The 72,089-nt window shown below is 45.7% G+C and overlaps 1 protein-coding gene and 1 long non-coding RNA gene across 4 annotated transcripts; one reads left to right on the top strand and one right to left on the bottom strand.

The window, feature by feature from the left end:
* Positions 1-23,039: 23,039 nt before the first annotated feature.
* LOC132383675 (phospholipase A and acyltransferase 3-like) lies at positions 23,040-31,239 on the bottom strand. 2 transcript variants are annotated; one of them, XM_059954866.1, is made up of 5 exons: positions 30,484-31,239; positions 30,172-30,366; positions 24,674-24,779; positions 24,278-24,543; positions 23,040-23,296 (listed from the first exon to the last, which is right to left on the bottom strand). In XM_059954866.1, exons 2-5 carry the CDS (start codon positions 30,184-30,186, stop codon positions 23,141-23,143), a joined length of 543 nt encoding a protein of 180 aa, XP_059810849.1. In that variant the 5' UTR covers positions 30,187-30,366; positions 30,484-31,239; the 3' UTR covers positions 23,040-23,140. The 2 variants fall into 2 exon arrangements, with proteins under 2 accessions (XP_059810849.1, XP_059810848.1); XM_059954865.1 differs by having other exon boundaries at positions 30,172-31,239.
* A 943-nt stretch (positions 31,240-32,182) lies between these two features.
* LOC132383673 (uncharacterized) lies at positions 32,183-38,649 on the top strand. Of its 2 annotated transcripts, XR_009508752.1 has the most exons (3): positions 32,724-32,878; positions 32,996-33,190; positions 38,422-38,649. It is a non-coding gene; the product is annotated as an uncharacterized LOC132383673 (long non-coding RNA). The 2 variants fall into 2 exon arrangements; XR_009508751.1 differs by having other exon boundaries at positions 32,183-33,190.
* Positions 38,650-72,089: the final 33,440 nt, after the last annotated feature.

The following is a 72,089-nucleotide window of genomic DNA, read 5'->3' as shown; positions in this document are numbered from 1 at the left end:
AAGAAACTGATGATGAGTAAAGGGGGTGCTGGGCTGGTCAATCAGTGTGAGTCAATCAGTCAAGAAGCTGTCCCGGAGCCTGTTGGTCCTGGCTTTTATGCTGCGATACTGTTTCCCGGATGGTAGCAGCTGGGATAGATTGTGGTCAGGATGACTCGGGTCCCCAATGATCCTACGGGCCCTTTTTACACACCTGTCCTTGTAAATGTCCTGAATCATGGGAAGTTCATGACTATACATGCGTTGGGCTGTCCGCACCACCCTCTGCAGAGTCCTGCGATTGAGGGAGGTACAGTTCCCATATCAGGCAGTGATGCAGCCAGTCAGGATGCTCTCAATTGTACCCCTTTAGAAAGTTCTTAGGATTTGGGGGCCCATATCAAACTTCCTCAACCATCTGAGGAAGAGCACATGAGGTCCTCAATGATGTGGATGCCGAGGAACTTGAAGCTGTTCACCCTCTCATCCCCAGATCCAATGATGTCAATAGGGGTTAGCCCATCTCCATTCCTCCTGTAATCCACAACCAGCTCCTTTGTTTTTGCGACATTGAGGGAAAGGTTGTTTTCTTGACACCACGGTGTCAGGGTGATGACTTCTTCCCTGTACGCCATCTCGTTATTGTTTGAGATAAGGTCAATCAATGCAGTGTCATCGGCAAAATTAATTAACAGATTGGAGCTGTGGGTGGTGATATAGTCATGGGTTGTTGTTGTTTGTCCTTCAGAGTCGAAGACGACCACAACTTCTGTCAGGTGGAGGGTTTGTGACTGGGTCTGGAGGTGACTGGTGAGGCCAATCCGGGCCCTGAAAGCTCGCCCACACGTGGGATACACGAGGGTAGGTGCTGCAGTGGAAGTGGAGGTAGCTCGAGCTTTGCGCACGGCACCTTTCCTCTGATTTCTGCTGCATACGCTCCTTTAGTGATTCTGCTCCACCAGGTTGGACGGTCCAGAGCAAGCGATTCCCAGCTACTGGGATTGACGTTGAGGTCTTTGAGGGACACTTTGAGGCAGTCTTTGAAACGTTTCTTCTGCCCTCCAACTGAGCACTTGCCCTGGCTCAGCTCTCCATACAGCTTTGGTAGTTTTGGTAGTCGACTGTCAGACATCCTGACGACATGGCCAGCCCATCTGGCTTGGGCTTTCTGTAGGTGTAGATGCTGTGGGTGCTAGTCCGCTCCAGGACCTCCGTGTCTGGGACTTTACCTTGTTTTTTTTTGGTTCAGGGACAAAGGTGAATAATTTGAAGCAGGAGGGCATTCTACACACTGGGAGAGGGGGAGATTAAAAATGTCAGCAACCACACCTGCCAGTTGTGCTGCGCACATCCTAAGTATTCATCCAGGGATGCTGTCCGGTCCTGCAGCCTTGCGACTGTCCACTCGTTGGAAACATCTGTGTACTCAGCCTCAGAGATGACCAGGTTGCAGGTTGTAGCAGTGGCTTTCTTCGGAGGCTCAGAGTTAGTGACATCAAACTGAGTGTAAAAGTGATTGAGCTCATCTGGGAGAGAGGCTGCGATGTTGGCGGCACCACAACGTTTGGCTTTGAAGTCCGCAATGGTACGCAGCCCTCACCACAAGTCATGTGTGCTATTCGTTGTGAATCTTGATGCAGTCTTTTCCCTATATTGTTGTTTCACAGCCTTGATAGCTTTGCGCAGATCGTAGCTGGTTTTCTTGAGCTGTAGTTGGTCTCCAGCAATGTAGGCTCAATGTCGCGCAGTAAGTGCTGCTCGCATGGAATTATTGATCCAGGGTTTCCAATTTGGGAAGAGCCTGACCAACATTAGGGGGACAACATCATCGATGCACTTCCAGATGAAGCACGTGACTCCATCAGTGAACTTGGAGACATCCTCATCATGGAAGACATTCTGGTTGATATCATCGAAGCAGAGTCCTGCAGCATGGAGGTCAACCGAACGGTTTTAACTCTGGCCGCCTCTTGTTTCAGCTTCTCCTTGTACATCGGCAGAAGCAGGATTGAAGAGTGATCTGATTTTCCAAAAGCTGGGTGAAGGAGAGCCTTGTAAGCATTGCGGAAGGGAGCATAACAGTGGTCAAGTGTGTTATCTCTACAAGTGCTCACCTGGATATGCTGACAAATCATAGGAGAGGCTTTCATCAGCGATGATTAAAGTCACCAGCGACGATGAAGGCAGCCCCTGGGTGTGCAGTCTCTAGCATGTTGATGGTCTCATACAGTTCCCTGAGAGCCAGGTCAGTATCAGCCTGCAGCGGAATGTACACGCTGTGATGATAACAGCTGTGAGCTCCCTAGGCAGCCAGTAGGGTCTGCACAACAGCATCAGGTATTCCAGGTCTGGGGAGCAAAAGGATTTGAGTGCATGCACATTCTGGGGGGTGGGTTGCACCAAACATTGTTGACCATGAAGCATACCCCTCCTTCTTTACTCTTCCCAGAGAGGTTTTTAGATCTGTCTCTCTGGAACAGGGAGAACCCAGAGGGCTTGTTAGCATTATCCAGTATCTCCTCCATCAACCAGGTCTCCACGAAGCACAAAACATTGCATTCCTTTGTTTCCCGCTGATAGGAGATTCTGGCACACAGTTCACAAAGCTTGTTGTCCAGGGGCTGAAAGTTAGCCAGGAGTGGCGGCCGATTTGCACGCCGCCTCAGCCTCACCAGGACTCCAGCCCTTCTCCCTTGCCTCCAGTGTTTCTTCTGAGGTAGTGGTGGTGTAAGAGATGTCTCCCATGGATCACGGAGGCAGGTGTAGGGAAGGCAGCACATGGTGGGTAAATGCCTTCTTTCCGATGTTCAGAATAGTCAGTCTATCATATCTGATGTGACTAACAGCTACTTGAACAGAAAATGCTAAGAAAATCATAGAAATTAGTAGTATATTGTAGATTTGGAACGGAGCTAGCAATATGGCCAACATACGTGGCAGCATCTTGGTGCGTTAGGGGTTGAGAGGGAGGTGGATCAGTTTGATAAAATCACAGAACAGATTAGATGGGCTAAATGGCCTAAAATTCAGTTTCTATGTCTTATGGTCTTAGCCTCAGTGCTACACAAGCAGGGTGGATGGATGGGAGGGAACAGGAAGCCATACTCAGGAAACTATGAACATTCAATAACATGAGGCATGGAGAAAGCAGGAAACAGAAATTAACACAGAAGGTTTACAGAAGGCATAAAGCACTCCACAGGAATGGATGGCAACTGGTTAGCTTCCAACAACAGGAATTGTAAACATTTGACTATTGTGTTGGTCTCCATAAAACCTGTATATTAATTCCCAACTGATAGCATTGAGGTGTGCCATTCAGCCCACAGTGCATGTGCTGGCTCTTTGAAGAGTGAAGGCGAGATGATAGCTGGTTCGATGAGTGAACAAGGCCTCTGAATGAGAACTGGGGTTCAAATAGGCTGCAGGTGATGAGTCTGGAATGAATGGCAGGTGAATGCTATTAAATGAGTTGGGGTTTCATGTGCAGGGGGGAGATGTCAGCAAGAGCAAGACAGGATCCCCCCCATGAAAATCCTCCCTATGATAGCTGCGGACAATGCAGATGGGTCCAATGGAGTCGTCAATTACCAATGGATTGAATGTGTAACTGGATGGCACCCAAGCCCTTTTCAAGCCACACCATTCCAAATCATCAAGGTACTGCACACCCCATCGTAACAAAATGAATTCAGCAACTGGAGAACAGTGCACATTGGACCACCTTCCACCATCCTGGAGCTGCAGGCTCAAGTGAGTTGAGTGGTCCATAGACAATGGGCTTGAGGCAAGACATGTGGAAGATAGGTGTGATTCTGAGGAACAATAGCAGCTGAAGATGGTAAGTAACCAGATGGATGCAATGGCTGAAGGGACCAGCTGAGAGCTGTGGGATTCGGTGTGCAGGGGCAGAGCTCAGCTGGACAGCCAGGCACAGTACCCAGGCCAGAGTAGTCTGGTTAGTCACCAATGGTGGTTGGCCTGATGGCAATAGGCACGGTTAAGATGTCCCTCCAGGCATTCCGGCAGTGGTGAACCAAAGCCCAGACAGAAAGACCTCCACCATGGGCTCCTCGGTAGGGAACAATGGTGGGTGCTAGCTATGAAGCACTCCAAAGGATGAAATACCCATGTCAGACAAGGTGTGTAGATTGTCGGACAGCTTGGTCCAGAGCAGATTCTATACTTCTTCCATATGGAGATGTTAGACCTGGCAAAGCATCCCGAAAATGTCACAATTTTCTAACTGACCATTGGTCTGCGCATGATAGCCAGATGACAAACTCACTGAGGTGTAGAGGATGCAGTAGAAGGCCTGACAAAAGCAGAAGACCAATTGTGGGCCTCAGTCCGACACAATGTCCTGGAAGAAGTTTTGGAGGCAAACAACATGTTAGAAATGAAGGTCCATTGTCTCAACAGCTGATGGAAATTTGTAGATGGCAATGAAGTGGGCCACCTTGGAGAACCATTTCCACACTGTCATGATCACCGTGGCTTCATCAGAAGGTCTGCTGCTCAGGGAAGAGTGATGGAGAATATCCAAATTGACACTCCAATTGGGACATTCTGTGAGCAGAATGCTGTAAAGTGTTGTGGTGACCTCTGCCCACATCAAGTTGCACTACTCACCTGCCAGGCATCTTAGTGTGCATTCCATATCCTGGTTCACCTGCTCTGTCTGGCCGTTGAACTGCAAGGAAGTCTTACTGTAGCCACAATGAACATACAGAATGACTTCCAAAAGCGTGATGCAAATTGAGGACCATGTCCTCACTATGGACACTATGTTCACCGGAAATCTGTGGATCCTGAAGTCAGTAACACTATTCCTCCAATGACAACTTGAATAGGAGCAACTCTCTATTTCCTATGTCATAGTTCACCTCTGCCGGGGATAGCAGCTTGGAGAAGAACGCACAGGGATGCAGTTCAATCAAATCTCCGGGTTGTGGTTCATGGGAACGCAGGAGATGAAACAGAGATCACAATAGAGAACAGCAGTGGATATTTGAAAACGTATTTGTTTATAATTCTATGGATCTATGTGATGAGGGCACAAAGCAGCGACTCCAACAACTTAATCACTCATTAATCATTTGGATCTGCATGGGTTCAAACCGAATCTGTGTAAATTATTCTGGTGAATCTCTTTGGCTCCGTATTTAGATGGTGAATTCCTCTTGCATTGTGCAATGTCCACTAGGCCACTTGACCCTTCCTGGGGTGTGTGGACCAGACGGGACAGCATGTACCCCAGGCTACTGTGGGAGGCAAGGAAGGAGATTGCTGAGCCTCTGGCGATGATCTTTGCATCATCAATGAGGACGGGAGAGGTTCCAGAGGATTGGAGGGTTGCGGATGTTGATCCATTATTCAAGAAAGGGAGTAGAGACAGTCCAGAAGATTATAGACCAGTGAGTCTTACTTCAGTGGTTGGTAAGATGATGGAAAAGATCCTGAGAGGCAGGATTTATGAATATTTGTGGAGGCATAATATGATTAGGAATAGTCAGCATGGCTTTGTGAAAGGCAGGTCGTGTCTTATGAACCTGATTGAATGTTTTGAGGATGTGACTAACCATATTGATGAAGGTAGAGCCATAGATGTAGTGTACAGTATATGGATTTCAGCAAGGCATTTGATAGCTACCCATTGCAAGGCTTATTGAGAAAATAAGGAGGCATGAGATCCAAGGGGACATTGCTTTGTGGAGCCAGAACTGGCTTGTCCACAGAAAGCAAAGACAGGTCATATACTGCCTGGATTGTGGAGCATCCCTTATGAGAATAGGTTGAGTGAACTCGGCCTTTTCTCCTTGGACCGACGGAGGATGAGAGGTGGCCTGATTGAGGTATATAAGATGATGAGAGTCATTGATCGTGTGGATAGTCAGAGGATTTTTCTGAAATGGCTAGCACAAGAGGGTATGGTTTTAAGGTGCTTGGCAGTAGGTACAGAGGAGATGTCGGGGTAAGTTTTTTTACGCAGAGAGTGGTGAGTGCATGGAATGGGTTGCCGGTGGTGGAGGTGATAGCTGAAACAATAGGGTCTTTTAATGGACACCTGGACAGGTACATGGAGCTTAGGTAAATAGAGGGCTATGGGTAAGCCTAGGTAATTTCTAAGGTCAGACATGGTTGACACAGCTTTGTGAGCCAAAGGACCTGTATTGTGCTGCAGGTTTTCTATGTTTCTATGTGGTCCAGAACAGATGGAGCAAATTACGTTACATCTGCGAATTATTCTGTGAGATGATTACATCTCCTTATGTCTAAGCCCTCTTGACATAGAATTCATCATTTTATTTGTTTCCTTGATTTTGCTCCCACTAACCTTTACCCATTGAGATTGCAATATCACTGCAACTGTCTGCAGATCTCAGCATCTGAACAGGGTACACCATTGATCTTGATTTCCCCCGGTTAACAGACTGGGTGACTGCTTCTTCCCCCAGGCTGTGAGACTAATAAATACCTTGCCACCATTGTTTGCTGGTTATCTGTGCAAAACACTGCATGTATTTTGAATAATGTTTATTCATTTATTTGTGGTAATATTTTGTTTTATACTCTGTGTGATAAATTTTGTGGGTGCATTGTAGACCAGAGGAACACTTTCATTTGTTTGTATGAAAGTACAGTCAGATGATAATACACTTGAAGTTGTACTGAAGTGACGTGGGTCTGGGGAAGGGGGAGGGGAAAGGAACACTACAGAATGCCTTGAACAGTGTAGATGAGGGATCTGACGGTGGCAGAGGGCAATGGTGAGGCAGAAAGAATCAAAGAGCCACTGATACCTTGGAACAAAAGTAGATTGGGAATTAAAATCCAGATGTGCTTGATTTAGGTTGGATATTAGTCCATGATCTTGGGGATTGAACTAGCATAATCTCATTAGAAATGTATGTTCCCATAATCCGACACTACTTTAGTTCTGGGGAAAGAATCTTCACTCTCCCACATAAACTAATGCAATGACCAAAGGAACGTTTCTCCACTCGATATGTGGGCTGTTTGCCGGGACCGAGGGTTGCCACTGAATTAAGATCAGACTAAAATAATATTCAGGGAGGCATTAATAAAGGTAACAGAGTCACTTTAGTCAGAGAGTGGAGAGAGTGAGGAGCTTGCATTGACAGGGAGTGGCTGAGGTGAGCAAAGGAGATAGTTTCTGAGGAGGCTGAATAAATGTGAGAGAGAAATGAACTCGGGTAAGTTTAAACAATTTACACACCGGTATTTCAGAGGGAGTGTCTGCCCTGAGGGTTGAGCAGCATTGAGGCAACACCCAGGACAACCCCTAGTTCCCTGGTAACTGAGGGTGAGATGAAGAGGGTTGAGGGGAGGAAGAGAAATGCATGCAGTTGGGACAAATAACCTGTTGTGTTGCTCTAAATTCTGTTTACACATCTACACTCTGTGTTGTCTTTGTCAGTCTGAGGGCAATTTGCCTTCACTCTGATTCTGAGGGCTAGAAAATCCTTGTGGCTGAAATCTTTTATATAGGAGTATCAATTGCACCACAGCAGTTACCTGAGGGTAGCAGAGTGAGGACTTGTTAAAATGGTAAGAAAGCCAAAAAAACTAGGGACAAGACATTTCAACATAGACTTGGCACACAAGGATATAGTCCCACACAGAGAGATGTACTATCTCTCACTCTGTCACACCTCATTCACTCTCTCTCACACAAACACAAAAACACGCACAATCATGTCCCATATCTTTTTCCAGGGCTCTGTTCTCCCTTTTTTGTGTTTCTTTCAGTTGCCCCTTCAGCCAATCTGACTCCCGGAGTCTCCGTCTCTTCCAGAATTGTACTTTTCCCTCCCCTTCCCTCCTTTACCCTGTGATATCCTCTCCAGCATTCCCACATCTACGTTCCCTTCCCACCATATCAGCCCTGCTCTCTGTGTGGGAGTGAGTCCGCCCACCAGTCGCTGCTGTTTGCCCTTATCAGGGCTGTTTGCCAGTCGCTGATCTCAGCCGGCACCACCTCATCCATTGTCTCGGCAGCCATGTTATTCCCAAGGCCACTTGGTGTCAAAGAAATCCTCAGGGAAATCTCGTTCGCTTCTTTAACTTAATGTGTTTCTTTTTTTGTGCTGCAGTGGATCTGGAGTAACAATTATTTCATTCTCCTTTATACTTGTGTACTGGAAATGACATTAAAAAATCTGGATGCACCCAGTCAGGATAGTGTCAACTGTAAGTCTTTGGATGTGGTCCTTGTTGTGATCACAGGGTTTTATAGTGCATTAGCTGATGGAAAGCAGGTGTTTGTAGTTAGTGGAACCTGGGCATGACTGGAAAGTAAACGAGGGGATTGAGGCCCAATTCCTAAGGAAAATAGCCAGGTACCAGAAGGGACCATGACTGTACCCCCCCCCCTCCAAAAGGGAGCCTCCCAGCGATCCTCCAGGCCTGTCTGGATGGTCCCGCTGAAAATCCTGAATGAAGGGTCTAGGATGAAGGAGCGGGGGACCCAGGAATGCTCTTCTGGACCATACCCTTCCCAGTCCACCAGGTATTGGAGACCCTGCCCTGAAGGCGCACATCCAGTCGTCTTTGGACGGCGTATGCCAGATGGTTGTCGATGATAGGGGGCGGTGGGGGAGTCTCAGCCGGGGGACACAAGGGGCTGACAGAAACTGGCTTTAACTGAGACACAAGAAAAGTTGGGTGGATGCGCATGGACCTTGGCAGCTTTAGCCGGACTGCTGTGGGATTGATAACCCTTTCAACCTTGAATGGTCCCAGGAAGGGAGGGGCGAGTTTCCTGTGTTCGTTTTTGAGCAGGATTTTGGAGGAGTCGGTCGGCTGTCTTCTTATTTCGATTTGTTGATCTGAGTAGGGCCGTGCGTGTTTCCTCCCAAATCTTAAGGCACCGATCAATATGGTCCCGAACCGACAGTACAGCAATCTCCTCTTCTTGCGCGGGGAACACTGGGAGTTGGTACCCAAGAGAGCACTCGAACGGAGACATCCCAATGGCAGAGCTCACCAGGGAGTTGTGGGCATACTCAACCCACGGGAATTGGTCACTCCAGGTCAACAGGTTGTTTGCTGTAGCACAACGTAGCATCGCCTCCAGGTCTTGGTTGACCCGTTTTGTCTGGGGGTGGAAGCCAGATGACAGGCTGACTGATGCACCTAAGGCTTGACAGAAGGCCTTCCATACCCGCGAGACGAACTGGGGTCCTCGATCAGAGAAGATGTCCGCAGGGATTTCGTGGAGGCGGAAGACGTGGCGGATGAGAAGTCTTAAGGGAGTTTAGGGAGGGCCACAAAGTGCACCGCCTTGGAGAATCGGCCTACCTCGGTGAGGACAGTGGTGTTGCTGTGGGAAGAGGGTAGACTGGTGGTGAAGTCTAGAGCGATGTGTGACCAGGGACAGGTAGAGGATGAATACAACCCACGGGTGGTTGATGAGAGACCTTTCCCTGGGCACAGATGGAACAAGCCAAGACATAAGGGCGGGTGTCCCCCCTCCATGGACGGCTACCAAAAGTACCTCCTCAGGAGAGCCAGGATCCGATCACTCCCGGGGTGGCAGGCGAACCGGGATGTGTGCCCCCATTGGAGAACCTGAGGCCTGATGGAGATGGGCACGTACAGGAGATCATCAGGTCCATTGCCAGGGTCGGGGTCATCCTGCTGGGCTTCCTTTACTTTGGACTCGATCTCCCAAGTAAGGGTGGCCACCATGCAGGATGGTGGGAGGATAGTCCCGGGACTGGAAGCGTCATCATTGGAGTCATGCCGGTGGGATAGTGCGTCAGGCTTCCCGTTCTTGGATCCTGGACAGTATGTGAGGGTAAACTTGAACCATCCAAAAACAATGCCCAACAGGCCTGGTGGGAGTTCAATAGCTTGGCGATCTGAATATACCCCAGGTTCTTATGATCCGTCCACGCCATAAATAGGTGTTCTGTCCCCTCCAACCAGTGCCTCTATTCTTCCAGTGCCAGCAGTTCCCGATTCCCCACGTCGTAATTCCGCTCGGCGGGGGACAGTCGGCGAGAGTAGACGACGCAGGGATGAAGCTTTTCATCCGAACTTGCCCGTTGGGATAGGACCGCTCCTACCCTGGAGTCAGAGGTGTCCACCTCAACGATGAATTGATGGGATGGGTCTGGATGGACCAGGATGGGAGCAGTGGTGAAATGCCTCTTCAGGTCGGTGAATGCCGAGTCTGCTTCAGAATCCCAGCAAAATGGTGTGGTAGGCGAGGTAAGCTGGGTAAGGGGGCCGCCACTCGACTGTAGCCCCTGATGAATCTGCATTAGAAGTTTGCAAACCCCAGGAATCACTGAAGTTGTTTGCGTGTCGTGGGTCTGAGCCATTCCTCCACTGCCCAGATCTTCTCGGGGTCTCCCGCTTTCAATGATATAGCCTAGGAAGCTGACCGATCGGACTTGCCTCGCATTTTCCCTCCTTTGCAAATAACTGGTTTTCCCAATCGCTGGAGGTCTTGATGGACATGGTGTACGTGTTCTTGGGGGCTGCTAGAAAAATATCAGGATATTGTCAAGGTAAACGAATACGAACCAATTGATGAAGTCCCTCAGTACATCATTGATCAGGGTTTGGAAAACAGCAGGAGCATTGGTGAGGCCAAACAGCATGACCAAGTATTCAAAGTGGCCCAGAGGTGCATTGAAGGCTGTCTTCCATTCGTCCCCCTCTCTCACCCTGACTAAATGGCAGGCATTGCGAAGGTCCAGCTTTGAGAAGATGGTGGCTCCATGCAGGGGTTCAAATGCTGAACTGATGAGGGGTAAAGTGTACTTGTTCTTAACTGTTATGTTATTTAGGCCTCGGTAGTCAATACAAGGGTGAAGAGTCCCGTCCTTCTTTTCTACAAAAAAGAAACCATCGCCTACCGGGGAGGATGAAGGCCTGATAATGCCCGCCGCAAGGGATTCACTAATGTATTTCTCCATGGCCTCTCTCTCCGTCAGGATGGGTTAAAAAGGTGACTGGTGGGTAGTGGTGTCATAGGGTGGGCGTTGGGAATGGACCCAAATGCAAGACACAGACACTGAAGTACTAGAGACAGGACTAGGTGTATTAAGAAAGCAAGGGAAGTGGGGAATAAATGACACTGGACAAGACACAGGCCCTGGACAAGACAAGGATTCCGGGCCTGGGCTAGGACTAGAGTAGGAAAGTGGGACCTGGACGAGGAACTAGGAACCTGGACTAGTACTCCGAGCCAGAGATTGGACAAGGACTCGGAACCTGGGTCTTGACTCGGGTTCTGACTCCAGAACCAGGCGAGGACACAACGTGGCTACAGGACAAGGAGAGGCAACAGGACTGGATGTGAGACCCCTGGACAGGATAGGGGCACCCCAGCACCGGGCTAGGCAAGGTACCCCTGGGCTGGGTGAGACACGTGGACAAGATGAGAACACAAAGCCATGGCTTGGAAAGGACAAGGTTCTTGGACATGTCTAGGACTGGACAAGACCCTGAAGCCTTGACTTGGTCGAGGGAGAGTCAGGAATGCAGAGCCTTGGTTGAGGGAGAGACAGGAGCATGGAACACAGAGCCGGGACCCCTCCTTGGGTACAGGACGTCTGGCTGGGACTCAGTACCCAGAACACAGAGCCAGGACCCCTCATTGGGTACAGGACATGGGGCCGGGACTCATTACACAGCATGCAGAATACGACAAGACAGTTCCCAACACAAAGTAGTGGCAGATGGTCGGACCTACCTAGCAAAGGCGTGGACACAGAGACAGTTCAAAACAACAAAAGACAGTTCCTTATCTTGCTCCAGTGGTAGAACTTGACAGCGGTGAAGGCAAGGGCTCCAGGCAGAAGGTGAAGGGAAGTGTTGCAGACAGAGGGTTTGGACAGGAACAATCCAGCTGCCAGAGGCTGAATCCTGAAGCTATTTATGAAGCCAGTCCAAACGAGAGTCAGCTGCCTCAACAGAAAACCTGGAATAAGGCGCATGGACCAGACCGCGAACCGGAATGTGGATTTCACGGACCGGACCATGACAAGCAGGGCCCCAGGGAGAAGGTCGATGGCACAATCATGTGGCCGGTGCGGCAGCAGGGAAAGGGCCCACTGTTTACTGAACACCTGTTCCAAGTCATGATACTCTGTGGGGATGCGGGACAAGTCAAGGGGTTCCGAAACAGGCGAGGTCATGGTAGCTTCTCTGGGAGATGGGGCCGACCGCAGACAGTTGGCATGGCAAGACAGGCTCCATTCGGCTATCCTCCCAGTAGACTAGTTGATATGGGGATTGTGTTGGGTCAGCTATGGATACCCTAGAACTACCGGGGCCTGAGGTGAACGAATGAGACTGAATTGTACCTCCTCCCAATGGTTGCCGGATAGGATCAAGGTCAGGGGTGGCGTACAGTGGGTCACCCGAGCCAGCAGTTTTCCGTCCAGAGCCCAGGCCTCCAGAAGGTGGTTAGCAGCTCGTGAGGTATTCCAGCCTGGCAGGCTATCTCTTCATCCAGCAGATTGCCCTCAGCACCGGAATCCACCAAAGCGGATCGGGACACGGTAGCTGGGATCTGCATCCGATCTGAAGGGAGTATCATTCGGCTCACCAGGTCTCCCTTTCTCACCGGTGATCCCTCCCCTTTTGGCCGCTGAGGGCTGGTATCCTGGAAACGTCCTGGCTAGCCACAATAGTAGCAATGCCCAGCTCTCCACCTCCGAATTTGTTCGGCTAGGGAGAGACGGTTCCGTCCCAGCTGCATCGGTTCCTCCCCCAGGTGGTGGGGACGGTCATGGCAGGAGCCACACTGGGAGCAGATGGGGAAGGGGGGCTGGCTGAGGCTGGTAAGGTGGACTGTGGGCTTCCCCGAGGAGTGGGGCAACTGGATCTCTCTCTCCGACACTCCTGAAGTCGATAATCTAATCGAATGGCTGGCGAGGTCAGAGAGTCCAGATTGTCCATGTCGTCCTTTGCGGCTAACTCATCCTTTATCTTGTCCAAGAGGCCCTGTCGAAACACCTCCCTTAGGGCCTCGTCATTCCACCCAGAGTCTGCAGCTAAGGTCCGGAACTCAATGGAATACCTGGCCACACTTCGCGAAGCTTGACAAAGAGTAAGCAGCCGTTTCGTGACATCCTTGCCGCAAATGGATTGTTCGAAGAGGAGTAGGAGGAACAAACCTCTGGTCACTTATCCCATACCGCAGTTGCCCAAACCAAGGCATCCCCTTGTAGCAGCCCCATGGTGTATGCAATCTTTGATTTATCAGAGGTGTAGGTATGTGGCTGCAGCTCAAAGACTAGGGAGCATTGTAACAGGAAGGCCCGGCACCTACCTAGGTCCCCAGCGTAGGGTTCAGGCTCGGGTACATACGGCTCTCGAAGGATGGTGTTGCTGATTCCAGGGGCAAAGCCAGGTGCCAGAAGGGACCATGACAGGAAGTGCTATGATCTTTTCATAACCATCCACATTACACAACTGAATATAGCATATCACATGTGAACTTCAAAGTTCATTGACTCCTCTGGTAAATGTCATGTCTCAGTTGTTCTTTGCCATAATTTCATTTTATGCTTTACTTAAGATCTAATAACATTAGTACTGTTACAAGGTGCGGTGAGTTTTCCCCTTTTTGCTGTCTCATCTCTAGACGTGAGTCAAATTTCTATAATGTTTTCAAGACTTCTTGTCCTCACAATTGCCTTCAACTTTTCTTTGACTGGTTTCTCCACATTTGTATCTCTTTTAAATGCAAGATAAACTGCTTTCAGCATGAGCCCAAGGGCATATACACAGAGGGATGCCAGAAAGGGTCCAGTAACATCATGAAGGATCCTAAATACCCTGCTCACTGTTTGTCCCACTCCCACCAGGGATGAGTTACATTCTCCTCCACAGCTTCTGCCATCTTCAAAGATATCCTACCAGTAAACATATCGTTACCTTCCCCCTCCCCCCACCACTTCCCACAGGTATTGCTCCTGTGGTGAACTACATATACCTATCTGGACACAACCCCCCAACTAACCATGGCTCCTCCCACAGATCCCGGTATAAAGGCGATTGAGGCCTCTGTCTCCAGGATGTAGCATGGAGGTCAATTGCTACTTATTCTTTCTTCCAGTCAATAAAAGCCGTTATTTTGCCTCACGTCTCAGAGAGTTATTGATGGTGCATCAGCTCCCTCCGTAATTCTTTTGTCCATTCATCCCTCCACACTAATTGCCCTCCAGGCATTTACCTCTGATTGGCTTAAGTGACGCAACCAGTTAGAATGCTCTCTGTAGAAATTTGTGAGTATCATGATGACATACCAATTCTCCTCAAACTCCTAATGAAATGTAGCTGTTGCTGTGCATCTCTGAAGGCACAACATGTCAAACCTTGTAGTGGATGAGTTACAGCAGCAGAAGACCGCAAACATCCAGGGGCTACCTAATAAAGTGGTCACTGAGTGTGAATCAGGGTCAATTGAAAGATTTTTATTGGAAGATGAGCATCAGAGTATACTGGGTAGTACAATTATATATTTCAAACCATAACTAAGACTTTTCAAAATTCAAAATTATTTAATGCATTTTCCCCTGAACAAGTGTAAAGGGGAAAGAAAGAACTGTTACTCCAAATTCAAAGCAGCATTAACAACAAAAACAATAAATATAAACACATCAGAGATTGAGTGTATGTCCATAAAGTGACACTAGGCACAGGAGAGTGTACATACGATGACTGACAGGAAATGATAAAGTATTGGTGGAGGGTGGTATAGAGGGGTGGGTTAGCGGTTGTAGGTGTTGATCAGCCTTACTGCTTGGGGAAAGGAACTGTTTTTGAGTTTGGTGGTCCTGTCGTAGATGCTACGCAGCCTCCTCCCTGATGGGAGAGGGACAAACAGTCCATGAGCAGGGTGGGTGGGATCCTTCATGATGCCACTGGCCCTTTTTCAGCACCTTTCTGATTCTGGTCTGATTATATAAAGACCATAAGATAGAGGAGCAGAATTGGGCCATTTGACCCATCGAACTGCTCTGCCATTTCATCATGGCTGATCCATTTTTCCTCTCAGCCCCAGTCTCCTGCCTTCTCTCTGTATCCCTTCACGTCCTGACCAATCAAAAATCCATCAACTTCTGCCTTAAACATTCATTAAGACTTGGTCTCCACAGCTGCCTAATTCCACAGTTTCACCGCTCTCTGGCTAAACACACTCCTCATCTCCATTCTAAAAGGATGCCCCTCTATTCTGAGGTTGTATCCTCTAGTCTTTGACTTTCCCACCAGAGAAAAAATCCTCTCCACGCCCTCTCTGTCAAGGCCTTACATGATTCGACAAGTTTCAATTAGGTCACCCCTCATTCGACTCCAACCTCTTCCCAACCACTGAGGTCAGATGAACTGACCAATAATTTCATTTCTTCTGCCTCTCTCCCTTCTTGAAGCGTGGAGTGACATTTCCAATTTTCTAGTCTACCTGAACCATTCCAGAATCTAGTGATTCTTCAAAGATTGAAGTACAAAGTATTTTTTTTAATCAACATACATATATGTCACCATAAACAACCCTGAGATTCCTTATTCTGCGGGCATATTTAGCAAATTTATAGAACTGTAACTGCAGACGACTGTAATCATCAGGAACTGTTAACTGTAAACAAACTGTGCAAATGCAGGTATAAATAAATAGCAATAAATAATGAGCATAAAATAACAATATAACAGTCCTTAAATGACTGTAACTATCCCCTTTTGTTCAAGAACCTGATGGTTGAGTGGTAGTAACTGTTCCTGAACCTGGTGGTGCGAGTCCTGAGGCTCTTGTACTTTCTACCTGATGGCAGCAGCGAGAAGAGAGCATGGCCCGAGTGGTGAGGATCTTTAATGATGGTTGCTGCTTTTCTATGGCAATTTTCAAGTAGATGTGCTCAATGATTGGGAGGGTTTTCTGCTCAAAGGCATCAGTGTACCCATACCAGTCAGTCAGCACACTTTCCACCACATGTCCATGGAAGATTGCCAAGGCTTTTGATTACATGTGAAACCTCCACAGTCTCCTGAGGATGGAGAGGTGCTGTTGTGCTTTCTTTGCAATAATATTTATAGATGATGGATCCAGGACAGGTCCTCTAAAATAGTGACATCTGGGAACCTAAAGTTACTGACCCTCTGCACCACTGATCCTCCAATGAATACTGGCTCATGAACCTCTGGTCTCTCACTCCTGAAGTCTACAATCAGCTTCTTGGTCTTATGGAGTTAGAGGTTGTTGTTATTACACCACTCAACCAAATTTTCAATCTCCCTCCTGTCTGCTGAATCATCACAACTCTTTGATACAGCCCACAACAGTGGTGTCGTCAGCAAACTTGTAATGGTGTCGCTGTGATTAGCCACACAGTCATCGGTGTAATGCGAATGAACGGGGGCTAAGCACACATCCCTGTGGTGTTCCTGTGCTGATGAAGATTGTGGAGGAGATGGTTTTGCCAATCTAAACTGATTGGGGACTGTGAGTGAGGTAAACCAGGACCCAATTGCACAATTGGTTATTGAGGCTTGCGCCTTGGGGTTTACTGATTAGTTTTGAGGGGACGTTGGTGTTAAATGCCAAGCTGCAATCAACAAAAACCATCCTGATGTATGCATCTTTGCTGTCCAGATGTTCCAGGGTTGTGTGAAGAGCCAATGAGATGGCATCTGTTGTAGACCTGTTGCTTCAGTAAGGAAATTGGAGAGAATCCAAGTCACCACTCAGACAGGAGCCTCTCAAAACACTTCATGACTGTGGATGTAAGTGCCATTGGCCAATAGTCATTTAAACAGGTTGCTACACTCTTCTTAGACACCAGTAAGATTGAAGCCTGCTTGAAGCCAGAGTGAGAGGTTGAAGATATCAGTGAATTCACCAGCCAGTTGGTCGGCACAGGTCTTCAGTACTCAACCAAGTACTCTGTCCAGACTGGATGCTTTCCTTGGATTCACTCTCTTAAAGGCAGACCACATGTCATCTTCAGATACTGAGACCAAGGGATCATCAGGGGACATGGAGATGCACAATTGTTCCTCCCTGTTCTGGTGATCAAATCGAGCATAGAAGACATTGAACTCATCTGGAAGGGAAGCTCTGCTGTCCCCTATGTTGCAAGATTTAACTTTGTAGGAGGTTATGGCATTCAAGCCCTGCCACAGCTGTCGAGCATCTCTCGTTGATTCCAGCCTAGTTTCTGAATCTCCACTTTGCCCCAGAGATGGTTTTCCTGAGATCATACCTGCACTCCTTGTTGCATTCTTGATCTCCAGACTTGAATGCCTCTGATCTGTTTCTCAGCAGGTTCAGGATTTCATTATTTATCCAAAGCTTCTGATTGGGGAAAGCCCTGAAGAATTTTGTGGGGTCTCACTCATCCACTGCTGTTTTAATAAAATCTGTAACCACCATGGTGCAGTCACTCGAATACTCAGAAGAGTTCTTGAATACAGCCCAGATCACTGACTCAAGGCAATCCTCTACCTCCCACAACCACCTCTTAGTTGTCATGATCTCTGGAGCATTGTTCTTTAGGCTCTGTCTGTATGCAGGTAGCAGGAGGACTTGCCAAAATGTAATCTCAGGAAGGAACAACATTACCGGAATTTCGTTACCAGAATTCGAGGTTCAATCCATTCTGAAAATCATAAATTCTTCTGTTCGGATAACTGTGTCTGGCATGTTTGCTGTTAACCAAGTCTTGATGCAACAGACAATTGAGATCTGTTTCATCTACCTTTGATACAGCAGCCTTGCCCTGAGACCATCAGCCTCTCCTGCCACATTATTGGTCTTGGCTTTGGCATTGACGCTGTGCTGCGTTTAACTTCTCTGCATTTAACCGAATGTGAGACGTAAAGATCATTGATGCAATTTCATAATCCGCTGTTACGAGGAAACTTACATGAAGCAGATTGCAGTAACAGTATTTCAAAATGTATATTTGAGAGGAAAACTGGCATAAATACCTGCAGCCTGCAGAGCGTCACCAGTGTACACCGGTGCCATGTTCAGATCATTGCCTCCACAATCTCTTCAGCCACCTCTTTAAGAACATTGGGCTGTATGCCATCTGGTCCAGGTGACTTATCTACCTTCAGACCTTTCAGTTTTCCAAACACCTTCTCTCCAGTTATGGTAACTTCATACAACTCATGCCCCCTGACATTTGGAACTTCCACCATACTGCTATAATGTCTTCCACAGTGAAGACTGATTCTAAATATTTATTCAGTTTGCCCACCATTTCTTTGTCCTCCATCAAGCCCTCTCCAACATCGTTTTCCAGTGGTCTGACATTTACTCTCGCCTCCCTTTTACACGTTATGCATCTGAAGAAACTTTTGGTTTCCACTTCCATATTATTGGCTAGCTTACTTTCGTATTCCACCTTTACCTTCTTAATTACTTCTTAGTTGCCTTCCGTTGGTATTTAAAAGCTTCCCAATCCTCTAACTTCGACTAATTTTTGCTCTGTTGTATGTCCTCTCTTGCCTTTAGAATACTTCTTCCTCTTTGTGATGTATGTATCCTGTGCATTCTGAATTGCTTCCTGAAATTCCAGCTATTGCTGTTCTCTCATCTTCCGTGCCAGTGTTTTTTTTCCAATCAATTTTGGACAGCTGTTCCTTCTGTAATTCCCTTCACTACTCTGTAATACTAATGCATCTGACTTTAGCTTCTCTTTCTCAGATTTCAGGGTGAATTTGATCTTATTATGATCACTTTCCCCTAAGCACTCTTTTACCTTAAGCTCTCTAAGCAATTCTGATTCATTGCACAGACACCCAATCCAGAATAGCTGATCCCCTTGGGCTCAACCATGAGCTGCTCTGGAAAAACCATCTTGTAGGCACTCTAGAAATTCCCACAAGTATTGTTTCCAGGATTGATTCTCCTGGATTGATTTTCCCAACCTATCTGCATATTGAAGTCCTCCGTGACAATTGTAACATTGCCCTTTTGGCATGCGCTTTGTATCTTCCATTGCAACTTGTAGACCACATCCATACTACTGTTTGGTGGTCTGTATATAACTCCCATCGGGGTCTTTTCACCCTTGCAGTTCCTGAACTCTATCCACAACGACTCAACACCTTCCAACTCTATGTTAGCTCCTTCTAATGATTTAATTTCATTCCTTAGCAACAGAGCCACACCTTTGCCTTCCTGCCTATTTTTCTGATACAATGTGTATCCCTGGACATTAAGCTCCCAGCTATAATCTTCTTTCAGCCATCATTCAGCGATACCGACAACATCATGCTTGCCAATCTGCATCTGTGCTATAAGTTTATTGATCTTAGTTTGTATACTGAGCGCATTCAAATATAACACCTTTAGTCCTGGATTCACCTTTTCGATTCTGCCCACTTAGGTTGCAATCATCCTGTGCCCTATCATCAGCCTCTTCTTGCTAGAAGTCTCACTACGCATTGCCTCTGTTCATATTCAGCACTGTCACTCTGGTTCCCACCCCCCTACCAAATTAGTTTAAACCCACCCAAACAACTCTAGTCAACCTGCCCATAAGGATATTGGACCCCTCGGGTTCGGATGCAACCCATCCCTTTTGTACAGGTCATACCTTCCCCTGAAGAGATCCCAGTGACCCATTTCACAGTGCTCAACAGAAGTATATTCCAGTCAAAGGTAAGGTCAGTAAGTGTGGGGAGAGCCAGCCTTGGATAACTAAGGAAATAAAAGATAATATCAAATTAAAAGTTCATGTATACAAACTCGCAAAGAGTAGTGGGAGACTGGAGGATTGGGAAAACGTTAAAAAGCAGCAGAGAATAACTAAACAAGAAATAAGGAAAGGGAAGATAGAGTATGAAAGTAAATTAGCACAAAATATAAAAACAGGAAGATTTTTAATAAATGTATAAAGCGGAAGAGGGTGGCTAAAGTCAATGTTGGTCCCTTGGAAGACGAGAAGGGGAAATTGATAAGTGTGATAAGGGTGATAAGGAAATGGCTGAGGCATTGAACAACTATTTTGTGTCGGTCTTCACGGTGGAGGACACATCTAATATGCCAAAGAAGGATGTTATGGACAAAATGGGAGGTGAGGGCCTCGATAAAATCACTGTCACTAAAGAGGTAGTGATGAGCAAGCTAGAGGGCCTGAAAGCAGATATTCCCTGGTCCTGATGGAATGCATCGCAGGGTGCTGAAGGAATTGGCGGAGGTTATAGTAGACACATTGGTAATCATTTCAATTCAAGACTCTTGAGAATCTCAGCAGGTCCTAGCAGATTGGAAGACAGCAAATGTCATGCCACTTTTTAAAAAAAGATGTAGGAAAATAACAGGCCAGTTAGTTTAACATCTGTAGTGGGGAAAATGCCTGAAGCTGTCATTAAGGAAGAAATAGTGAAACATTTAGAAATGAGTGGTTCCATTAGTCAGATGCAGCATGGATTCAGGAAGAGCAGGTCCTGTTTGACAAACTTACTGGAGTTCTTTGAGGACGTAATGAGTGCAGTGGATAGAGGGGATCAGGTGGATGTTGTATACTTGGATTTCCAGAAGGTGTTTGATAAGGTGCTGCACAAGAGTCTTATTATAAATAAGATACAGATGTATGGAGTCCAAGGAAGTGTATTGGCATGGATGGTGGATTGGTTAAGCAATGGAAGGCAGAGAGTTGGTATAAATGGGTGTTTCTCTGGTCGACAGTCAGTGGTGAGTGGGGTGCCACAGGGGTTGGTGCTGGGCCTGCAGCTGTTTACCATTTACATTGATGATCTGGAAGAGGGGACTGAGTGTAGCGTAGCAAAATTTGCTGATGACACTAAAATGAGTGGAAAAACAAATTGTACAGGGGATGTGGAGAGTCTGCAGAGGGATATAGACAGGTTAAGTGAGTGGGCCAAGGTCTGGCAGATGGAACACAATGTTGGTAAATGCGAGATCATGCACTTTGGAAGGAATAATAGAAGATTATTATTTAAATAGTGATTACAGCATGCTGTTGTGCAGAGGGACTTGGGAGTGCTTGTGCATGAATCGCAAAAAGTTGGCTTGCAGGTACAACAGGTTATTAAGAAGGCAAATGAAAGTTGGTCTTCATTGCTAGAGGGATTGAATTCAAGAGCAGGGAAGTCATGCTGCAACTGGAGCACTGTGTGTAGTTCTGGTCTCCTTACTTGGTCTCCTACCTGCCAAACTCCAGCTGTGCTATAAAATCATCTACCATATTCCGTATAGTATGTGCATTCAAATATAACACCTCCAGTCCTGTATCAATCAATTTTTTCAACATTCCCCCCTTTATACTGCAACTTATTCTACTGACTGCAATTTTGCCCTATCATGTCAACTGCTTGTCCTTCTTGGCAGCCTCACTGCACATTGCCTCTGCTTCAGCCTTAACACTCCTGTTCCCATCCCTCCGCCAGCTTAGCTTAAAACCTCCCCAACAGCTCTAACAAAACTGCCTGCCATGATATTGATCCCCCTCAGGTTCAGGTGTAACCCATTCCCTTTTATACAGGTCATTCCTTCCCCGGAATAGATCCCAATTATCTAGAAATTTGGAACCCTGCTCCCTGCACCAGTTTCTCAGTCATGCATTCATCTGCCAAATTGCCCTATTCTTACCCTCAGTGGCATGTGGCACAGGCAGCATTGCAGAGTTTGCTACCTTGGAGGTCCAGCTTTTCTGCTTTCTACCCAGCCCATATTCTCTCTTCGGGGCCTCCTCACTTTTCTTACCTATGTCATTGGTGCCAATATGGGCCCGGCGTATAACTGCAATCATGAAGAAATCACAACAGCTCCTCTACTTCCTTAGGAGTCTGTAAAGATTCAGCATGATGTCTAAAACTTCGACACACTTCTGTAGATGTGTAGTGAAGAGTATGTTGACTGGCTGCATCACAGCTTGGTATGGAAACACCAATGCCCTTGAACGGTAAATCCTGCAGTATGTAGTGAATATGGCCCAGTTCATCATGGATAAAGCACCCCCCACCACTGAGAACATCTACTATATATGGTGCATTACAGCAGGACCCCTCATCAGGGACCCCACCACCCAGGACATGCTCTCTTCTCACTGCTGTCATCAGTCAGAAAGCTCTTGAGCCTTGGGACTCACACCATCAGGCTCAGGAACAGTTATTTCCCCTCAACCATTGGGCTCTTGAACCAAAAGGGATAACTTCATTCAACTTCACTTGCCCCATCATTGAAATGTACCCACAACCTATGGACTTACCTCCAAAGACTCTTTATCTCATGTTCCTGATATTTATTTCTTATTTATTAATTTATATATTTGCACAGTGTTGCTTTTTGCACACTGGTTGAACAGGTTGGTGCAGTCTTTTATTGATTACATGATGGTTATTATTCTATTATGGGTTTATTGAGTACGCCCATGAGAAAATGTTATATATGGTGATATATATGAGCTTTGGTAATAAATTTACTTGAACTTTGACTTCTGGCTGCTAACCCTTCCTCTTAAGAATATCTTAGACCTAATGTGAAACATCCCTGACCCTGGCACCTGGGAGGGTAATATACCTACTGGAATGTCTCCATCACATCCACAGGATATCATGTCTACTCCTGTAATTATGGAATCCCCAAATCAATATTCCAGTTCTCTTTGACTCCTTTTCTTTCTGAGCCACAGCTCCAGATTCCATGCTAGTGTCCTGGTCACTGCAGCCCCCCGGTAGGTCGACCTTCTCAACAGTATCTGAAATGATGTATACTTATTGTTGAGGAAACAGCCACACGGGTACTCTGCACTGGCTGCCCATTTCCCTTCCCTCTCCTGACAGTCTCCTACAACTATTTGTCTGCCTCCTACATCTTAGAGGTGACTACTTCCCTGTAGCTCCTATCAATCACTTCCTCCAGTTCCTGTATGAAGCTCATCGAGCTGGAATTCCGGTTCCTTAACACATTCGATCGGGTGGAAAGGGTGGACTTGTTGAGCCATGGATTGGGTTTTAAAATCTATCCACGTGGACCATCGTACGACTGTATTTGGAACCAGTCGACCCAAAGGTACCAGATTTCCGATATTGCAACAGCGACGACAACTCAGTCAATGGAGTTAATTAGATTCTTTATTTATGGACTGTTGGTTCCTGTTTACACCAGCCCAGCACCTCCTTTACGCATCAGCAGTTACCTTCAGTGCCGTCTTGAATAAATATGATCAGCAATGAAAATCCCAGCAGCAACACCAACAACACCAGCAGCAACTACAGGAGCAGTTGGCAGAGCCAATGCGCCAAAAACACAGCTACCAATAAATCCACCTATGGAACCTCCAATAGAAACAATAACCTGTGGATAAAGATCACACAAATTACAGTAAAAATGCAATAAAACAGTTTCAAGTGACTGGTGGAGGCACAGCTCAAACACTATCTATAAATTAGCCAACAGTACCACTGTTGTCAGAATCTCATCTGGCACCAAGGAGACCTACAGCTGTGAGACAGATCAGCTGGTTGAGTGGTGTCACAGCGACGACAGCCTTGCACCCAACGTCGGTCAGACCAATGAACTGATAATCGGACTTCTGGGAGATAAAGTCAGGCGAACACACACCAGTTCTCATTGAGGGGTCACCAGTGGAAAGGGTGAGCGGCTTCAAGAAGAAGGCACATCAGCAGCTCCATTAGTAGATTTCACATATCACCAAAGACTCTTACAAATTTCTACCGTTACATGGTGGTGAACATTCACATCGGTAACATTGCCCCCCTGCTACGGTGGTTCCAATGTGCAGGGTCACAAGAGGGTACAGAATGATGTTGACTCAGTCAGTTCCATCACTGGCATGTACTGCAGGGGTGGTCATGGCACAAACAATAGGAGCATTGAGATTGACACATGATTGTGAAGGAAGTGGCAGGACATGTGGACGCTGTGTAGGTAGAAGGAAAAGTTTAGTTGGCCATTTGATTACTAATTTAATTATTTAGGCAGAGTGTTTGGGCTGAATGACCTGTTCCTGTGCTGTTCCTTCTATGTTCTACTTTGGTCATTTTTGTGTCTTTGCACTGTACTCCTGCCATAGGGCGACACAATTTGATACCATCCCAGTCAGTGATATTCATTGTGATTCTGATTCTGGTCCAACTTTTTCTCCAACCCGAACCCTAGTGGACTGAGTGGAATCTCCTTGCCATTCTTGTTTCATAAAGCCTTTAAACATCGAACCCCCCCCCCCCCCCGTAACATGTCCTGTATATTTAGATAGCTGCTGGGTGGGAGAAATATGCCCCCAAACCACCTCACCAAATCATGCTATGCACTTACCTGATATGATATATTTTTTCCATAACGAACCAAATTAACAAAGTGCTCGCAATTTGCTTCCAATACTTTGTAGTTAATTTTTTTTCCAATTTTTGATTTTGCCCTTTTTACGATCTCAGCAGGGGGAAGGGGTCTCCAGATTCTGTCTGAATTGTTGTTGATGCACCAGCGATCATTTCCAGTGACCCTAGCAAGAGGCTCTTTCTTAACCACAGCAATGTCTGTAGAACTAGAATATCCAATAGACACAGCCACACTTGCTCCATCTAGAACAAATGTGAAAGGGTTTTGTTTTACTGAACCTGATCAAGCCCACAGTGCCAATTAAATGAAATATGACAGAGATTGCTTCAATCCAAGATATGTTCAATAGGAGAAAAAATCAGTAGCATTTACCTGAAGTTAAATGTACGACATCCCCACCTCCAATGTAGATGGCCCAATGTTTAAATCCACTCCGGGATATTTCAATCAAGTCTCCAGGTTGTGGATGAGGGGAAGGCTGGAAATGAGGCAGGGGTCACATTAGAAAGCAGTAGTGGATATTTGAAAATGTATTTATTTATTGATCTATGGATTCTAGTGGTTAGGTCACCAAACAATAACTTGAGTCTGGGCTTGCAGGATTGCATACCGAATCTGCAGGTCATTCTGGTCTCTCTCTATGCCTATTTTCCCGGTGAATCTGTGCTGCAATGTCTCCAAGGCTGCTTTACCTTTCCAGGATTGTGGGGTCTGAAATGGATGGAAGTAATTTAGATGAGCCTGCTAATTGTACGGCAAAATAATCGCCATTCCTGGTGATTCCTGGTGTCCCGGCCACTTGAGAAGCAGGTAAGTATTTCACTTGTCATTGTGAGTGTTTCTCAGCTGATCGTCACTTCTGGTCAGGAAAATAATTGCAGCTGTCTGCTGATCCACGATTATCAGCATTATAAGTGACTCTGCCCAGGAATTACGGATTGCCTTATCAATGTACAGGAAGGATCAGATTGTGGCAGATGGGTTTAAGGAAGGCATTCCCTGTCCATTGGTTGGTTTCAATGAAACTGGTGCCTAGGAAGAATATGGTGTCCAATAGCACTTAGATCCACATTGATGAAGTGTTTTGAGAGGTATTAAAACTCATCATGTCAACATATCAACTCCTGTCTGAGAAATTACTTGGATCCTCTCCAATTTCCTTACTGAAGCAACAGGTCCACAGCAGATGCCATCTCATTGGCTCTTCACTCAAACCTGGAACATCAAGATGTTCCATCATACACCAAGATGTTCTTTGTCAACTTCAACTCAACATTCAATATTATCATCCCAACAAAACTGATCAATAAGCTCCAAGTCCTTGGTCCAATACCTTCTGTTCAATTGGATCCTGGATTTCCTCACTTGCAGACCCAGTCAGTTCGGATTGGCAACAACATCTCCTTCACATCTTCCAACAGTACAGGTGCACCACAAGGCTGTGTGCTTAGCACCTGCTCTACTCACTTTACATGACTGTGTAGCTAAGCACAGCTCCAATGCCACATTCAAGTCTGCTGATGATGCTATTGTTGTACGCTGAATCAAAGGTGGTGATGAATCTGCATATAGGTAGGTAGAGTGGTGCCACAACAACAACCTCACTCATTGTCATCAAGATAAAGAAGCTGATTATTGACTTGAGAGGAAGGAAATCAGAGGTCCATGAGCCAGTCCTCCTCAGAGGATCAGAGGTAGAGAGGGTTAGCAATTTTAAATTTGGTGTTATTATTATGAGGAAAGCGTGGCAGAGCCTCTCCTTGGGAGTTTGCAAGGTTTCGAATGACATCTAAAAGTCTGACAAACTTCTATAGATATTTGGTGCAGTGTATATTGACTGACTCCACTACAGCCTGGTATGGAAATACTGATGTCCTTGAATGGAAAATCCTACAAAAAGTAGGGGATACAGCCCAGTCCATCACGGGTAAAGCCCTCCCCACCATTGAGCACATCTACATGAAACGCTGTCTCGGGAAAGAAAGCAGCATCCGTCATCAAAGACCCACCACCCAGGACTTACTGTCTTCACACTGCTGCCATCAGGAGGAAGGTGCAGGAGCCTCAGGACCACGTGACCAGGTTCAGGAACAGTTCTTGCCCCTCAACCAACAGGTTCTTGAAGTAAAAGAGATAACTTCATTCAACCTCACTGGCCCCATCATTAAAATGACCCACAACCTATGGACTCACTTTCAAGGACTCTTCATCTCATGTTCTTCATATTTATTGTGTTTCTATAATTATTATTCTTTTATTTCTCTATGTTCACAGTTTGTTATCTTTTTTTGTCAACACTGTTTGAATGCCCAAGTGTTCTTTCATTGATTCTGTGATGGTTATTATTCTAGGGTGGATTTATTGAGTATGCCCGCAAGAACATGAATCTCTGGGTTGTATATGGTGACATATATGTACTTTGACAATAAATTTACTTTGAACTTGAAACCAGAATCTCGGAAATAGAGACAGAGGTGAACCTGGAAGAAACAAGGGGTCCGAGATATGTTTGAACAATAGCAAGATTGGAAATTAAATCCAAATGTTTGATTTTAGTGTGAAATTTAGTTGTTGCCTTGCTTATTCAATTAGTGTAGCCTCTCACTGCTTGAAGTGAGGCTTCTCATAAAAGCTTCCCCACCCTGGGGAGGGAGGGGATTGTGTCTTTCCTCTCCGTCACAGACGTAAGCAGTGACCAAATGTCTCTGTACATCAGTCCCCTAATCATTAGTGTCCTTCAACTCTGAGCTGACTCAACAATCTATGGTCTCACTTTCAAGGTCTCCAATACTCCTATTCTCAGTATTATTGCATTACTTATTTACTATTATTATATTTTTCGAATCTTTTCTCTGCTCAAGCTGGTACAGTCATGGCTAAGCACGCTCATTTCTCAATTGCTAGGAGCTTTTGTTCTGTTCTAGTGGTGTTTAGTATTGTGGCTTTTCTGAAGGTTTATATCAATATTACTGTGTAGACCTAATTCTTTAATGCCATTGTGTAGTGACTTTGGGATGATACCAGTTGTTGAAATTACTATCAGGACAATGTATACCCTGTTCATGGTCTGTAGTCATTCAATTTCCTCTTTTAGAGTCATGGAAAAGTACAGTCAAGGAACAGATCCTTCGGCCCATCTAGTCCATGCTGAAACCTCTTAAACTGCCTACTCCCATCAACCTGCACCTGGACCATAGCCCTCCAGACCCCTCCCATCCATGTACCTATCCAAACTTCCCTTAAATGTTGCAATTGAGCTTACATGCACCACCTCCGCTGTCAGCTCATTCCGCTCTCTCACCAACCTCAGAGTGCAGAAGTTTCCCCTCATGTCCCCCTTAAACTTCTCACCTTTAATCCATGACCTCTGGTTGTAGTCTCATCCAACCTCAGTGGAAAAATCCTGCTTGCATTTACCCTACTATACCCCTCATAATTTTGTATTACTGAATCAAATCTCCACTCAATCTTCTACGTTCTGAGGAATAGAGTCCTAATCTGTTCAACCTTTCCATTTCACTCAGGTCCTCCAGACTCAGCAACGGCCTTGGGTCTTGGCCCAAAATGTCAAATGTACTTTCTCCCCCACAGATGCTGCCTGGCCTGCTGAGTTCCTCCAGTGTTTTGCGTGTGTCAGCAACATCCTTGTAAATTTTCTCTACGTTCTTTCAATCTCATTTTCATCTTACCTGCAGGTAGGTGACCAAATTCAGCATTTTTCGAGTGTTGTTCACTTATTGTATGTTGTTTGTGTATGGAATGGATATATCCATTAAGTGAGTTGTTATCACTTGTTTTATTGTATCTGTCCAGTTTGTCTTCATTTGCACATTGATTGTTTGTCCGTCTTGATTTGTGTGTGGATTTTCATTGATTCTATTGTATTTCATTGTTCTACTGTGAATGCCTGCACAAAAATGAATCTCGGTGACATATGTGTGCTTCGATAATAAATTTACTTTGTACTTTGGCTATCCCTCCATTTCATTCAGGATGTTGGCCACCTACTCATTCTTGACAAATCTGCCCCTTTACATTACTCACTCTGCTTCACCAGCCCTCTAAAGTCCTTTTTTAGAGAGAACGTGCAAAAGACAACAAATTGTGCAAGTGCAAAAGGAAAAGGGAAATATGCTGCGAAGGAAAAAGGAAATGTCTGAAATAAGAACTTCGCATGGTATATTGTATACATTTCTCTGATTTTAAATGTACCTATTGAAATAAATAATAAATAAATATGCAATAAATATCAGGAACGTGAGATTAGTTCCTGAAAGTGAGTCCATAGGTTGTGGGAACAGTTCGGTGATGGAACTGTTCCTGAACTGTGTCACTGATAATAATCCTGATTCTGATTCATCACCTGAACATGGCATGAGAGCAAAGAAAACTACAGGAAAATATCCAACTACATCTAGTCCCGCCTATTGTCAACAGATTCTGGTCTCCCTGTTGGCGGGTGGACCTCAGCCATTTCCTAACTGGCGGACTCAGATCTGGCTGGCATCACTATCTGGGAGCAACACACACAAAATTCTGGAGCAATTCAGCAGGTCAGGCAACATTGATGCAAATTAACGAACTGTTGATGTTTTGGGCCGAGAACACACATTTTTTTTGTGAGTTGTCCTGGATTTCCAGCACCTGTGGAATCTCTTTATCAATAAGCAGGAACACAACAGCCTGGTGACTGAAGTTGAGATTAAAAAATGTTTCTAACAAACTTAGCTTTCGACTTGACATATTCACTTTGAACACCGCTACAGATGGAATATCTGTTTCTTCTCAAAGTACTTGTTTTATTCTTGGCATGAGTTTGGACTTGATTTTGCTTTTTAATGCAAGAAATTCACAAATCTAATGCCAGAGAGGAGCCAAAACTGACTTTCTCTAGGACTTTGTGAATCACCCGCCACAACCCACGGTACTTCGGCACAGCACACTGATCAAGTCCCAGGGATGTAGTGCATTCCCCCTCCCACATAAACTAATGCCGTGACCAAAGGAACTTTTCTCCACTCGATATGTGGGCTGTTTGCCTGGACCGAGGGTTGCCACTGATATAAGATCAGACTAAAATAATATTCAGGTAGTTATTAATAAAGGTAACAGAGTGAGTGAGTGAGTGAGTGTGTGTGTGTGTGTGTGTGTGTGTGTGTGTGTGTGTGTGTGTGGTTCATAGACTCTTAAGTATAAACATGGCACACAAGAACAACGTCTCACAGAGACAGATGTCTCACCCCACACACACAGAGATTCACAATCTTGCCCACATCTTTTTCGAGGGCTCCCCTCTCCCTTCTATGTGTTTCCTTCAATTAACCCTTCCCCCAGCTGATTTCCCCAGTCCCCTCCCTCCCAGAATTGTCCCATTTACTCCCCATCTCTATGAACCTCTTCCCCCTCTACCCTGCAGCATCCTCTCCAGCATCCCCACATCCACATTCCCACCAACTCAGCCCTGTTCACTCTCTGAGGCTGCCCATCAGTCGCTGCTGTTTGCCCTTCTCAGGGCTGTTTGCCGATCACTGATCACAGGGGCCACCACTTCGTCCATTGTCTCAGCAGCCATGTTATTCCCAAAGCCACTTGGAGTCAAGGAAACCCTCAGGGAAATCTCTAGCAAAGGTGCTGGAGTTACGCAGCGGGTCAGACAGCATTCATTGAGGATAATGCCAGTGGACATTTTGTATCGAGAGCTTTCATCAGGAAAATCTCCCTCTGTGTCCAGTCCGACCTGTTGTCAGCAGATTCAAGTTTCCCTGTACTCTACACGTATCTGACTGAGGGAGACGGGTGTGTCTGACATCGATAACTGGGAACCTGACTGGTGACCAAAGTTCAGTTAAAAACATTTCAAAGGAACTTACATTTAGATTCGGCATTTTCACTGCGAACGTCCTCTGATTTTCACAACACTTCAGATTAGAATGTACCTTTCTTCTGAAAGTTACTGGTTTCTATCCTTTGTGCACTACGTTTGCAACTTGCTTTCGCTTTCACTCGTGAAACTTCCTGTCCAGCCTGTTTCTAATCCCGTTGTATTGGTGCAATGAAGTGTTTAGCTGCAGTGATATTAAATGTAAATAGCATCTTGTATTCATTATTAACAAGATAATCACATGAGTTGCACCCAATCTTGAGAGAGAGAGATTTCAATTCCCTGAGCATCTTATTTTCACCTTGTTAGTCCAGTCCCTGTCCACCTCCATCCCCCACCAGGAAAGCATCAAAGGAGGAGGAGAAAATGGGGACGCGATGCATCTCTCTGGAGATGGACATCTGTTCCGTGTTAAATAGGGGAACCGTGCACAATTCTGATTTGATGGAGGCAGATGTGAGAGCGTGGAGGAACATCTGGAGAAACTTCTGAAATGCCCGCTTCGCTGCTGCTGCGGGGTCCGGAATCTCCGGAGGAGAAGGCCCCTGTGGTGAACTATGTGCCTGTCTGGACACACCCCCTTCTGACTGCTCCTGTGGCTCCTCCCACAGGCCCTGTAGAAAGGCGATTCAGGTCTAATCTTCTGCCTCATTCTCCAGGATGTAATATGATGGTCACTCACTGCTGGTTCCTTCTTCAGTCAATAAAAGCCGATATCTCGCCTTACGTCTCAGTGTGAGTTATTGATGGTGCATCAGCCCCGAGACCTCGGCTTTGCTTGTTTCGGCGGCCGGGACGAGGTCGATGGCGCTCGGGAGGTTGTATCGGAGGGGCTGGTCGGAGGCTGGAAGTTTTCGGATGGAGTCTGCTGTCATCTGGTGCTTCCGAGGCATTGTCAGTGCTGGAAGATTATGGCAGGGAGAGTTCTCCCGTTTGCTGCCTGATATCGGGACTACTGGAGTCGATCGGGACTTGAGACGTTTTAAACCGTGTCCATGGTCTGCGTCTATCGAATTACGGTATTGCTTTGCACTGCTGTAACTATATATAATGATTTTGTGGGTTTTTGTCAATGTGAGTTTTTGGATTGTCCTGTTTTTAGTGATATCACTCTGAAGGAACATTGTATCATTTCTTAATGCATGTAGACATTTCTAAATGACAATAAACGAGGACTGAATATCCTCATAATCTAATCTACACTTCTTTCTGCACACCAGACCCAACCAGTTCCCCTCCACCACCACTCTCCTCCATCTGGCAGAACGTACCCTCACTCTTAATAATTTCTCCTTTGGCTCCTCCCACTTCCTTCAAACAAAAGGTGTAGCCATGGGCACTCGATGGGTCCAGGCTGTGCCTGTCTGTTTGTGGTTTCGTGAAACAGTCTGTGTTCCAAGCCTACACCGGTGTCACTTCCCCTCTTTTCCTATGCGACATCAACGACTGCACGGTGCTGCTTCCTGCACCCATACTGATCCCGTTGTCTTCATCAACTTTGCCTCCAACTTCCACCCTGCCCTCAAATTTACCTGGTCTATTTCAGACACCTCCCTCCCCTTTCTCAATGTCTCTATCTCTGGAGGCAGAGTGTAGGCTTGGAACACAGACTGTTTCACGAAACCACAAACAGACAGGCACAGCCTGGACCCATCGAGTGCCCATGGCTACACCTTTTGTTTGAAGGAAGTGGGAGGAGCCAAAGGAGAAATTATTAAGAGTGAGGGTACGTTCTGCCAGATGGAGGAGAGTGGTGGTGGAGGGGAACTGGTTGGGTCTGGTGTGCAGAAAGAAGTGTAGATTAGATTATGAGGATATTCAGTCCTCGTTTATTGTCATTTAGAAATGTCTACATGCATTAAGAAATGATACAATGTTCCTTCAGAGTGATATCACTAAAAACAGGACAATCCAAAAACTCACATTGACAAAAACCCACAAAATCATTATATATAGTTACAGCAGTGCAAAGCAATACCGTAATTCGATAGATGCAGACCATGGACACGGTTTAAAACGTCTCAAGTCCCGATCGACTCCAGTAGTCCCGATATCAGGCAGCAAACGGGAGAACTCTCCCTGCCATAATCTTCCAGCACTGACAATGCCTCGGAAGCACCAGATGACAGCAGACTCCATCCGAAAACTTCCAGCCTCCGACCAGCCCCTCCGATACAACCTCCCGAGCGCCATCGACCTCGTCCCGGCCGCCGAAACAAGCAAAGCCGAGGTCTCGGGGCTGATGCACCATCAATAACTCACACTGAGACGTAAGGCGAGATATCGGCTTTTATTGACTGAAGAAGGAACCAGCAGTGAGTGACCATCATATTACATCCTGGAGAATGAGGCAGAAGATTAGACCTGAATCGCCTTTCTACAGGGCCTGTGGGAGGAGCCACAGGAGCAGTCAGAAGGGGGTGTGTCCAGACAGGCACATAGTTCACCACAGGGGCCTTCTCCTCCGGAGATTCCGGACCCCGCAGCAGCAGCGAAGCGGGCATTTCAGAAGTTTCTCCAAATGTTCCTCCACGCTCTCACATCTGCCTCCATCAAATCAGAATTGTGCACGGTTCCCCTATTTAACACGGAACAGATGTCCATCTCCAGAGAGATGCATCGCGTCCCCATTTTCTCCTCCTCCTTTGATGCTTTCCTGGTGGGGGATGGAGGTGGACAGGGACTGGACTAACAAGGTGAAAATAAGATGCTCAGGGAATTGAAATCTCTCTCTCTCAAGATTGGGTGCAACTCATGTGATTATCTTGTTAATAATGAATACAAGATGCTATTTACATTTAATATCACTGCAGCTAAACACTTCATTGCACCAATACAACGGGATTAGAAACAGGCTGGACAGGAAGTTTCACGAGTGAAAGCGAAAGCAAGTTGCAAACGTAGTGCACAAAGGATAGAAACCAGTAACTTTCAGAAGAAAGGTACATTCTAATCTGAAGTGTTGTGAAAATCAGAGGACGTTCGCAGTGAAAATGCCGAATCTAAATGTAAGTTCCTTTGAAATGTTTTTAACTGAACTTTGGTCACCAGTCAGGTTCCCAGTTATCGATGTCAGACACACCCGTCTCCCTCAGTCAGATACGTGTAGAGTACAGGGAAACTTGAATCTGCTGACAACAGGTCGGACTGGACACAGAGGGAGATTTTCCTGATGAAAGCTCTCGATACAAAATGTCCACTGGCATTATCCTCAATGAATGCTGTCTGACCCGCTGCGTAACTCCAGCACCTTTGCTAGAGATTTCCCTGAGGGTTTCCTTGACTCCAAGTGGCCTTGGGAATAACATGGCTGCTGAGACAATGGACGAGGTAGTGCCAGCTGTGATCAGTGATCGGCAAACAGCCCTGAGAAGGGCAAACAGCGGCATTTAGTGGGCGGCCTCAGAGACTGGACAGGGTTGAGTCAGTGGGAACGTGGATTTGGGGGTGCTGGAGAGGACACTGCAGGGCAGAGGGGTAAGAGGTTCATAGAGATGGGGAGTAAATGGGACAATTCTGGGAAGGAGGGGACTGGGGGAATCAGCTGGGGTAAGGGTTAATTGAAGGAAACACATAGAAGGGAGAGGGAAGCCCTGGAAAAAGATGTGGGCAAGATTTAATCTCTGTGTGTATGTGTGTGTGGGTTGTAGGGGTGGGGTGTACTTGTGTGCCAAGTGCTAATGAAATGTGCATTCATCAGCATAAACGAGCCAAGGCAGATTCTCTGAGATAACGATATTCCAGAACATGAAGCTGCTCACCCTTTCCACCACTGACTCCTCAATGAGGACTGGTGTGACTTCCCCTGATTTCCCCCTCCTGAAGTCCACAATCAATTCATCGGTCTTTCTTAAGTTAAATGCATTCAACCAGCTGATCTATCTCACTCCTGTCATCATCATCCAAGATATTAACAACAACACGGGTATTATTGGTGAATTTCTAGATGACATTTGAGCTGAAAGCCATACATACAGAGAGAGAAGAAAATAGACTAAACACACATGTTTTAAGTGTGCTTGTGTTTATTGCTATGGAGGACGGGATGTTATTACCAATACACAGTGACAGATGGCCTTTTGTCCAATTTAGTCCATGCAGACCTGATCTTCTGCCCAGTCCCATCTACCCGTACCTGGAGAATGTCCCATCCAAACTTCTCTTCAGCATTACAATTGAGCCTAGCACTGCAACTTCCACTGGCAGCTCATTCTACTATCCACTAAGTGAAGAAGTTCCTCCTGAGATTCCCCTTAAATATTTCAACATTCACCCCAAACCGATCATCGATGGTTCTACTCTCACCCAACCTGAGGGGAAAGAGGCTGCTTGCATAGAACCATAGAATACAGCACAGTACAGGCCCTTCAGCCCTCCATGTTATGCTGACCCATATAATACCCCCTTTACCTCTAGAAGATAACCTCTCATTATGCTGCCCTCCAGGGCACAAAGTCCTAATCTATTCAAACTTCCCAAAGGCCCAGAAGCTCAAATCTCATTGTGTTTATCCAAATATTGATACAAACTGTCCCTCAGAATACCTTCCAATAACTAACTCACAACCAACACCAGACTCACTGCATGCTTCATGAGGAAATCTGCAGATGCTGGAAATTCAAGCAGCACACACAAAATGCTGGTGGAACGCAGCAGGCCAGGCAGCATCTATAGAGAGAAGCACTGTCAACGTTTCGGGCCGAGATCCTCCGTCAGGACTAACTGAAAAGAAAGATAGTAAGAGATTTGAAAGGAGGAGGGGGAGGGGGAAATGCGAAACGTTAGGAGAAGACCGGAGGGGGGTGGGGTGAAGCTGAGAGCCGGAAAGGTGATTGGCAAAAGGGATACAGAGCTGGAGAAGGGAAAGGATCATGGGACAGGAGGCCGAGGGAGAAAGAAAGGGGGAGGGGAGCACCAGAGGAAGATGGAGAACAGGCAGAGTGATGGACAGAGAGAGGAAAAAAAAGGGAGGGGGAAAAATAAATAAATCAGGGATGGGGTAAGAAGGGGAGGTGGGGCATTAACGGAAGTTAGAGAAGTCAAAGTTCAAGCCATTAGATTGGAGACTACCCAGGCACTACATAAGGTGTTGTTCCTCCGATCTGAGTGTGGCTTCATTTTGACAGTAGAGAAGGCCATGGATAGACATATCAGAATGGGAATGGGACGAGGAATTAAAATGTGTAGCCACTGGGAGATCCTGCATTCTCTGGCGGACCGAGCATAGGTGTTCAGTGAAATGGTCTCCCAGTCTGTGTCAGGTTTCACCAATATATAAAAGGCCACACCGGGAGCACCGGACACAGTATACCACACCAGCCGACTCACAGGTGAGGTGTCGCCTCACCTGGAAGGACTGTCTGGGGCCCTGAATGGTGGTGAGGGAGAAAGTGTTAGGGCAGGTGTAGCACTTGTTCCGCTTACAAGGATAAGAGCCAGGAGGGAGATTGGTGTGAAGGGATGGGGGGGGAGGGGACGAGTGGACAAGGGAGTCACATAGGGAGAGATCCTTGCGGAAAGCAGGGGGGGAGGGAAAGATGTGCTTGGTAGTGGGATCCCGTTGGAGGTGGCGGAAGTTACAGAAAATTATACGTGGGACCCGGAGGCTGGTGGGGTGGTAGGTAAGGACAAGGAGAACCCTATCCCGAGTGGGGTGGTGGGTGGATGGGGTGAGGGCAGATGTGCGGGGAATGGGAGAGATGCGTTTGAGAGCAGAGTTGATGGTGGAAGAAGGGAAGCTCTGGTCTTCTGCCTGCTCTGGATCTCTTTATTGCTAATTGCTGACAGGACATCAACCGTCTTGACTTCACCACACCTTGTTCCGACTCCAACCTCACTCTTTCTGAACGCTCTGCTCTCCACTCCCTCCACACCAATCCCAACCTTTCTATAAAACCCGCTGATAAAGGGGGTGCTGTTGTAGTCAGGCGTACTGACCTCTACCTGGCTGAGGCACAGTGACAACTCGCTGATACCTCCTCTTATTTACCCCTCGATCATGACCACACTAAGGAGCACCAGGCCACTGTCTCCCACACCATCACCAACCTTATCAGCTCTGGGGATCTCCCATCCACTGCCACCAACCTCATAGTTCCCACACCCCGCACTTGCCGTTTCTACCTCCTACCCAAGATCCACAAATCTGCCTGTCCAGATAGACCTATTGTCTCAGATTGCTCCTGCGCCACCGAACTCATTTCTGCATACCTTGACACTGTCTTATCCCCCCTTATTCAATCTCTTCCCACCTATGTTCGTGACATTTCTCACGCTTAGAATTTTTTCAATGATTTTAAGTTCCCTGGCCTTCACCGCCTTATATTCACCATGGACATCCAGTCCCTATATACCTCCATCCCCCACCCAGACGGTCTCAAAGCTCTTCACTTCTTTTTGGATTCCAGACCTAACCAATTCCACTCTCCTCCATCTAGCAGAATTAGTTCTTACTCTCAATAATTTCTTCTTTGGCTACTCCCACTTCCTCTAAACCAAAGATGTAGCCATGGGCACCTGCATGGTTCCCAGCTATGCCTGCCTTTTTGTTGGCTTTATGGAACAGTCTATGTTCCAAGCCTATACGGGTATCTGTCCCCCTCTTTTCCTTCACTACATCGACGACTGCATTGGTGCTGCCTCCTGCACACATGCTGAGCTCGTCGACTTCATTAACTTTGCCTCCAACTTTCACCCTTCCCTCAAATTTACCATTCCGACACCTCCCTCCCCTTTCTTGATCTTTCTGTCTCCATCTCTGGAGACGGCTTATCTACTGATATCTACTGTAAGCCTACAGGCTCTCACAGCTACCTGGACTATTCCTCTTCCCACCCTGTCCCTTGCAAAAATGCCATCCCTTTCTCGCAATTCCTCCATCTCTGCCACATCTGCTCTCAGGATGAGGCTTTTCATTCTAGGATGAAGGAAATGTCTTCCTTTTTTAAACAAAGGGGCTTCCCTTCGTCCACCATCAACTCTCCTCTCAAACACATCTCTCCCATTTCCCACACATCTGCCCTCACCCCATCCACCCGCAACCCCACGGGATAGGGTTCCCCTCGTCCTTACCTACCACCCCACCAGCCTCCGGGTCCAACGTATGATTCTCCGTAACTTTCGCCACCTCCAACGGGATCCCACTACCAAGCACATCTTTCCCTCCCCACCCTCTGCTTTCCGCAGGGATCGCTCCCTATGCGACTCCCTTGTCCATTTGTGTCCCCCCCCCCATCCCTTCCCACCGATCTCCCTGCTGGCACTTATCTTTGTAAGTGGAACAAATGTTACACCTGCCCTTACACTTCCACCCTCCCCACCATTCAGAGCCCCAGACAGTCCTTCCAGGTGAGGCGAGACTTCACCTGTGAGTCGGCTGGTGTGGTATACTGCGTCCGGTGCTCTAGGTGTGGCCTTTTATATATTGGTGAGACCCGACGCAGACTGGGAGACCATTTCGCTGAACACCTATGCTCTGTCCACCAGAGGAAACAGGATCTCCCAGTGGCCACACATTTTAATTCCACGTCCCATTCCCATTCTGATATGTCTTTCCATGGCCTTCTCTACTGTCAAGATGAAGCCACACTCAGGTTGGAGGAACAACACCTTATATTCCATCTGGGTAGCCTCCAACCTGATGGCATGAACATTGACTTCTCTAACTTCCGTTAATGCCCCTCCTCCCCTTCTTACCCATCCCTGATTTATTTATTTCCCCCCTTTTTTTTCTTTCTTTCTGTCCATCACTCTGCCTGTTCTCCATCTCTCTCTGGTGCTCCCCTCCCCCTTTCTTTTTCCCTAGGCCTCCTGTTCCATAATCCATTCCCTTCTCCAGCTCTGTATCACTTTCGCCAATCACCTTTCCAGCTCTCAGCTTCACCCCTCCCCCTCCGGTCTTCTCCCACCATTTCGCATTTCCCCCTCCCCCTCCTCCTTTCAAATTTCTTACTATCTTTCCTTTCAGTTAGTCCTGACGAAGGGTCTTGGCCCGAAACGTTGACAGTGCTTCTCCCTATAGATGCTGACTGGCCTGCTGCGTTCCACCAGCATTTTGTGTGTGTTGCTTCACTGCATGCTTTGTTGTTTCCTGGAATGGTAATAAAGGGAGAGGGAGACTGAGGCAACAGAGGGAGGTGTCAGAGGTCATGTCATCAATGATGTAAGTTGGGATCAGAGTCACTTGAAATGGTTTTACTGTACAATCTATTCTTATCATCTGTTAAATCTTCTATCACAGGTTCATTCGATTGTTACCGCTGGTGCAACCATTATTATCGTTGCTGGTGCTACTGCCGTAGTGAAACCTGCTGTCGCTGTTGCTGCAGTTGCTGCCACTATTTACGTTGGTCGCAAAGTTGGACAAATGATTTCAAAAATATGGCGCTGAATGCAGTTACTGATGAGTAACAGGGTGCTGGGCTGGTGCAAACATGAACCAACACTCTAAATAAAGAATTTAATTAACTGAGTTGTCGTCACTATTGTAATATCGGAAATCTGGTACCTTCCTTCAGATCCTCATCAGGTTGACTGGCTCCCATTACAGCACTGCTGTGGACCACTGGACAGATTTCAGAACCAAAACCATTGCACATCAAGTCTGCCTTGATATCCTCAGTGCTACGTAAGCGGGGGGGGGGGGCATGGGAGGGAATGGGAAGTCACATTCTGGGAATTATGAACATTCAACTCTGTGAGGCATGGCAAAAGCAGGGAAAAGACTAGATGTGGGAAGACAGGAGAGTTTCAATGTCATCCATTGGTAGAGATGCCTCTGTCGTTGGGTGTTGCACCTTCTCTTGGTTTGCATCTTATCCTTGGGTATGAAAGAGGCTGTTCCCACAATGCCTCTCTGCTCTCAGCAAAGCTCTTGTAACAATAAGGGCTTAGAGAGGGCCATGAGCTCTCCAAGGAATCAACCACAACTGATTAGACTCCAACAACAGAAATTGTCAACTGTTGACTATTTTGTTGGTCTCAAGAGAATCTGTATATTCATTATCAACTGGGGTGTGCCATTCAGCCCACAGTTCATGTGCCGGCTCGTTGAAGGCCAGTCAGATCCACGTCCTTCCCTTTCCATACAGCTGTGGAAATTTTTCCCTTTCAGATATTCCTTCAATCACCTTCTGAAACATTCATGTTGATTCTGTATCATATACAACCCTGAGAAACATTTTCTTGCAAGTGTTCACAGTAAACAACACAGGATCAATGAAAAAGCCACACACGACTAGATGGACAAACCACCGCTGTAAAAAAGGCAACAAATTGTGCAAATACAAAAAGAGGGTAAGTAATAATAAAAATGCAGTAAATAATAAATATGGACAACATGAGATGAAGAATCCTTGAAAGTGAGTTCATAGGTGCCTTTCTGCACACTGATGTTGTAACGTGTGATTCCTGTCCGCTTGAACCAGTCTGGCCATTCTCCTCTGACCTCTCTCATTAACAAGGTGTTTTCACCCTCAGAACTGCCACTCACTGGATGTTTTTTGATTTTCACACCACTCTCGGTAAACTCTAGAGACTGTTGTGCGTGAAAATCCCAGGAGATCAGCAGTTTCTGTATCACTTAGATCACATTTAATCCCCCATTCCAATGTTTGGTCTGATCACCAACTGAATCTCTTGACCATATCTGCATACTTTTAAGCATCGAGTCACTGCCACGTAATTGGCTGATTAGATATTTGCATTAACCAGACGTACAGTTGTATTGTAATAAAGTGCCACTGAGTGTATTTGGAGTAAAATATTTGACTCACTCATTTGGTGTGGGGAGTGGGGTTAAGGTTAGAGTTAACTAATCATGGAATATGAATGGATGACCAAGCCCATAAGATAAAGGTGCAGAATTAGGCCACTTGGCTTATTGAGTCTGCTCCACCATTTCATGATTGCTGATCTATTTTTCCTCTCAGCCCCAATCTCCTGCCTTCTCCCTGTATCCATTTATCAATCAAGAATCCATCAACCTCTGCCTTAAATATATGTAAAGACTTGACCTGAGGCAACGAACACAGATTCACCATACTCTGGCTTAACAAATGCCTCTTGGGGCTTGGGGGTAGGCACAATGGGGAGGTCCCCAGAGGACATATCATTCACCACATGCACTTAATGGGATTTTCACACACAACGTTGGAGTTGCAGACGTCCAATCAGCATCGGGAGCAGAGCATTTCAACAAGTTTACTTGCAGGTCGGCAAAGCTAGTATAAAGGAGAGCTTTGCAGGCCTTCGGATGTTCCAGAGGTTTAATCAGCATGGGGAGCAGAGCACTGTAAATTAAATAAAAGTACAGGCCATTGTTGGGAGTGGGCCAGCAGTGAGAGTAGGAGCATCAGGCTTTAACTCAAGAGGCTAAGGCCAAAGAAACAGGTTAGTGAATTTGGTCTTGGATGCCATAGTATAGTGCTGGAGCTGGAGTTGGATGAACTTAGGATCACCCGGGAGGCAGAACAATTGACAGATACAACTCTTGAGCAGGTGGTTACACCCAGAGTGCAGAATTCAGGGAGTAGATGGGAGAACACAGAGAGAGGTAAAGTGAGAAGGAAGTCAGTACAAGACACCCCTGTGGCCATTCCCCTCAGCAACAGGTGAGTTTGCCTAAGATTTTATTAGGCAGTCATAAGTTCACTTTGTAAAACATAAGCCATAGGAGCAGAATTAGGCCATTCAGCCCATTGAGTCTACTCTGCCGTTCCAAAAAAGGGCTCCGGTACCCTTTGGATACTCTGGGGCGGTGGGGAGGGGGGATGACCTATCTGGGCAAGGCAGCAACAGCCAGACCAATAGCAATGTGGTCTGCTCTGAGCCTCAGAAGGGTAGGGTGAAGTCAGGCGGGGCAATAATCACAGGGGATTCAATGATTAGGGGGACAAATTGTAAAATCTGCAACAACAAAAGAGACACCAGGATATTATGTTGCCTCCCGGGTGCTAGCATCCAGGATGTCTCTGAGTGGTTACAGAATATTCATGAAGAGCAAACAGCCAGAGGTGGTGGTACATGTTGGTACCAATGACAGAGGTAGGAGAGGGGTAGAGGTCCTACACAGTACGTTTAGGGAGTCAGGAAGGAGGCTGAAGAGCAGGACCTCCAAGTTGGTAATCTCAGGATTAGTGCCAGTGCCTCTAGCTAGTTAAGGTTAGAACAGGAAGATAGCACAGAATGAGTGGTTGAGGAGATGGTGCAGGGGGTAGGGTTTCCAGTTCTTGTGTAACGCACTGTTATGGCTACAAAAAAGCAAGATGAACTCAACAGGTCGGGCAGCATCCGTTGACTGCTTCTTTCAATGGATGCTGCCCAACCTGCTGAGTTCATCCAGCTTTTTAGCACGTCTTGATTTGACCACAACATCTGCAGTGCACTTTGTGTGCACTGTAACGGCTTCTCTGTAAAGTTTCACTGCTAAGGCTAATGTAATGGTTTCTTGTAATGTTCACTGCTGAGGTAATGGTTTCTCTGTAGCAGCAATATTTGGATTATGGCTGGAGATAACAGGGTTGTGGTATGCATGTTAACCAATTAGGATTTTGTTGCTCTGTCTTGTGAATCTGGAAGGAGAGTTTTGCGGGTGTAACTCCCTGGTAAGCCTCAGGCTCGCTCAGCTCGCTTCCATCCTTCGGCCCCGCCCAACTGGGTAATCAGCTTGTGTGGATGCCGTGTGATGTCCCCAATACGCCAAATAACAGACAGTACACCATATGCGATTAAATGAGTTCACATTATAGATCTTACTGGAAATATGTACTTAATAGAGATACAATATAAAAGGAAAAGTAAAAGGCGCCAAACTTATCAAAGTCCAAACCAGTTTGTGCACAACCATTGGAGCTCAATTAACGAAGTCTCCTGGCCACCATTCGATCCCCTCAGACCTCCTCGACTCGTAGCTTAGGACCACCCGAAGTAATCAACCAAGTGCCCTCGGCACTTCTGACTTTGTCTCCTCTCCTCACCGAAAGCCCTGGCCTTGGACCCCCGCTCAGGGTCCGTTCCATCGCCCAGCTTACAGCATTGCGTACTCTCTCTCTCAGCCCCTCGTGCTGACTCACCTAAAGCCCACCAACAATAGCTTACAGACCCAGAAGAGAGAATAACATCTATCCCAATTGGTTAACAAAAGAATACAATTCCCATTATCAGCAATAATAACCCAAACAAGCTTCGAGAAAAGCACTCTCTCACCAGTTAGCATAACAAAGAAGCATTTTTACCATTAACAAACAAAGAAGCCATTTTGATTAACACATGCAGTAACATAAAGAAAGAAGAAACCCGCCTACATGGGCTTTTGCGGGGAGAGGTGAGGAGAGAAGGTGCGAATGGAGAGATCTGGTAGACCGCCGGACGGGGTGGACTCGGAGCGAAGCAGCGACGATCTGAGGAGGTCGTTGGTGAACGATCGACTTATTAGTGAGCTCCAACTTTGCGCAACAGACTGATAATAAGATTGGGCCCCTTTTTTGTTTCTTTACTAACCATATAGTTAAATCTAATGCCCTTCCCTTGGACAACATCGGTGGCATGGAGAGGGGAGATTTGCAGCTTGGGCAACTGCCGGTCTTCCATTAAATAAAACCCTGCCCAGGCTTGCACCCTGGAAACTTTCCAAGGCACAAATCCACGGTCTATCGAGACTAACGGAGGCTACAAGTCAAAGTAAGAATCAGAAAGCTTAATCATTTAATCGCATATGGTGTACTGTTTATTTCAGGGTACTGATTTGTAACGGGATGCATCGCACGACATCCACCAAAACGAGATTTCTTAAGTTTGGCTGGGCCAGGGGTTATCACTCCCTATATTAAGTCGCTAGTCATAGCAGGAGTTACACTTGGATCATTGGAATCTTTTCTGGGGAAGGGATGACCGGTACAAGTGGGTCGGGTTGCACCTGATCTGGAGGAGAACCACTATATCCTGGGAGGGATGTTTGCTAATGCTATAGGGGAGGGTTTAAACCAGATTTGAAGAGGTGGGAACCAAAGAGGATGGGTGGTTGTCACACAACTAGGGAGTTTATGAGGAAGGATGCGTAGATGATAAAGAAGCACTCAGCCGTATGGTTTGAGTTGTGTCTATTTTAATACAAAGAGTATCATGAGCAAGACAGATGAACTTAGAGCATGGATCGATATGTAGATCTGTGATGTTGTAGCCATTACAAAGGTTTGGATGAATTAGGAGCAGGAATGGCTGCTACGTGTGCCAAGCTTTAGATATTTCAAAAAGGACAGGGAGGGAGGCAAAAGAGGTGGGAGAGTGGCATTGCTAATCGGGGATAGCATCACAGCTGCAAAAAAGGAGGAAGTCATGGAGGGATTGTCTATTGAATCATTGTGGGTGAAAGTCAGAAACAGGAAGAGGGCAATAATGCTACTGGGTGTTTTTATAGACCCCACCCAATAGTAACAAAGACCTCAAGGAACAGATAGGGAGGCAGATTCTGGAATGGTGCAATAATAGGGTTCCATTAATTCTTTCTACCATGCTCTGCGACTGAGGGTGGTATACACATTCAAATCTTTGCTTTATCCTCAGCGCCTGTAGTATCAGATTGACCACTTTCTGGATAAAAGCTGAACCATTGTCTGAGCTAACTTCTGTCGGTATTCCAAACCTTGGGATGACTTCATTTGTCAGAAATTTTACCACCGTCTTTGCCCCTTGATCTCCACCCATCTGCTAAATTGATCAATTACTACCAGCATGTATCTTTTCCCTCTCACTGTCTTTATCATGTCTACGTAATTGATCACTAGATGTTTAAATGGTCCTTCAGGTACAGGAATGTGACCTATTGGGGTTGTAATTCCCTTTCGAACATTATTCTGTGCGCATACCTCACACTGTGACAAGACAAAGTCCACTGAAGCCTGTAAATAAGGTGACCAAAAGCCATCCTTCTTTATTTTCTGTATCACTTCCCCCCTTGCACAATGGTCCATCCCATGCGCTTCTGAAATCAGAAACGTCAGTAGAGGGGTGGGTGCTACCAACAAACCGTCTTCCGTGCACCACAAGCCTTCCGGGTTCTTCTTGGCCCCCCTTTTTCTCCACATTGTCTGTTCTGCCAAAGTTGCCTGACCTTGTATTTCAATTAGGTCCTCTACCTCAGGTTCTGGAGTTAGGCTTACCTGGGGGGCAATGACAGCTGATGTACACCCAGACACTTTTCTGGCTGGCTCGTCCGCAGCTTGATTTCCCTTTGTTATTACATCACTTCCCTTTTTATATGCCTGGCATTTTACTATAGCCAATGCTTTAGGTTTCATTATGGCTTTTATTAAGTCTAGAATTTGCTGACAATGTTGTATGGGATCTCCATTACTTTTTTTAAAACCTCTCTGCTTCCACACTGCCCCAAACAAATGGCATACTCCATGGGCATATGCCGAATCTGTATAGATGTCTACTTTCTCACCTTCCATCATTTCACACGCAGCTGTCAGGGCTTTGATTTCCGCTAGTTGAGCGGAACACGGTTGGGGACAGGACTCCATTCTAATAATCTTATAGCTCGACTGATCCTGCTGCACTACTGAGAACCCTGCATGATTTCCATCATAATCCCTATAACAAGAGCCATCTATGAACAGAACCTTTTTATCTGCATCCTCCAGTGGTTCTGATTGTAAATCTGCTCTTAATTTGGCAAATGCCATCGTCTTCCCTACACAATCATGGGGTTCTCCTTCATAGCCCAAAGGGACAAAATTGGCTATATTACTGGTAGTGCATCTCTGTATAGTTATATCTGGAAATGTCAATAGCATCTGATACTCTGCTATCCTGGCTGGCGTCAACACAAATTTCCCTCTTTCCAGCAATTCTGCTACTTTGTGGTGTGTGTACAGAGTCACAGGATAGCCCAGGGTTACAGATGATGCCTTTTCATATGCATAGTACAGCGGCGCCAATCCCTGATAACAGGGTGGATACCCCTGAGCCACCTCATCTAGTCTCGTACTGTAGTATGCTATCGGCTGCTTTGCTTTTCCTGTACCTGTCTCTTGTGTTAGAACTGCTGTGACATAACCCTCCTGTCGGTTAGATACATACAAAAAAACCTTCTCGTAGTCAGGCAAAGCTAATGCTGGTGCTGACTGCAATTCCTGCTTAATAGTATTGAAAGCTATCTCTGCCTCTCCATTCCACTGTAAGCCATTCTTCAAATTTGTATGTCCTGCTTCTTTCATTATCTTTCTCAAAGGTGCCACAATCTCAGCATATTCTCCTATCCAATCTGAGCTGTACCCTGCCATTCCCAAAAACGTCATCATCTGTCCTACAGTCTGGGGTTTGGGGGCCTTAGTTATTGCCCCAATCTGATCTGGCCTTCACTCCCTTGGATATTACCCTGCCTAAGTATTCCTCTTGCTGCGTGCAAAATTGCAGTTTCTTTTTGGATACTTTATGTCCTCCGTGCACCAGCTTCTCTAACAGAGTTATAGTGTCCTGCTCACACTGTTCCTCACTGTGGGAGCAAATCAACAGGTCATCCACATACTGTAACAATGTACTTTCCAATGGTATGCCCTCTAGGTCTGCCTTCAACACCTGATTAAAAACGTGTGGTGAATGTTTAAATCCTTGCGGCATTCTGGTATAGGTATACTGAGCACCTCTGTAAGTAAATGCAATAAGATACTGACACTGATCGGCTAGAGGAATGCTGAAGAAAGCCGAACACAAATCAATCACTGAAAAGTAACTTGCTTCTGGTGGAACATTAGTCAAAAGCGTGTGTGGGTTGGGGACTACCGCTGGCCAGTCCTCTACCACATCATTTACCGCTTCAAATCATGCACCAATCTCCACTTAGATTTATCTGCTTTTAAGACCGGCAGCAACGGGGTATTGCATGGACTATTTGTTCTTTTAAGCACCCCTATTTCAAGTAACACCATCACTGTCAATGCTATTCCCTCTTCTGCTTCTTGTCTTAGAGGGTATTGTGGTCTCGGTGGAATTGCTCCCCTTTTCAGCCTTACTTCCACCGGACTAGCTGTTTTTATTTTCCCTACGTCCGTGTCATGCTGTGACCACAGAATAGATGGCAACTCATCTAACCTTTTATCTTTCTGCTGGCCTCTTTCCTTTCCCAGCAAGGGCAGGTGTGGTTGGGGAGTTATTTCAACCTCTCTCACTGTCCCTACCATATCTACACTTACCATTATTTTAAAGCAATTGTTGTCTTCTGATCTCCACACCTCTGATGTGATTTTCCTCCACACTGTTACGGTTTCAACACTCTTAACTAAGGGTCCTAGGTCTTTAGACTGATATCCCTTGTTTACCAACAATGTTACATGGGGCGCAGCCTCCGGTATCCTGTACCATTTTTCTAAAAAGGTGTTCCACTTAACTTGTAAAGCTGCCCCTTGCTTTCCAATTACCACAGCCTCCCCTTCCAGGTGCTGTTGGGTACATACCTCCAGGTGCCATCTCTCCTCTAATTCCCCGTTCTGAGTCTCGTCAAAAATCACTGTACAATGTAGCTCAGATTTGGGCATTACAGCCCTGGGTAATATAGCCTGCATGCCCTTTTTCCATTTTTCCCAGGTTTCCTGAATCTGATCTGCAACGTCTCCTATCCAAAAGACATTAGCCTTCTTGTCTTCTCGCACTATCAATTCAGCCCCTGCTCTTTCCACACTCAGCCCATTTCTGGTGCATTCTAATTTTAATTCCAGTTTCAATAAGGCATCTGTGCCTAACAAATTAATCGGAGTTCCTTTAAATACTAGCACCGGCAAAACAATTCCTTTATTTCCCATTTTCAACCGCACTGGAGCCGTGCACTGAGTCAACTGTGTTTTCCCCGAGAACCCTACCGTCTTAATAAACTTTCCTGACATGGGAAGGTGAAGGGCATACTGTGGCTGTACACAAGTGTGCGTGGCTCCAGTATCTATCATCATTGGTGTCAGTTGCCCTTCTAACATAACCTGAACAATGGGTTCCTCGTCTGCCTCTCTTGTTATCGTTGGGTAATGTCCCTTCCCACTCGAGCTCTCGGGGCACCCCTAATACCTCGCATAGGGGTTCACAGGTCCGCTTGGGCCTGTGGGGGCTGGTCCTTGGCTAAACTTTAGTTCCCTTCTTATCGGCTCCTGCTGGTGTGTGTCAGGCCATGGTGTAAACAGACTATCTCTTCTCATGTGACCTGGCTGATTACATCCCCAGCACAATCTCTCTACCTCTCTTTCCCCCATCTCCTCACTGGTCCCCTCTGCCTATAGCTCCTCTGTCCCCCTCCTTGGGACTTCCAGTCCTGTCTGGGCTGTTTGAATTTAGTCTGTTCCTGATAGGGCATTTGTGGGAATGCTCCTCCAAAGACGATATTGGCATGGGGTTTTCCAGCCCTTGTCTTACAGTATGATCGGTTCCTCCATATAGCAGTGCTTTGTCCAATTCGATGGCTGTACTCGTACCGGTGGTAGCTGGCAGAATCTTTTTGTTTTTCTCTTTTTCCTTCTTTCTGAGCTCTTCGAGCTGCATTTGTATTAACTTTCTTTGCACCTCTTCCTGCTGCTCAGCCAACCTTTGTTTGTCTTTCTGGTATTTCTCAACCGCATGAACTACGTGGTCGCTAAGTTCTTGTGGGGTCTTTGACGTTAGCCCAACCACTTCTTCCAGTTTGGATTTTACTTGTGGAGGCATTGCATCCAAAATGCTATGTCAGAACAGTGAGGTCATGAATAAGCTATTCTCCACCTCTTGCTCAGTCTCCAGTCTCCACCTTTTCAACTGGTTTTCTACGTAGGCTGCTGGGTTTTCAGTGTCTCCCAGTGGATCCCCTTTTAAGGCTTTGGGGTCCACTTTGGGTGGATAAAGCTTTCTGAGGGCCTGCCATACCCTCTGCCTCACTCTGTCAAACCCGTCTCCATCAGTTCTTGGACTGTTCGAGTTTACTATGCCAGCCATTTCCATGTTCATTAAATTTGGAGGTTCCCATCAACCTTATCATTAGTGCCTTCAAATCTCCCATAGCCAATAATCGTCCCGCCGTTTCTTCTTCAAAGGCTCTAATCCATTTCCCTGCTCCTTCATGTAGATTGGGCAGTGTTTTTCAGCCCTTCTAGGTCCTGGGATCCCCAAGGGATGCACGTGTCCTGATCCTTTTACTAACAACGGCATCATTCTTCCTCCTCCTTCCCACCAGCCCTGGCTCTCCTCCTCACCTGACTCCCCATCTGTCTCAGGGTATGTCTTTACTGCCTCCCACACAAATGTCTCCGGGGTTCTCTTCTTCCCTCGGTCTCCTTGTGGAATCCTTCCTTTCTGTCTTGATTCAATACTTGGTTGGCCCCTGGAGTATTTTTCTCATCTCTTCTGGCAATTCCCTCTCAGTAACTTACCTGGCTCTCTCTCTACTTCCGCAAGTCGCTCCCCCACTGCCTCCTTCTGCTCTTCTGGGCTTCTGCCTCCTACCTCTTCCCCACAAATTCTCACATCCTCTCTCTCTCCACTTAACTCTTGCTCCTCCAATGAGTCACCTTCTCTTTCTTCCTGTCCATGTCTGTTCACCTGTGGCAGGGACTCCTCATGATCCATACTCGTGCTTGATTCCCTTCTCTCTTGTGTTCTCATCTCCTATCCTTTTTCCACTTCGTCTTGAATGCCTCATCTCTTCCTGCCCTGATGAGCCACTTTCTTTTCTAGTCTGTTTATTTCTATGGTATAACCGAAACTCCTCATACTCCTTTTCCTCTCTCAAGTATTTCATCCGTTCAATCTCTTCTTTCATTTCTCTCTTTGCCTGTTCCACCTTTATCCTTTCTGCCTGTATCTCCTTCCATATCGTCGCTTTTTCCTTCTCATATTGTTTTTTTTCCTCCTCATTGTCCCAAACTTGTACTTCTCCCTGCATGTTTACTGTCCCCGTCAGCAGGGGGCACTGCTTAGGGGTTCCTTCCTCATTATAGGGAGGGGGCTTTCGCATCCGGGTATGGAGCTGAAGCCAGTTTCTCACCGTACCCTCCTCTTTCTCTAACAGGCTGTTTCTCCAGCACCTTAGTGTCATGTTATTCTCTCTTTTTAAGGTATTTCAGAGATTCACAGTTCGTTTACTAGATATTATTTACTCTAATTCTATGCCTAGTCTATTGTCTATCTACCAGCGCTTTAAACTATATATTGGACTGTCCTTTTTTCCTATTCTGTTCTGCCCATACAGACCTCTATTCAGAGCGGTACCCACAGAACTTTCTCTTTGCACCTCGTCTATTCAGTCTATTCGTCTATACCAGAGGTCGGCAACCTGCGGCTCCGGAGTCACATGCGACTCTTTGATCTCTGTGATGCGGCTCCCCGTGGTTTGTTAGCTTTTGAAATGTAATTCGAAATTTGAAGATTATGGTGATCTTGTACAATCTGAAAACTTTGCGGAGACACCGTTTCCTGGCACATCCGAACCGGCTCACAATTAGCCACCGTTCCGGCTAAGGGAGATAGCCTACGGGGGTTTGTGAGTACGTGTCTTTTGGAGCATCCGCGCCCACGGGGACGGGTTGAGGGAGGCTTTAAAGCAAGGCCGTTTAGTTCGAATAAAGTTACCTTTGACTGCAGTCTTTATTTTAGCGCTGCGTGTAGCATACCGCTACAACGTGTTTTTTTATCGCTATTAATATACATCACAACTGCCAATGCCTGACACCCGCCAGTGCGCGCTTTCTTTTAATTCTTCGATCCAAGGTAGGCTCCTACGGAGTAACCTTCAACCCAACGTCTTTTTTTCGGAGTTCAAAATGTTTTTGTTGCATGCAGAAATGTAATTTCGTTTTCTCTGCAGGAGTTCATAAATTTCATAAATATAGTTTGTTTATACATAGCATAAAGGCAAAAAAAACCCGTTGTATGCAGTGTTATTTCATTTTGTGGCTCCCAGTGTTTTCTTTTCTGTGGGAAATGGGTCCATATTGGCTCTTTCAGTGGCAAAGGTTGCCGACCCCTGGTCTATACGAAGCGGTATCCACAGGGACTTACCAACACCATGTGGAATTTTTCTTAACTTAACTTTTTATTAACTTATTTGTACTTACCCTCACTGCAGTGTTCTTGATCAATCCTCTGAGCCTCCTGTTAACCCCCAATTCTGCCAGATTCTTTGGACCGGAGGGACACTTTGGCAGTGGTTCCACACTTCTGAGACTCCAAGACCTCCCCAAAGCCAACAGAATTCTTAGTCCAAATTGTCGCAAAAAGCGCTTACCTTTGGTTTGGGTGCACCCTGATGCACCATCAATAACTCACACTGAGACGTAAGGCGAGATATCGGCTTTTATTGACTGGAAGAAGGAACCAGGAGTGAGTGTCTATCATACAATGTCTTGGAGACTGAGGCCGAGCGTCAGGCCGCAGATCTCCTTTATACAGGGGCCTGTGGGAGGAGCCACAGGAGCAGTCAGCAGGGGCGTGTCCCGACAGGCACATAGTTCACCACACACCCTTAATCCTGCTAGCCTTGTGGGGGTCCCTAGAGGACTGGGAAGCGTCCCCAATCTGCCGTTGCCTTAGCTGGGTCTCTTTCCGGTCCTGACGCAGTCGCCAATTTTGTCATGGTTTCTCGTGCCCCACAAATGATTAGGAGACGCAGAAGATTCTTCAAGAAGGGTTAAACTTTAATTTGCAAGTCAAAGCTGAGACAGTCATTGAGCTAGTTGCTGATTGCCCACTGATCTTTGGACATAGCATGTTTTATAGCAATCTCCTGGTTTAGTTGCATTAGCATATGCAGTTGGTCTATAGTTGTGTACCACACGCACATCTGCCACTATTGTTTCTACCCATTGACTTAATCATGTTCTAATCTACATCTCTTAGCTACCTTGTCTTCTACATTCTTAATATTTCATTCTCCTGCTACAATTGGGTACATGCATAGCAAATAGCAAACTCAGATTACCCCATTGTCTTCTATATTCCTAAGATTTCATTCTCTAGCAAATAGCAAGTTTACATTCTTAATATTTCGTGACTTAATCATGTTCTAATCTATATCTCTTAGCTACTTTTCGTAACACAGCATTGTCTTCTACATTCTTAATATTTCATTCTCCTGCTAAATTGGGTACATGCATAGCAAATAGCAAGTTCAAACTACATAATTTACATCTCTTAGCTTCCTCTAACACACCACTGTCTTCTACATTCCTAAGATTTCATTTTGGATACATGCATAGCAAATAGCAAGTTTCAAAGCTGACTACATCTCTTAGCTACCTCTCATTAACACAACATTGTCTTCTACATTCCTAGGATTTCATTTTGGATACATGCATAGCAAGCTGACTACATAGTTTTGGTTACACAGCAAATAATGCAACTTTTATACTCCAATATACTCAGGGAAATGCAAAACAGAATGTGGCAAATGTTCAGGGGACATTTGGATGGTGTTCTGCATAGGTATGTTCCATTGAGGCAGGGAAAGGATGGTAAGGTAAAAGAATCATTGTGTACAAAGTATGTAGAAAATCTAGATGATAAGAAAAGAAAAGCTTATGAAAGGTTCAAGAAACTAGGTACTGCTAGAGCTTGAGAAAATTACAAGGGTGCCAGGAAGGAGCTCAAGAATGAAATTAGGAGAGCTAGAAGGGGCCTTGAAAAGGCTTTGGCAAGCAAGGTTAAGGAAAACCCTAAGTATGTGAAAAGCAAGAAAATGAGCCGTATGAGAATAGGATCAATCAGGACTGAGAGTGGAAACATTTGCATGGAGCTGGAGGAGAACGCAGAGGTACTTAATGAATACTTTGCTTCAGTATTCACCAGTGAAAAGGACCTTGACAATTGTGGGGATGACTTAAAGTGAACTGAAATGCTTGAGTGTATGAACATTAAGAAAGAGGATGTGCTGGAGCTTTTGGAAGACATTAAGTTAGGTAAGTCACCAGGACCTGATGAAATATACTCCAGGCTACTGTGGAAAGTAGTTGCCATGCAACAATGAGTATAGGATTAGAGTGAGGTGGTGGATGAATGCGTGGCTGAGGGATTGGGGCAGGGGACAGGAATTCAGATTTCTGGATCATTAGGACTTCTTTTGGGGCAGGTGTGACCTGTACAAAAAGGACAGACTACACTTGAATCCAAGAGGGACCAATATCCTGGCAGGGAGGTTTGCTAAGGCTATTGGGGAGAGTTTAAACTAGAATTGCTGGGGGGTGGGAACTGAACTGAAGAGACAGAGATGGGGCTGTTGGCTTATAGAGTGGGAGGATAGGCAGGTGATAGAGAAGGGACACGCTCAGACAGATGGTTTGAGATGAGTCTGTTTTAATGCAAGGAGTATCATGAACAAAGTGGATGAGCTTAGAGCATGGGTCAGCACTTGGAGCTATGATGTGGCCATTACATAGACTAGGATAGCTCAGGGCAGGAATGGCTACTTAGAATGCCAGGCTTATGATGTTTCAGAAAGGACAGGGAGGGAGGCAAGAGGTGGGGGTGTGGCACTGCTGAGCAGAGTTGGTGTCACGGCTGCAGAAAAGGAGGAAATCATGAGGAATTGTCGATTGAGACTCTGGGTGGAAGTTAGGAACAGGAAGGGGTCAATAATTCCACTGGGTGTTTATTATAGACCACCCGATATTAACAGGGACATCAAGGAGCAGATAGGGAGATAGATTCTAGAAAGATGCAATATTAACAGGGTTGTCATGGTGGGAGATTTGAATTTCCCCAAAATTGACTGGCATCTTCCTAGAGCCAGAGGATTAGACAGGGTGGAGTTTGTTAGGTGTGTTCAGGGGAGGTTATACTCGATCCAGCATTGGGAAATGAACCTGGTCAGGTGTCAGGTCTCTCAGTGGGAGAGTATCTTGGAGATAGTGTTCACAATTCTATCTCATTTACCATAGCATTGGAGGGAGATAGGAACAGACAAGTTTTGGAAACGTGAAGGGAAATATGAAGCTATCAGGCAGGAACTTAGAAGCATAAATTGGGAACAGATGTTCTCAAGGAAAAGTACGGCAGAAATGTGGCAAATGCCGGGGATATTTGTGTGGTGTCCTGAATAGGTACATTCCAATGAGACAGGGAAGGGATGGTAGGGTACAGGAACCATGGTATACAAAGGCTGTTGAAAATCTAGTCAAGAAGAAAGGAAAAGCTTACGAAAGGTTCAAAAAACTAGGTATGATTGCGATTTAGAAATTATAAGGCTAGCAGGAAGCTTAGACTGAAATTAGGAGAGTCAGAAGAGGCCATGAGGAGACCTTGGTTAGCAGGATTAAGGCATTCCACAAGTATGCGAAGAGCAAGAAGACGTGAGAGTATAGGACCAATCAAATGTGACAGTGGAGAAGTGTGGAACCAGAGGAGATAGCAGAGATAATTATTGAATACTTTGCTTCAGTATTCATAGAACATAGAAAACCTACAACATAATACAGGCCCTTCGGCCCACAAAGCTGTGACGAACATGTCCTCACCTTAGAAATTACCTAGAGTTACCAACAGCTCTCTATTTTTCTGAGCTCCATGTACCTGTCCAGGAGGCTCTTAGAAGAAGACCCTATCGTATCCGCCTCCACCACTGTCGCCAGCAGCCCATTCCATGCACACTTTGTGTAAAAAACTTACCCCTGACATCTCTCTACCAACTTCCAAGCACCTTAGAACTGTGCCCTCTCGTGCTAGCCATTTTCAACCCTGGGAAAAAGCCTCTGACTATCCACATGATCAATGCATCTCATCATCTTATACACCTCTATCAGGTCACCTCTCATCCTCTGTTGCTCCCAGAAAAAAGGCTGAGTTCACTCAACCTATTCTCATAAGGCAAGCCCTCAAATCCAGGCATCATCCTTGTAAATCTCCTCTGCACCCTTTCTATGTTTTCCACATTCTTCCGATAGTAAGGTGACCAGAACTGAGCACAGTACTCCAAATGGGGTCTGACCAGGGTCCTATATAGCTGCAACATTACCTCTCAGCTCCTAAACTCAATTCCATGATTGATGAAGGGCAATGCACCCTATGCCTTCTTAACCACAGAGTCAACCTGCGTAGCAGCTTCGGGTGTCCTATGGACTTGGAACCCAAGATCCCTCTGATCCTCCACACTGCCAAGTGTCTTACCATTAACACTATATTCTGCCATCATATTTGACCTACCAAAATGAACCACCTCACACTTATCTGGGTTGAACTCCATCTGCCACTTCTCAGCGCAGTTTTGCATCCTATCAATGTCCCACTGTAACCTCTGACAGCCTTCCATACTATCCACAACACCTCCAGCCTTTGTGTCATCAGCAAATTTATTGACCCATCCCTCCACTTGTTCATCCAGATCATTTATAGAAATCATGAAGAGTAGGAGTCCCTACTCAGTACAGACCCCTGAGGCACACCACTGGACACCGACCTCCATGCAGAATATGACTCATCTACAACCACTCTTTACCTTCTGTGGGCAAGCCAGTTCTGGATCCACAAAGCAATGTCCCCTTATATCCCATGCCTCCTTATTTTCTCAATAAGCCTTGTATGGGGTACCTTATCAAATGCCTTGCTGAAATCCATGTACACTACACCTACTGCTCTACCTTCATCAATCACATCTTCAAAAAATTCAATCAGGCTCGCGAGGCAGGACCTGCCTTTCATGAAGCCATGCTGACTATTCCTAATCATATTATGCCTCTCCAAATGTTCATAAATCCTGCCTCTCAGGATCTTCTCCATCAACTTACCAAGCACTGAAGTAAGACTCACTGGTCTATAATTTCCTGGGCTATCTCTGCTCCCCTTCTCGAAATAATGGAACAACATCCGTAACCTCCAATCCTCCATAACCTCTCTCATCCCCATTGATGAGGCAAAGATCATTGCCAGAGGCTCAGCGATCTCCTCCCTTGCCTCCCACAGTAGCCTGGGATACATCTCATCCGCTCTCGGTGACTTGTTCAACTTGATGCTTTCCAAAAGCTCCAGCATATCCTCTTTCTTAATACTTACATGCTCAAGCTTTTCAGTCCGCTGTAAGTCATCCCGACAATCACCAAGATCCTTTTCCGTAGTGAGTACTGAAGCAAAGTACTCATTAAGTTTCATGCACATTTTTCCACTGTCACACTTAATTGGTCCTGTTCTCTCACGTCTTATCCTCTTGCTCTTCACTACAGAAAAGGATTTTGACAATTGAAGGGATGACTTACAGTGGACTGAAAAGCTTGAGCTCTTCTCCATTTCCAAGATTCTAGTTTGCCTACCTGACTGGGGTGTGCAATTATGGTTCAAGTGAGGAGGGAGAGACACTGAAGAAGATTTGAACAGTTCTTTGAAGTTTAATAAGGACAGTGCAGAACAAAATAATAAATGCAAGCTTATCATGGCCATTAACTAAAACTCTCAAACTGAAAGCTAATACTGACACTGTGGCTTGGAAGCAGTTACTGAATACCAAATGAATTTGGCTCCTTCAGAGCATCAGTCTAAACAGTCGTCTTCTTTCCCAGAACAAGGATAGAGATAAGCAGGGTGCAGCAGTTTTCCTGTGTTTTGGTCAAGATTGCAATGAGAGGGAGTTAAAAATCATCACAATGAAACACTGCACCCAGTGAGATGCTCAGGGGTGCTGCACAAAGTAGACCAGAGACCCATCCACCAAGCGGGGCTGGGGGAGGAGTGACTGGAGCAAGATGGGAGGTAGGCTACATGGGACATTGTTGATAACCTACAAACGGTTCCACGCAGCATTGTGCCAACTTGTGGCCCTAAACGTTCAAAGGAAGGTCTCTAGATGTCAGCCAGACTTTCTCTTCTGGCCTGAGAGGCCCCACCTGTCAGCGGAGCCAATCAGCCTGTCAGGCATATTGTTTCTGAAGTCCTGGTCTGTCTCCACGTGCGCTTGTAGTGTTGGACCCACTGGTCAGCAGCAGGATCTCCCATGTCTTCTCTTGGTCAGAGAAGAGTGAATCCCTTCTGGCATTCAAAGGGGGCTGGGGGCATGCCAGTGGAGGACGACTGGAGGTTATTGTGGGCAATCTCTGCCAAAAACACGAGCTTGGGGAAAGCAACGAAGAGGGCAGCCTTGGAGAACAGGCCCACAAGCACCAGAATGTCTTAGAGTGATTGAAAAGTACAGCACAGAAACAGGCCCTTCAGACCAACACACCATGTGCCTAACTTGCACTGTGACAGGGGCGTGAGCCCACAGTCGACTCCATTTCTTGCTGATCTTGGCGATCAAGGCTCTGAGGAAGATTGAAATTACTGAGGTGAGTGAGGAGGGTGACCGGGTTCAGCGTCGTTGACCAGCCTCTCACTCGCCGCAGCTGGAGGAAGGTCCCTGCATTCAAATGGTCTCTCTCTCACTCTCAATGCTATGGAAGGAAGGTCGCTGTGTTTGAATGGTCTCTCTCTCTCTCTCGGAGGATGGTGCCAGAGTTCGGGTCTTGTGCAGGGTTTAATCGACACGGTTTGTGGATTGGACACTGTAGTTCACGTTACGATGTGTTTTTGGTTTCTGTTTGTTCCTGTTCTGTTGTTATTTTGGGCGATTTTGATCTTAGTGGTCTGCAGGTAATGAACACTGAGCTCAACTGAAATATGCCCGAACTCTTCCGATTTTGTGTTTTATATCTGTGTTTAACGTTCTTTTGTTTTGTTTGCGCAATTTCTTTGTTGTTTTGTGCGCACGGGGGTGGGGGTGTGGTTTAATGTTTTTCTTTGAATATGTTCCATGGTTTTTCCTTGTTTCATGGGGAAGCTGAATCTCAGGGATGCATACCGCAGACATTTGTGAGAAAAATATTCTCTGAACCTGTGTGGACAGGGCTCCCAAGATCCCTCTGATTTTGTACTTTGCCTTTCAGTTTGATCTTCCAACGTGAATCTCCTCCAACTTTTACAGCCGAACTCCATTTGCCATTTTACTTATTTTTTTACTTCAGAGTTCAGAACAGGTCCTTCCAGACCAACGAACCGCAAGGCCCAGCAATCCACATGTTTCACCCCAGCCTGATCACAGGACAATTTACAATGGCCTGTATGGGGTGTTGCTGTGTTGAAGCGGAGGGGAGTGACATTTGTCAAAGGCTCAGAATCATCGCTGTGGCAACACTGGGCTCCCAGGTATGGAGAGGGCAGTGCTGGGGAGCGCAGTGCAGTCACAGGGGTGATGCAGAGGGAATGGCAGTGAGGACAGAGCGCCACTCAGCTGGATGGGTGGATAGGAATGAACGCCACGTTGTGGGAGGGGAGGTGAGGAGGGAGTTCCACGCTGCAGGAGAGGAGGTGAGGAGGGAGTTCCACGCTGCGGGACAGGAGGTGAGGAGGGAGTTCCACATTGTGGGAGAGGAGGTGAGGAGGGAGTTCCACGTTGCGGGAGGGGAGGTGAGGAGGGAGTTCCACATTGTGGGAGAGGAGGTGAGGAGGGAGTTCCACATTGTGGGAGAGGAGGTGAGGAGGGAGTTCCACGTTGCGGGAGGGGAGGTGAGGAGGGAGTTCCACGCTGTGGGAGAGGAGGTGAGGAGGGAGTTCCACGCTGCGGGAGAGGAGGTGAGGAGGGAGTGCCACGTTGTGGGAGAGGAGGTGAGGAGGGAGTTCCACGCTGCGGGACAGGAGGTGAGGAGGGAGTTCCACGCTGCGGGAGAGGAGGTGAGGAGGGAGTTCCACGCTCCGGGAGAGGAGGTGAGGAGGGAGTGCCACGTTGTGGGAGAGGAGGTGAGGAGGGAGTTCCACACTGTGGGAGAGGCAGTGAGGAGGGAGTGCCGCAAAATCGGGGGAACATCACCAAGAGACACTGCACTGTTGGGGAGTGGGAGCTGGACAGAGACATGGTGGTGGCGAGGGTGGGGGGAGAGAACAGTTGATTGTTATGTGAGGGAGAACAGATCAGAAGGAATAAAGAAGGGAGGAGATAGAACTGATGGGATTGTTCTGTGGGAAGCCAACAACGCTCCGATGGGCTGAGTGGCCTCTTGGTGCCTCAATGGAGAATAACTCAGTGACAAGGTGTCAAGTTTTGGAGCCCTGACATCGACGGAAAGGAAACCCAGGGTCTCTGGTGGGAAGAGGATGAAGGCCCACCTTCTGTTAATGGCCCGGGCCACGATCTGTTTGTGGGATCTGACTGGGCACTGATTAATTGCCTTGTTTCACACATTAATGCACAGGTCTAGGTTGAAAACCGAGAGAAATACACTCACGGACTCACTCACTCAAATCCATCCCTCAGTTGCGTCGCGCCATCCCGACTGAGCCGAAACCGCCGCCGGCCACACGCATGCGGGATAGTGGGTGACGGCCGTCGGGTGCCGGCCGCCGGCTGCCGGTCGCTGCTTTGCGCGTGCGTGACGGGGAGAAATTGCCGCCAAAACGCCGAGGGCGGCGGCACGCGGGATGGCGGTTGGGGGAGGGGCGGAGGTGTGAGCGGAGGCCGAGGTGAGCCGGCGGGTAGTGAGGTGAGTGGGGTTGAGGGGAATGTGGGGAGGCAATGGATGAGGAAAATTGAGGGAGATGGAGGGTGTGAAGGGAGTGAGGGAGATGGAGGGTGTGAAGGGAGTGAGGGAGATGGAGGGTGTGAAGGGAGTGAGGGAGATGGAGGGGGTGAAGGGAGTGAGGGAGATGGAAGGTGCAAAGGGAATGAGGGAGATAGTGGGCATGAAGCAATTGGGGCAGATGGAGGGTGGGATTGAGAGAATTGAAGGGTGCAAAAGGAGTGAAAGATTGAGGGAAATGGAGGATGCAAGGTGTTGAGGGAGATGGGGGCACAAAGTTATAGTGGCAGATGGAGGAGCGGCGGGATTGAGGGATGTGGAGGGTGCGAGGGACATTGATGGGGAAGGATGAATGGATGGAGGGGTGAAGGGACATTGGGAGGGAGGTTGGGAGTGCAAGGGGCATTGAGGAGAGAGGGGTGAAGGAATGGTGAGGCTGAGGGACAAAAGGGATGGAGGGGACAAGGAGACAATGGAGGGGGAGGGGCTGACTGGTCTCCTGCTTCTCTTTCATATGTTGTGCCTTTATGAATTCACTGCTATCAGAAGAGTTGGTAACCACAGGGATGTCAATTACAGGACATTGAGAATAAAACCGGAGAGGAAATAAGGGGAACTTCTTTGCACATGGAGTTGTTATTGGGAATGTGTTTCCTGAAAGAATCCATGTGTCCCTGCAATTATGTTAGGGCCTGATGGGACCATATCTGGAATTTGTGTACAGGTTTGGTCTCCATACTTAAGGAAGATGTACTTCTGAATGGGGTTTGCAGTAAAGGTTCAACAGACTGATCCGAGGAATGAATTATCCACCAATAATATCTGTGCCCTTTGGAATTGTGTGTGATGCCTCATTTTTGTGTTTAGTTCATGTTTGGGTTCTGGGTATTGTTGGCCAGGATTTCAAAACAGAGCCGAGGCAGATGTTTTTAACTTTATTGAAATGAAGTGTGTGTCCTTGTGGTCTTCTGCTGCTGTAACCCATCCACCTCAACTTTCAACGTGTTGTACATTCAGAGATGCTCTTCTGCACATCACTATTGTAATGTGCAGTTATTCGAGTTATTGTCATCTTCCTGTCAGTTTGAACCAGTCTGACCAATCTCCTCTGACCTCTCAATAACAAGGTGCTATGACCCACAGAGCTGCTGATCTCTGGCAGATTTTCATTTTTCACACCATCCTTTGTAAACTCCAGAGACCTGTGTGTGAAAATCCCAGGAGATCAGTCATTTCTGAGATACTCAAACCACCCCATCTGGCACCAACAGTCATTCCATGTTATTCCACTTGGATCACATTTTTCCCCATTCTGATATTTGGTCTGAACAGCAATTGAACCTCTTGACCATGTCTGCATGCTTTTATTGATTGAGTTGCTGCCATTTGATTGGCTGATAAAATATTTGCATTAACGAGCTGGTGTATTGAATAAAGCGGCCACTGCGTTTATATTGTGAAATGTATTGCTTTGTGACAACAGTATGGAACAATATATTAAAAATTGCTGTAAGTTGCAATCAGGAATATATAATCTCAAACACTTTTACAAATAATGGAAATTCAAAGCAACGCTCCCAAAATGTTGGAGGAACTCAGCAGGTCAGGCATCTATGGAAATGAATAAATGATTGAGACTTTGGGCTGAGACCCTTCCTCAGGATGACAGAATATAAATAAATGGTGCAAAAAGTAAGCAAAAATAGAGAGTCAGTGTTCATGATCCACCTGTCTGTCCATCTAACCATTCGTACATCCATCCATCAATTTATTTATTTTTTTATATTTGGCATAGTTTTTCTTATTTTACACATTGGTTGCTTGTTATTTTCTGTTTCTGTGCAGTTTTTCATTGATCCTATTCTACTTCCTTGTTCATTTTGAATGCCTGCAAGCAAAGGAGTCTCGGGAGTGACTTCTATATATTTTGGTAATAAATTTACTTTGAACTTTGAACTAGAAAACTGACAGAAGGTGGAGAGTGGGATAATAGGGTCCTTTTCAGGATGCCTGCCACTGACCAGTGATGTTCTGCAGTTGTCCATATAGGGACCACAAATTATCAATTTATTTGTCAATAATCTGGATGAAGCAACTGATGGCATCATGGCCAAGTTTTCATATGATGGTTGGAGGGACAGAGAGTCTACAGAATGACTTGGACAGGTTAGGAGAATGTGCAAAAAAAGTGGCAGATGTAATACAGTGTAGGAAAGGGTGGGAATTTTCATTTCAGGATATATAAAAGTGTAAAATAATTTTTAAGTGGAGAGAGAAATTGGAGATGTAAAGGAATGAGTTCAGAATTCCCCCAATACAGATTGAGTTGACAATGTAGGCACTCATTTCCAGGACTAGAATATAGATTAGGATTGTGTTGTGAAAGAATTATAAGTTGTTGGTGAGACAACAGTATATTTGGAATATTGTGAGGAATTTTAGCTCCTGTTTCTAAGGAAAGATCTGCTGACCCTAGAGAGGGTCCAGAGCAGGTTCACACGAATGATCCTTGGGATTGAAAGGCCCAGCAAATAAGATGTTTAATGTCTCTGGGTCTGTACTCAGTGGAATTCAGAAGGATGAGGGAGAATCTTATGGAAACTTACCAGTTATCCTGAAAGATCCAGACAGAGTGGATATGGAGAGGATGAGGGAGTCTAGAAACGGCCTGCACAATAGAACTGAGATGAGAAATCCCTTCACCCTGTTGCCACAGAGAGCTTTGTGGAGGGAGAAGGTAGGAAAATGGGGTAGAGAATATAAAATCAGCTATTTTGAATGGCAAAACAGATTCGGTAGATGATCTAATTCTCATCTGATACCTTGGGGAAAAACTGTAGCGAAGGGGTTAATGTACTGCTTTACATCATCAACAATTGGACGATTGGAGTTCAGTTTCCGTCGCTGTCTGTTAGGAGTTTGAACGTTCTCCTTGTGACCGTTTGGGTTTGCTCTGGTTTCCTTCTGCGGGTTATGGTTAGTGAGTTGTGGGCACGCTGTGTCAGCACCAGAAGGGTGGCAACACTGGCAGACTATTTCCAAAACATCTTTGGACTATGATATGTTGGTCATTGACACAAAGAATGATTTCACTATATGTTTTGATGTTTATGTTTCAAATAAAGCCTTTTGGTGGAATTGTGAAGATGCTGTGTACCTGGCCATGTGAGGGCAGCAGTGAGTTTCGGTTAGAGCTGGAGTGAACAGCGATACCCAGGTCACAAACACAAGAAGCTCTGCAAATGGTGGAAATCTTTAGCAACACACAGAAAATGCTGGAGGAAATCAGCAGATTAGACAGCATTTGTGGAAGGGAATAAGCAGTCAACATTACCTCATGAATGGTCTTGGGCTGAAATGTCAACTGTTTATTCCCCTCTACAGATGCTGTCTGACTTGCTGAGTAATATCCAAATGAACTGAACTGAATAATAGCTTTGGTAGAAATTCTGTTGCCTGAGGCAATATTTTTGAGTGCTCAGTGGGTGAATTTTATCTAAAATATCTGAGTTTATTCACCTTCGTGCGAGTTCTTCACTCGTGGAAATAAAAGTGCCGATTTTGATGCACATACCTCAGTGTCAGCTGAGTGTGCACAGTCTTCAATCACAATGCAGTGGCTTCACTTGTGAAGATTCTTTGGTTTCTTTGAGGCCCATGTGTTAAAATTGGCTCCCACACTGGTACAAGTTTAATTGGAGTAAACTAAAGGAGGGGACGGTTACCTGGTCTGGTACCCTGGAGTTATGAGGCATTGACCCTCTGGAAGGGAGGCTGTCTCTATATCGAAAAGTACAAAAAAATGGCGATTGTATAGGGACAATCCAAAAGAGGTGAAATTCTTTCCACGCAGGGAAGTCAGTGGTCAAAGGTGATCAGATGGGGCCTCCTACGTGCAAGAGGCACTCTCTTTTGTGTGTGGGTTTTCAACATGCATGCATGTTATCTCGGCAGTCCTGGTTCATCACTCACGCACTGTAATTTGCCCAGCATGTAATACTGTATTACCATAAGACAATAAAACATAGGAGCAGTATTAGGCCATCTGGCTCATCGAGACTGCTCCGCCATTCAATCATGGCTGATCCTTTTTTCTTATCTCCTCCTCAACCCCAGTTCCCAGCCTTCTCCCTGTAACCTTTCATGCCATGTCCAATCAAGAACCTTAATACACTCAACGACCTGGCCTCCACAGCTGCATGTGGCAACAAATTCCACAAATTCACTACCCTTTAGCTAAATAAATTTCTCTGCATTTCTGTTTTGAGGCTGTGCTGTCTTGTTCTAGACTCTGCCACCATTGGAAACATCCTTTCCACATCTACTCTGTCTCGGCCTTTCAACATTTGAAATTTTACAATGAGATCCCCCCTCATCTTTCTGAATTCCAGCGAGTACAGACCCAGAGCCATCAAACATTCCTTGTATGATAACCCTTTCATTCCTGGAATCGTCCTTGTGAACCTCCTCTGGATTCTCTCCAAAACCAGCACATCTCTTCTAAGATGAGGGGCCCAAAACTGTTCACAGTACTCAAGGTGAAGCTTCACCAGTGCCTTATAAAACCTTAGCATCACATCCTTGCTCGTGTATTCTAGACCTCTTGAAATGTATGCTAGCATGGCATTTGCCTTTCTCACCACTGACTCAGCCTGTAAGTTAACCTTGGTCAAATCAAGCCCGAGTTCCTGGTCCAGTCAAGCCCGAGTTCCGGGTCAAGCCAAGTCCGAGCTGTAAGTCTGGAGCCAAGTCAAGACTCAGGTACCTAGTCCCTACCAAGTCCTGAGTTCTCAGACAAGTGCAAGTCTCAAGTCTTCAGGTTTGTTATTTTACGTTCATGTACAGGTTGATATTCTGTCCTTGCTCCTTGGCTTCCCTAGTATTCTTAATGAACATAGTCCTGTTCATACTACTGCAGAGTCTGTGCCTTGCATTTGGGTCCATTTCCAATGCCCCCTTGTGACAGAACATTCCAGCCAAACATGGACCCAGCGACACAGACACTGTCGTTAAACTCTAGCCATCCAGGGTTCCCTCTTGATGAAACCACACCATCCCCCTCCATCCAGATCATGGTCTGGTCCATGGATTCTGTTTTCCCTTGTTCTGTTGGACGCCTTAATTGAGGCAGCTGAAACTCATTTTGGGCTTGCAACATAAATAGCTCAGGGGTCCAGCTATTCCTTTGCTGGACTGTCCCTGTCAGAAACCCACATCAAGAAGCTTGGCATTGGAAACTCATTCCAAGAAGCTCGTTACCAAAAACTCATGACCTCAGCCAGTGTGGTAAGTCTGGACCATTATTGGAGCTACTGAGTAGCATGGACTCTAGGTTGCCTCTGTGTTCTGTGTCCACAGATTTCTTCAAATTTCTGAATCTTTCTCTATATGCTTCCGGAACCAGTTCATATGCCTTTGGTATATGCTGCTTTACAATAAAGTGCTTGCTCAGCAGTTAAATCTGTATAAACTTTTTGGGCCTTGCCTTTAATTACACTCTGTAACATCACTGGCCATTTTTCTTTCGGCCACTCTGAAATCAAAGCAACAGTTTCAAAATGTTGAAAATATTTCTGTTTCACTAAATAGAGGAACCAATTTAATTTCCTGATTGACAACAAATGTTTTCCTAGAACCAGAGGACTGATTCTCGGACTTTAATTCTGCTATCGCAAGTTCAACTTCCCTCTTTTTATTTTCAGCTTCTAATCGACTTAGTTCCAAGTCAGCTTCCAATTGTTTCTTTTTATTTTCAGCTTCTAACTGACTTTGTTCCAAGTTAGCTTCCAATTGTTTCTGTTTTAACTCAGCTTCTATTCTAAGCTTTTCTAACCCTACCTGTTGCAGGTGTAACTGGATCGCTGCTTTACTTACAGGGAACCTATCTAAAATGGCTACATCAAAAACACCCGAATCTATATAGTGTTCCACGATTTTCCTCTGAATTATAGGCTTTGTAGCCATTGAAATACCTTTAAGATCCAACCTGCTAGCAATCTCAGATACATCACTCTTTTTCACCTTTGCTAATAACTCCGCGTCTGACGATGCTAGAAAGTCGTCAATGTTCATTTTTGCTGAATACCACTCTCAAACCAATCAAACAAATGAATTGGGTATTTCCCTTTTCCAATAAAAGCTTAAAATTAAACAAGCATTTAAGCACAAAAATGGAACATATCCCGAGAGCCCTCAATTGCTATGATACAGCAACAATGAATATAGAATTGAGACAGGTTTTTTTTATAAACAAATAAAACATTTATTAAACACTGCTTAATAAAAATGAAAAGTAAACAAATGACTAACTTAACCAGAAGTTAACAGCTATATGGCAACTCAAACAGTTCTTAAAACGATAAATGCGAACACAGTTCTTAAAAGTGGTAAATGTGAAAGTCCAAATGATTTACACCGGGGGTCGGCAACCCACGGCTCCGGAGCCACATGCGGATCTTTTACCTCTGTGCTGCGGCTCCCTGTTGCTTTGGGAAATAATTGGTCTTTTGCAGCATCCGCGCCCATGGGGGCCAGGTTGAGGGAGGCTTAAAAGCAAGGCTGTTTAGTTCGAATAAAGTTATTCGACTGCAGTTTACTGACTGCGTGAGCACACCGCTACAACGTGTTTTTATTGCTATTAATATACGTCACCACTGCCAATGCCTGACACCCGTCAGTGCGCGATTTCTTTAATTTTTCGATCCAAGGTAGGCCAACTATGGAGAATTGTAAAAAAAGAAAAGCGACTGAAGAAAACAGAACGTTTAATGATACGTGGACAGATTCATTTGCTTTCACTGTTGACGAGACTGGTTTACCGGTATGCTTAATATGCAATGAGAAACTAGCAAACAACAAAATGTTGCAAGGCATTTCTAGAATAAACACGCAGCCTTTGCTCAAAAATATCCGGATGGAGATGAGAGAAAAAAAGCCGTTTCGGAACTGATGCGGAAGGTTGATCTGAGCAAAAATCATTTCAAGCAATGGATGAAGTCCGGAAAACCAACAACATACGCTAGTTATGTTGCCGCTCAGGAAATAGTCAGGCACGGGAAGCAGTTTACAGATGGTGAATATATAAAAGAATCTTTCATTAAGATTTCAGAACATCTATTCACGGACTTTAAAAACAAAAGTGAAATTGTGCAGAAAATCAGGGATATTCCCCTCTCTGCAAAGACTGTCAAAGACAGAACCATAAAAATGGCAGAAGACATCACAAGACAGCAAATTAAAGACATCAATTCAGCTGTGGCCTCTCGATTGCCTGTGACGAGTCTAAAGACAAAGGTGATATTGAACAAATAGCGTTGTTCTGCCGGTATGTAAACTCTGCCGGGCCACAGAAAGAACTGATTGAGTTGATACCTCTAAAAGACCAAACACGGGGGGAGGACATCTGTGAGGCTGTCTTGAATTGTTTAAGAGCCAAAGGAATAAAGACTACCCACCTGGTGTCAGTAGCTACTGATGGGGCACCGTATGACAGGAGCGCACAAGGGATTTGTGGCTTTACTGCAGAAGTCGCTGGACAGAAAGCTGCTGATTTTTCACTGCATCTTGCACCAAGAGGCACTGTGCGCTCAAACATTTCCTCCGGAGTGCACAGAAGTAATGGATGTTGTCATTCAGATTGTCAATAAAATAATGGCAAAAAGTTTAAATAACCGTCAATTCCGTTTGTTACTGGACGAGCTGGAAAGCGCATATTCTGATCTCCTGCTGCACAACAAAGTCCGGTGGCTGTCCAGAGGGGAGGTGCTGAAACGCTTTATCGCGTGTCTGGAAGAAGTGAAAACTTTCCTGGGCAGCAAAGGGCTGGAAAAGCTACACTTCATGGTAGACATGACAGCGCACCTGAACACGCTGAACACAGCTCTTCAGGGGAAAGGACGTACAGCCCTACACATGTTGGAGGATGTTTTGGCATTCGAGCGCAAGTTGACAGTGCTTGCCAGAGATTGACAGAAAGGCACTTTGTCTCACTTCCCCAATTTGAGAGAGTTCAAACAAGGTCATGACATGATAAATTTGGAGTATTTACATTCTGCAATCATCGCAATGCAAACATCGTTTGGGAAATGCTTCTGTGAGTTCAGAGAGGAAAAAAACACATTATCCTTCCCGGTCACTCCCCTAAGCATCGATCCATCCCTACTGAATACGACTGCATTGGCAGGTGTGAGTCAACCTGATCTTGAGATGGAACTGGCCGACATAGCCGAGAAAGACATATGGGTGTCCAAGTTTAGACGCTTGACAGCAGACCTTGAAGATGTTGCCCGTCAGAAGACCGTTCTTGCTCAGAATCACAAATGGAGTGATATTGAAAACCTCCTAAAACCGGACAAACTTGCGTTCGAAACATGGAATGCTATCCCTGATATTTATGTAAATATTAAAAAGTATGCGCTTGGAGTCCTGTCGATCTTTGGATCCACATATGTATGTGAGCAGGTGTTCTCCAACATGAACTTTATTAAAAACAAACATCGTGCACGCCTCACAGATGACAGCTTGTGATCCTGTGTAAAGATAAAGGTGACGTCATACAGCCCTGATGTGCAGATGCTGTGCGCTGAGGTCCAGGAGCAGAAATCCCATTAACCAAGTATGATACATATTTTAATTGCCTATTATTTTAGGAATATTCATATTTTTTTCATTGTTCAGTGAAATAGTCCTTTTATTTTTCAGGTTGACAGCTGGCTGACGTTATTTTTGGTTTGCTGCTGGCGGAAAATTTAAGTTCAGCGTTTTTCATAAATACAAGAAGAACTCAAATAGACATTTGACAAAGTAATCTTCAACCCAACGTCTTTTTTTCGGAGTTCAAAATGTTTTTGTTGCATGCAGAAATGTAATTTCGTTTTCTCTGCAGGAGTTCATCAATTTCATAAATGCAACACATTATAGTTTGTTTATACATAGCATAAAGGCAAAAAAACGTTGTATGCAGTGTTATTTCATTTTAAATGTCAAACGGGTTTTGCGGCTCCCAGTGTTTTCTTTTCTGTGGGAAACGGGTCCAAGTGGCTCTTTCAGTGGCAAAGGTTGCTGACCCCTGATTTACACGATCAATTAGGAGAGACTTCCCTGAAGTAACAAATTCCTTGACGACGTGACGTTGCTGCTGATCCCAACCGAGATATGCCTTGTCGGAAGGATTTCCGACAAGGGAAATAAAAACAGCTTAAAGGTACTGAACTTTTCCCTGGTGTATAACACTGCGCCCAGCCCTTTCTGCTATCACAATGCAGGGGCTATCTCCGATGCAGGTTACTACTTCCTTGAATGAAGATCCAACAAGGTCGACTCTATATTATCTCCGACGACGCCAATTTTACTCGATCCTTCAGGTTCCTGCACTTCAGCAAATCTTCATTCTCCAATACTTAGACTTCAAAATTAAATCAAAGATACATCAAATATAACTGGCAGTGATTTTAAAAACTACCAGTACAGCTTACAATAGAAAGTAAAACTCCACTTTAAAACAAAACTGGAGACTTCCGGTAAGATGGCGATTGCTTAGCTGCTCCGAACTTTTGTTCCGTTACTGTCGCTATCTTTGCACTAGATGTCTCCATTTTTTAAACCTTAGTCGGGAACTTTTTCGGTACCTCTTACTTGCCTGTGAACACCTCTAACTTACAATGTCTAGCAAGAGCTCTAAATCCGGAAGAAAGGAAGCTCTGGCTCTCTCAGAATAGACGCTGGCTGCGCTCGGTCAGCTCCGAGATGAAATTTTAAAGGAATTTAAAACCGCTTTCAAACAGTTGGAGGTCAAGATTGATCAAATCAATGACAAGGTGGGCAAACATGCCCAACACTTATCTCGCATCGATTCGACTTCTGAAGATTTAGAAAGTCGTGTTCGATACTTGGAGACTCTCTGTTCCAGCTTGGAGGAAAAGTGTGGCAAACTCCTTTTCAAAACAGTGGATCTCGAAAATCGCAGCTGACGCTGCAATCTTAGAATTCTTGGACTGCCAGAGGCCACCAAACAGGGATCAACAGTGAGGTTTTTCGCCGAGTTTCTCTGTGAGATATTCGGGAAAGATTTGCTTCTGAACCTGCCTGAGCTCGAACGGGTCCATGTTCCCGCCGGAATTCTGGGCAACCGCCCGCGACCAGTAATCTTGTGCTTCCATCAATACCAGGTAAAACACCGTCTGATCGTAGAGGCACGTCGCAGAGGTTCTTTTATTTTCCGGGATACAACCATTCGCTTTGTGGAAGATTTTGCACCCCAGACCTTAAAGATGCACGCTGAGTTTAAAGGCGCAATGAAAGTGCTTTTTGATCGTGGTCTTAAACCTTCGCTTCGTTCCCCTGCTGATCTACAAATCAAACTTAACACTGGGAAATACAAATGGTTTAAGTCAGCCAAGGAAGCTGAAGCATTTGTGGCAAGTCTTCCGGCTATCCAGCCATCTTCGGAACCTGATCAGACCTCCTAAAATGGTGGATAAGTACTTCTCGTAGTAAAATTACTTTTTCTGGACTCAGACTTTACTTGAATCATTCAGACATTATTCATCGAAACTCTAAGGGCTATCCTACGGAGAGAGATTATTCTTTTTTCTCACATGTTCACCATACCTTCACTAGAATTGATTATTTCTTACTCGATAACCAACTTATTCCATCTGCCCACTCTTGTGACTGCCAGAGTATACTGATCTCTGACCATGCCCCAATTACTCTCTCTCTGAATTTGCCTGGTCTCCCTCAGAGGAATAAACACTGGCGGTTTGATTCAACTTTACTATCGGGTGATGATTTTTAAAAATTTATTAAGGATCAGATAACCTTTTATTTTAACACTAATACATCACCTGAAGTGCCATCCCAGATTGTCTGGGATGCCATGAAAGCATATCTGAGGGGGCAAATAATCTCTTACACAGCAAATCTCAACAGAAGATCCCGTGCAGATCGATTAGACCTCATTAACCAGATTAAAGAATTGGATCAAATATATGCCCAAACTAAGAACCCTGAATTATACAAGAAGCGTGTTGAACTCCAAACTAAATTTAACCTTCTGTCCACTCAACCTGTCGAACGCCAACTTCTCGAAAGCAAGAGTCGCTTTTACATTCATGGGGATAAGTCTGGTAAATTCCTAGCCAATCAGCTGAGGCGTTCCAAATCCAAACAACATATTACAAAGATCCGGAAGGAGAACAGAGACCTTACATCGGATCATTTAGAAATTAATGACACATCTAAAAATTTTTATTCTCGGCTTTATTCCTCTGAATCTCTGAATGACAATATCTCTGTTGATCAATTTTTACAGAATCTGAATATCCCCTCACTTTCATCTGATTTCAAAGCCAAACTCAATGCACCTATGTCATTAGAAGAAATATCTACTGCAATTTCTGCACTGTCCTCAGGGAAATCTCCTGGACCTGATGGGTTCCCTATAGAATTTTATAAATCATTCTCTTCTCTTCTTTCTCCTCAGTTACTTTCAGTATTATCTGACTCGTTTAATTACGGCAAATTGCCACCTTCTTTCAGTGAGGCATCTATTATTCTTCTTTTAAGAAAGGGCAAAGACCCAACAGAATGCTCCTCGTATAGGCCGATCTCTCTGCTCAATGTTGATGTAAAGACCTTAGCTAAAGTTTTGGCTCATAGATTAGAAACCGTCATTCCCTCCATTATCTCTGATGACCAAACAGGCTTTATTAAAAACTGTTTCCCTTCTTTTAACATTCGGCATCTATTTAATATCTTATACTCACCTCCAACTGGGATTCTTGAATGTGTTATTTCCCTCGATGCAGAGAAAGCATTTGATTGTATAGAGTGGAACTACCTTTTTGCAGTTTTAGAAAAATTTGACCTTGGCCAAAGTTTCATCTCTTGGATCCAATTGCTGTACCTGTGTCCTACTGCCTCTGTTTTAACCAATTTTCAGAAATCCCAAGTATTTAATCTCAAACGTGGCACCCGCCAGGGATGCCCCTTAAGTCCCTTTCTCTTTGATTTGGCTATGGAACCTCTGGCGATAGCATTTCGAAACTGCCCTGAATTGACTGGGATTTGGAGAGGGGGTGTTGAGCATAAAGTTTCTCTCTATGCTGATGACTTATTACTCTTTCTCTCAAATCCGTCTACATCCTTACCTCTAATGTTTTCACTTCTTGACCAGTTTAGCCAGATCTCTGGCTATAAACTTAATTTACATAAGAGTGAACTTCTCCCAATTAATAAAGAAGCACAAGAACTAACATTTCATGATCTCCCTTTTAAAGTAGTCCATAATCAATTTACTTATCTTGGAATTACAGTCACAAGGAAGTTTAAAGATCTCTTTCATGAAAAATTTGCCAATCTTTCATATCTGTCTGCGTACTTTAGATCTGTCTTCACCAGGGAGGACACAAGCAATCTCCCAGATGTATGGATGGGCCAGGGTCATAAGATATCAGAGGAATTGAGACAGATTGACATTAGGAAAGAATCTATGATGAGTAGACTAGTAGGACTGAAGGCTGATAAATCCCCAGGTCCAGATGGTCTGCATCCGAGGGTTCTAAAAAAGGTGGCTCAGGAAATTGCGGATGCATTGGTAATCATTTTCCAATGTTCCTTAGATTCAGGATCAGTTCCTGAAGATTGGAGAGTGGCTAATGTTATCCCACTTTTCAAGAAGGGAGGGAAGGAGAAAACGGAGAACTATCACCCTGTTAGCCTAACGTCAGTCGTGGGGAAGATGCTTGAGTCCATTATTGACAAAATAGTGGCACATCTTGATAGCAGTAATAGGATTAGGCCGAGCCAGCATGGATTTACCAAGGGCAGATCATTCTTGACTAATCTGTTGGAGTTTTTTGAGGGTGTAACAAGGATGCTAGACGAGGGTAAGCCAGTGGATGTTGTGTACCTAGATTTTCAGAAGGCATTCGATAAGGTGCCACATAGGAGATTGGTGAGTAAAATCAGAGCTCATGGCATTGGGGGCAGGGTTTCAACATGGATAGAAAACTGGTTGGCAGATAGAAAGCAAAGGGTAGCAGTGAATGGGTGTTTCTCGGACTGGCTGGAGGTGACTAGTGGGGTACCACAGGGCTCTGTATTGGGACCACAGCTCTTTACGATTTATGTCAATGATTTAGATGAGGGCATTGAAAACTATATCAGCAAGTTTGCTGATGATACTAAACTGGGTGGCAGTGTGACATGCGAAAAGGACATTAGGAGAATACAGGGAGACTTGGATAGGCTGGGTGAGTGGGCAGATACTTGGCAGATGTCATTCAATGTGAATAAATGTGAAGTTAACCACTTTGGAAGCAGGAACAAGAGGGCAGAGTATTGTCTGAACGGTGTAGAGTTAGGTAAGGGAGAAATGCAAAGAGACCTCGGAGTCCTAGTTCACCAGTCAATGAAGGTGAATGAGCAAGTG

This window comes from Hypanus sabinus, chromosome 31 (genome assembly GCF_030144855.1).
Source record: "Hypanus sabinus isolate sHypSab1 chromosome 31, sHypSab1.hap1, whole genome shotgun sequence".
Taxonomy (NCBI): Eukaryota; Metazoa; Chordata; class Chondrichthyes; order Myliobatiformes; family Dasyatidae; genus Hypanus; species Hypanus sabinus.
The sequence above is the reverse complement of the archived record's forward strand: the minus strand, read 5'-3'. Positions and strand labels throughout refer to the sequence as shown.

Coding starts and splice junctions, on each gene's coding strand:
- LOC132383675 (XM_059954865.1), bottom strand. Junction 24,544..24,673: donor TGTCGTACATTTAACTTCAG/GTAAATGCTACT, acceptor CATTTGTTCTAG/ATGGAGCAAGTGTGGCTGTG. Junction 23,297..24,277: donor GAAAAAATATATCATATCAG/GTAAGTGCATAG, acceptor CTTTATCCACAG/GTTATTGTTTCTATTGGAGG.